Source organism: Eumetopias jubatus, unplaced genomic scaffold, assembly GCF_037043125.1.
Source record: "Eumetopias jubatus isolate StellerSeaLion01/CBP00866 unplaced genomic scaffold, mEumJub1_p1.0 scaffold_16, whole genome shotgun sequence".
NCBI lineage: Eukaryota > Metazoa > Chordata > Mammalia > Carnivora > Otariidae > Eumetopias > Eumetopias jubatus.
In genome coordinates, this window is record NW_028274822.1 from 60,053,798 (window position 1) to 60,107,306 (window position 53,509).

Below are 53,509 nucleotides of genomic sequence, written 5' to 3' on the forward strand. Positions count from 1 at the left end.
GCCTGGGCAGCTCAGTTGGTTAAGCATCTGCCTTTGGCTCAGGTCATGATCCTGGGGTCCTGGGATCGAGCCGTACATCGGGGTCCTTGCTCAACGGGGAGTCGGCTTCTCCCTCTGCCCCTCCACCTGCTCATGTTCTCTCTCTCTCTCTCTCTCTTTCTCTCAAATAAATAAATAAAAATCTTTAACAAATCTAACTAAATATGTACGGCAACTGTCTGTAGCCATGTCTCATATTCCTCTCTGCTTTCGCGTGGGAAAGGGAAGGGTTTTGCAACCCAATTAATGATTCAGGTAATCTAGATACTGAAGTTATATTACATAAAGTGGAAAACAGAATAGAACAAGATAACATTGACAAGTTAGAACAGAACCAGAAGACAACACTCCAGTGGTGTCACCAAATTCTCCACCCCCAGCTAGAAATAAAACATAAAACAACCAGAGCCATAATGTAAATGAAAGAGAAATCTGGTTTCCCCGGAGTTCAGAATAAACACAGCAAAGCCAAGTCTATACCATTCCTCACTAACACCCCCACAAGGGAGTGAGCAGCCTCTTAAATACAAGCACAAAGGTTCACGGGCAATGTGAGTGCTTTGAGAAGATGAGGTGCTCTGGGATCTGGTGGTTACTCAAAATGGTGCTTGGATCTCCTTCTAGTTCCAACCGAGATGCTCTGGGGTTGGGGTGGTCACTCAAGATAGTACTTGGATATCCTTCTACTTCCAACTGAGATGCTCTGGGGTCAGGGTGGTTACTCAAGATAGTGCTTGGATAGCCCTCTACTTCCAACCGATCCCTGAAATTCCATCCCTCTAATTTCATTCTGGGTCAGGGTTTCATTTGCAGTTTAAATGCTGACACTTCAGACTTACTAATTATTTGCATTTTATAGGTTTATGAGATCAATTCTTGTTTTGTTAGGGAATAAGGGCAGAGCACATAGGGCACTCTGGTATCTTTGGGGAGGATGGGGCAAAGGAAGGAAGGAGGCCAAGTCAGATGAGTGCTAGTGCTAAACATGACCCAGGGCAGCACCAGGGAGCAGGGGATCTTTTTAAGACTTCTTCATCTAATCCTGATGCTCTTCTGTGTTTTTCTGATGAAAATAGTGGTGCACTTATGTAAACAGCGTCTGAAATACAGTTGATGCTAAGTAAATGTTTATTGAATGAGTGCATGATTTAAAGTAGATGAGGAGGCTCATAGGCTGTTCAAGCAATGTTATAATAGGAGGCCCACAATGCAGGAAGGCATAAAAGGAGGAAGCCCAAACTGCAGCCCCTTGCGTCCACCCCTTTTGATTCCTAGAGGAACATCAGTGAGGCTCCTCTGGGGCCAGGCATTGTGCTTTACATAATTCACATCCGTCATCCACCCACCAGCACCAAAAAGTAACTATTTCACTATTATGACCATTTCCCAGATGAGAAGCCTGAGACTTGGTTTGCACAAGAGCTCACAGATTGTAGAGTCAGAACTATAATCCAGTCTGCCAGGACCCAAAGCCCACTATGCTGCCTCCACTGTTGTAGAAAAAGTGAAAATATGCCATCATGTGTATCAGTATGGTTCTTTCCACTCTTATCACACGTGTTTGGAAAGGGCTTAGATGTAACATATTAGATCTTCAGGGAAAATTTTAGGAAACTAACGGTTTTCCAACGAGGAGTGTATCTGCTGGCAAGTGATTCCCACACATGTGTGACTGTACTTGTAACCACAGGACTTTAATTTTCAAAAATATTCTCAAAGCCACATATATTTGCAAATGTGTAGGTGCGTGTGTGTGTATATGTGTGTGGCACACATGGGTGCTGCTGTACGTGTGTGAAAGGAGGCGGGAACGGAGATGGCCAATGTCTTGCACTTTTGGGTCCCATGTGCGTCTCACCTTTGCCCTCACCTCTGGGACAGTGAATGTTCACCAGCACATCCGAGCATCATAGGGCACTCGCATGGGCTGGTGGAGAGCGTGCACAGATCTTCTGGGGCACTCTCTGCCTCCTATCTGTCCTTTGCTGCAGCAACCCTTGTTTCTATGCACCTGTTGTAAACTGAAATCTCATTGCCATTCTTCTTGTCCAGGAACACTGGGAAATGGAGGATCTCAGCTGGTCAAATTTCCACCCCAAACACAAGGATGCCGATCCTAAATCAAAAGGCTAGGACAGGTGTTAGACAAGCAATCAGCCACTGTCACACTGGGTTATGTACTTTCCATGTCTCATATGCACACCCTGGCCCCATGTATGTCCTTGATTGCAAACTTAGAGACGTTGAATTAAAATGTCACTGCCTCATGACAAGAGTAATATCCTTTGGAGAACATATTTCTTAAGATCAAGTTCACAAGCTACACTTTCAATGGCTTCTGAACAGTACATAGCATAGTGCTGGGAAGTCAACAAAAAGATTAGAGTTTCCCCTGACTCCATTGTCTCCTTCCAGCAAAGCCCAGTTGATTAAAAAATTCTGCTCCTCCTTCAGGACAGGACTCAGTGCTGGGAGTGGCCTAAGAAAACCGTGGTCTTGCAAATGGGGAAGCTAAGAGCATTAACTGTCAGCAGCAGAGTTGAAAATAAACGTCCCCACCCTCCACCTCATGGTCTCCCAGACTCCCTGTGGTCTCATGTTGCCCTGACTCCGGTTATCAACGGAATCTGTCCCCGAGAAGCTATGATTCTCAACACACTCTTCACGCTGGCTGTGAGCTCCCAGGGCCAGGATTCTATTGGATTCACATTTATATTTCTAGCACCTAGCTAGATGTCTAGAACATAGTATTCATCCTCTTAATCATTCAGCAAACACGTATTTAATGCATAGTTGTGCCATGCCTGTCCTGGAGGCTGGCCTGAGACCCTGCCTTCCCATGGTCACCAAGTCAAGTGGACTGGCATCACTCGATGAGGTCTGGGCTGCTGTGCGGGGTGGCCTGAGGCCCAGGAAGGCTTCCAGGAAGAAGCGACATCTGAATTCAGATCTGAGGGACGTGTAAGAGGAGAAATAAGACTCAATAAATATTTGTTGAACAAAGAAAAAAAGGTTTTGAATGTTTTCCTTTCTTTGCGTTTGGCTCTCTGTATATGTCAGCTTTATTCTAAGATTGTTCAGTTATGTTTCTTTTCCTTATTCTTCTTTATTCTTAGATTGTTCCTGTTCTTTGACTCATTGGAGAGAGCTGCTATTTGTTTTCAAATTATTTTGTTATCATAGGATTTCCGGGATTGCTTGGGCAGAAGTCTCTGGTCAGACACATGATTAACCACTGACTTATCTCTTTGAGCCGACCTGGCCAGCCATGGACCTTACTATCCAAGCTGGGATCTTTTTTGTTTTGTTTTTGTTTTAATTAAGTTTTTTATTTTAATTCCAGTATAGTCAAAATACATTGTGATATTAGTCTCAGGTGTACAATATAATGATTCAACACTTCCATGCATCACCCAGTACTCATCATAACAAGTGCACTCCTTAGTCCCCAGCACCTACTTAACCCATTCTCCTACCCACATCCTCTCTGGTAACCATCAGTTTGTTTTTGACACTTTAGGGTCTGTTTTTTGGTCTCTTTGTTTTTCACCCTTTGTTCATTTGTTTTGTTACTTAAATTCCATATATGAGTGCAATCATACAGTACTTGTCATTCTCTAATTTCACTTAGCATTTTACTCTCTGGCTCCCCATGTGGTTGCAAATGGCGTGATTTCATTCTTTTTGATGACTGAGTAATATTCCATTATATATATATCTATACACACACACACACATATAAAAATATATGGAATTCCATAATATATTCCATATATATTGGATATATAATATATATATTATGGAACATATTATATAATGGAATATATTATATAATGGAATATACATTATATATAATGGAATATATATTATATATAATGGTATGTATTTTATATATATATCTTCTTTATCTGTTTATCTATTGATGGACACTTGATGGTGAGGATTTTAAAGGAGTTGGGGCAAGACACCTGCACATGTGGACTTGTCCCCTGGCAGCCATTGTAATAACTACTGCTGTCTGTCCAGTGCTTTGTAGCTCTTCTGCTCCAGCACCCACCTCCTACAGCTCTGCACAAATGCTTGGGCTCCACGGGAAGGTCACCTCTCTAGGGCAGAGCGGTGGACGTGTGTGGGGGAGGGGAGAATGGAGGGTCTTCTGTGTAAAATTGTGTCCAGGGGATTGGATTAAGATGTTAAACCTGAGTTACTGAATTCAAGTATAATATGTGGGGTCAGCCCTCTTCAAATGGCCTTCTAGAAAGCCATCCCACCTCTAAAAACTGTCACGTCTCAGGAGGTCTCTCTGCCACCATGGCTTCCATGGAATTGATGGCCACAGAGCACAATGTTAAATTCAGCGTGGGCCAGGAATGCCTTAGCCTCTCCTCCGTGAAGCCCAGAATCAACCAGTGCCCCTCTCCCTACCTGCCATGTTCCTAGAGAGCTACCAAGTCTTGGCATACTTGCCAGTTACGTGATGGCAAGGAAAACGTCTCTGCATTTCATTCTGCATTAAAATATTAGAAAGATGAGTCAGAGGATCTAGGAAGGTATGGCAGAATCAACACGTAGCCTCTAATTCCTTTCCTTTGTCTGTCTCTCCCCAGGTTCTCTCTGCAACACGAATGAATCCTTCAGGAGTGGCTTTCCCCAGTAGCTCACCTCACGGAATCACAGTGGCCATTCTGCACCAAAGGGCACAAAGTCAACAGCTACCATGATGGAGACAAAAAAAAAATGTAAGTACCACAGATAAAATCGAATCGCTTAGTTTGTCATGTTAAAAACTTACAAGATTATAAACCAGGAGCTTCTTGTAAAGTAGAAAATATTTTGATCCAGGACAGAAGAACCTCATGTACCTCCAAGAGGCAGCAAAGGCAGAATCGATGCAGTGAAGGAAAGAATTAATGATGCAGAATATATATTGAAGGGGAAATCCAAAATATAATTAATTCAACAACATAATGCCTCATAAGGTCCTGCTTTCCAAATTTTTGATCATTACGAGAGAGAAAATACAGACCTGAAGCACCAGGTGGAAGGGAGAGATGCCCTGAAATGAGATGGGGCACCCAGTGTCTGGTCCCGGCTCTGGACCCGGACCCCAGCTTGTATGACCTTGGGGGAAGTCTGACCTTAACAGTCCTCAGACTCCTTGTGGCTGTGAACTCTCTGGCTAACTTCAAGGCTCCTTGCCACCCACCACAGGTAGATTCCACCTCTCCAAGTGTGAGAGTACCTGTTTGGCATTTCTCCCATCGGCTTTATGGTCAGTTGTTTCACTTCCACTGTTTTGGAGTTACTCAACCCTTCTCCCATTCCAACATGAAAGAAGTGAGTTCTGGCCTCGAGGCCGACAGCCTAACTGTACAGCTTGACCACCTGCCCGAGTCCACCTGCAGACACTATGTGTGTGGGTGGCCATGCCACCATCCTCAGTGTGGGGTCAGCACACTGGTGTGGGTCAGCCAACGGGTCCGCATTAGACTTTTATGACCAGAGACTCCTTCCTAAGCATGCTGTCTTGTTCTGGATGAACTGACTGTCTGCTGACCTCTTGTTCAGTGAGCTTCGTTGGTGTGCATGACTCAGTTTCTTACCTCCTTCTACTTCCCAGCATGATTCGCCAGCATATTTGCTGCTTTCATTTGACTCGATGGATCCATTACAATACAACATTAGGTCCCATCTAATCAATTGAGAGTCTGTAAATAACTACTAATTTAGACACCAGGCTAAAGCATATGAAAAATCTAGAGCTAAAATGTGAGAAAATAAACTATATACCCTTATAGTGTTCCTAGATTAATATGATTAATTTAGTTCTCTAGAGATCTTATATATTTATTTGACAGAGAGAGAGAGCACAAGCATGGGGAGAGGTAGAGAGAGAAGCAGACTCTCCGCTGAGCAGGGAGCCCCATGCGGGACTCGATCCCAGGACCCCGGGATCATCACCTGAGCTAAAGGCACATGCTTAACCGACTGAGCCACTCAGGTGCCCCTGACTAATTTATTTTTAAACAAACTCTGGTGCTTTTTGAATATTGTGTCTATTTATAAAAGATTCCCCCTGATGCCTGCCTAAGGATAGAGGCAGCAAGGACACCAAGTTCTGTATAAAAAATAAAACAGTTAGGGCCTAAGCTAGGACCTGCTCTGCCCTGATAGAGCTAAAGTAATATTGTCAGTGCGTGGAGATGCAAAATTATGAAGTGTTCTTTGTCATGAGATCTTAGCACAGACATCGTAATCTCTGAAACTCAAGTTTGCATCCTTACATCAGGACAGCCCTGGCAGTCGTCTGGCCTTCACCGAATTGCATGAAGGTCAAAAGAAGACCATGTATTTGGACGTCTTTTGAGAATTACCAAGTGTTACATGAACGCGGAGGTTAGGCGTCACTATGGACTCCATAATGTTGCAGTTGGTGACCCAGAGGACTGTTTTGTTTAAGCTCCACACTGCATTAGAGACCTGCCCTTCAGGGAGACGGGATGAGAGTGCACACAGTTATGCGTGCACAGCTCATCATTCCGTATATACACCGCCCGGCGGGGCACGCCCTCACGCTAAGAAGTTCAGAGACTCGCAGCAGCGGGCAGCACTTTAGTGACCTCCTGCTCAACACCCCTATCTTACAGACTGCAATAATCTGTTCTAGAAATTAGACTGTTTAGATATTTTACATGTAAAACAGGGAACTGCAGCACCAACCATCCAGATGACAGTTGCAAGAAATGTCCAAATAGCCTCGATGGTATTGCTTTTTTAGCTTGCATGTCTCAAAACACATCTAACTCAACGTTGTTTGGTTTTTGTTTTTTGGGGGGTTTGTTTGTTTACTTCTGAGAGGTAAAAAGCATTTATTTTTGGTGACATGGCCTTAGAGCTGGAGGTAGCACCTCCTTTGGAAGTTAGGAACCCTACCGACTCTGCCCCTTGAAAGTTGTATGACTTTTAGGCAAAGCGCTTAATCTCTTTGGCCTTAGCTTTCCCATCTGTGAAGGGAGCTAGTAATCATTCCAGTATCTAAATCAAAGATAAACAGTATTTGAATGTGATATTAGGATGATGTAATCAATGGTAGAATGCCACACCAGATGGTCAGTTGAAGTAAAACATATTTCATTTCACATAATCAAAACATATCAAGTGAATTAAAGAAATGAAGTTATTATAAACGTTTGCTATATGATTAATTATAATAGGACTAATCTTAACTTCATTCCTCTAGTACTGTTACTCAAACTTTTCTCATTAAGGCTCCCCAAGGAGGTTTTTAGACATTTATTCCTAATTGCTTCCTGTCCCCATTAAATTGTAAGTAATGAAGCTATACAGTACACCTGTTTAAGCACCGTGTCCCTTTGGAGAGCCACAAACCATCGGAAGAGTTTTGTTTCTGGTTTTGTTTTTCACACCCTCTCCCCACCAAAGCTCAGTTTTCACCCTCTTGGGGGCGATTTCACCATCATTGAGAATGTATGGTCTAGTCTGATGCCATCATTGTCAGTGAGTTATTTTTTAGGGTGCGCTTACATAGCGCTTGACTCTGTGCAGGTATATGCTACTCTCATCCCCATTTCACAGCCATGTTAAGTAACTTGCCCAAGGTCCTCTAGCTGCGAGACCTGAGCCTGGTGAATCTGGCTCCTTACCAAGCGTGCCACACTGCCTCTCATTTGACAAACATGTTTGAGCGTTGCTATGTGCGCCATAACAACACAGGGCGTGCTCGGATTGAATACCAGTGTTTTTGTGTCTTCCTGTTTCTGTAGTTGTGTGCTGTGGTGGCTTAGGGTGGTGTTGGCCTCATAAAGACTCTTTCTTGATGGTCTGATCTTATCCTGCCTCATCTACCAGCCCAACAAATGCCCATTATGGAAAGATTTGTGAAGGGACTTGGGGGGAGGAGAGGCAAACATAATACCCAATTTTCTTCCTGCCCTCAAAGAGCCAAGTAATCTCGTTAAGCAGATCAAGCAGTTAGACATACAGGGCAACCAAGAAAGAATATTATAAGGAACACATGAACGTATAGACAAAAAATGTTACTGAGGTCCTTTATTGTCTCCTGTCCCTGTTGATCTCATATTTTCCTTCGGTGTTAAGGGTCCCAAGTCTCATCATTGGCCCCACAAAGACTTGTGACATGGGGTGAAGGGATGGGTAAGCTGGGCCATCCTCATGCATCTCTTTCCTTATTTTGGGATGATTGTACATATATATCTATATTCAACAGTGGTCACATGTTGGATGGATGACTGGATGAATGAATGAATGCTAAGCTCACAAACATTTTAGTGGTTTCTTCTGATAACCGCCATGAGGATACAATGGAATGTAACCTTTAATTTCTGAAGCTCAGAAGACCATGTCACTCAGAAATACATCTAAACTTACTTTATTTTCAAAATAGAGTTTGTTCTGCCTAACGTATCTTAAAAATGTAACTCAGATGTATGTCCCTTTCTAAGGACTCCTCAGGATAATGTTATTAGCTCTGCCTCCTAAGGAAGCTGTATAAGATTTTTTAAATGTAATGTCTTTATCAACTATTGAAGTCCTGCTGCGGACAAAAAAAAAAAAATGAAAACACTGACACAGATGCTCAAAGGGGTTGAGTCATGACTAGACACCATTCCTGTCCTCCAGCCTCTCACACTCAGAGGCATTTCCACAGTGTCACAGGCTGGGCACTGACATCCAGCAAGTTTCACAAAAAGTCTATTCTCAGTGACACTTCCCATCTTCTGAGGACGCAGCAGTAGTAAAATGCTTTCAACCTTATTCATAGTTGAATACATTTCAGAATTCATATTTTCATTCCTCTGACCCTTCTTGAAACTATCATTTTCTTCGAGAACTGAAAAACATGGAATCTCCAAAGTTGCAAATGACTTGCACGATTATACATCTTTAGTCAGTTGGAAACCAAATCTTGGCACAGGTTTTAAAGGACATTGGTCCTTGTGCCTCCTGGGATAATGATGCAGTTGAGCTGTCCCCTACTCTGCTCACTAATACTTGAGACACCCTCCTGAGAAAACCAAGCCAAGGTGATCACTCGAGCTATGTGGCCAGCACAGTCCATTCCAGAAAATGTGCTCATGATTCAGAGTGACTGGGGGAAGAGCAAAGGGTGGTTCTGACTCAGAGCCGGAGCTGATTGAAGAGGCTCTGAGTTAGGATCAGCAGTGTTTATGGGAAAAGACCACTCCCTAAGCATGTGAGAGGCCCCGTGAGCTGGTGACGGAACAATCACAGGAGTTCCAAGTGCGCCTCTGATTTGCCGCATGCCTGAGAACTCAGCCCCTTTGACTTTCCTCTTCCTCATCAACATGCCCAAAATTAGTTATGAGTAGCTCTCTTGTAACATACTGTTTGATACTGCTGAGGGTATCTTTTCCAGCTGCCCCGGCCAGGACTCTCCCATTATCACCAGGACCTGGCTACTGACGCTCCTGCTCAAGGCTTGGTCCTTGCAAGTGGCCTGGGGAAATTCCCTGTGCCGGTTGCAAGGGGCCCACTTCTGAGCCGGAGCTCACAGCCACCTTATTACCTCCCAGAAAAAGCCCTCATCCCAATTCTATTACTCTAAGCAGATAGCCACGTACTATGTAATCACTCTAAGACAAATTCCTACTGTTGTTTTCATTATTCCCTTCCAGAAGCGAGCACACTCAGGGCAAAAGTAAAAATGAATACAGAGAGTGAACCCTACAGCTAGGACAAGGCAGGATGCGATGGGGAATTTCTGCGAGCAGCGACTCTGGCTGGATATTATGCGGAGGGTCGAGGGTCAAGTCTTTAAATCCAAGACGCTACATGTAGAAAATACACTGGCAAAACACATTTTAAGCTGATGACATCATTCTGGCTATGTTTACACCACACCAGTAAAACCAGTTGGAAAAACAAAAATTGAATCAACTTGACTGTCCAGATGACAGCAAATTATTGGCTGGCCTGCTGGTTTCTTCTTCTTTTTCTTAAAACACAGAATCAAATAATTATTTAACTAGATATATTACCTAATTTTTCTGCTAACATGTGATGAATGACCTTGACATTTTTCAATTACTATCAACCCAGTTGCTTACTCATAAGCACACCATCCCTAATGTTCCCTCCTGTTGTTTGTTTGTTTCAAATATTCGCTGATAGCCTAAAACATCAAATGACTAGAAGGCATAGAAAAGCTAAACACTGCCTAGTATGTGTTCTTGGTGACAAGGCTAATGTTCTGCTTGAAGCAGCCAAGTAGGCTGTTTACATCATTTCCAACTGCCCAACATTCGTGAGGAAACCAAGTTCCTGCTTTAAACACGATTGACCTTTGGGCAGCATTCAAATCCAACAAGTCATAATCTGCTACCCAAACCTCCTAACTGGGACAAGCCAGAGACTGGGAACAAAGTGGGCCCAGAGAGATGCTGCAAAGCAAGCCCAGCACGAAAGAATGCTCCTGCTCAACCTTCCCTTCTCTCCCACAGCGGGAGTCTTTCATCTCTGAGATTTGCAAACATTGGCTCAGAATCCTCACAACATCCTTGTGAGCCAGGCAGGTGGTACATGTTATGATCCCTCTCATTAAAGATGGAAAGATGATAATGATGGTGATAAAAATTGAAGCACGTCAAACAGTATCAGCACCATCCCATCAAAAGACCCATGGCTTTCTCAGGAAAAAAAAAAAAAGAAAAAAAAAACTGGAAAAGTAGAAACTGTCAAGTGTATTCTTACCTATTTTCTAAATTTTATGCCCCTGCTAAGGTCCCACTAATTTTGAAAGTCTAGAGCATAAAGAGTTGAATTGTTACATTGTTCAAAGGGGCAGAGAGCTCTCTTGGGAAATTAGGCATTCTTTTTAAGTGTTTTATTTATGAAAAACACTAGCAGAGTCAAGAAATGTTCTCTTGATTCCATCTGGTCCCGTGGCTGCTCCTTATCCCAGTGTGAGGAGGGGGTGACATTTAGCCTAAGAGCCTGGAGAAACCTTCTGGGAGCTGGTGAAAGGCCCATGGAGGAGCTCTGCAGAGGAGAGGCCTCCAGAGAAACGCGAGGGCCCTGGCACATCAGCCTACCAGGGGAGCTGCCATGGACCGAAACAGCTTGTACCCGCTCCCTGGGGAATTGAGAGAGTTGAAGCCATTCCCGCCTTGTGTCTTAAAAGCCACTGTCAAATTGACCATACCCAAAGGCCCACAGAACACAGATAAAAATCAAGATTTGGGCTGGGAGAGCGGAGAACCAGAGAAGGGGCCTCGGTGCACTTTCTTGGGGACTGACAGCGAGTGTTTCTCGGAGATTTCTCCCGTGTTTCAGCAAGTCATTTGCCTCCTGGAAGGGGAAGAAGAGCAAGAGCTCCTGTTGCCTACACCATTCCCTTCACAGGTTGGGGCCTGTGACAGGGCTCCTTGCTCACGGGGGTAAGATTGTCGGCGCGCACTGCACCCCTGAGGGAGCCGGCACTGCCCCGTCCCCACCGTGAGCAATTTTCCAGAACTCAACTCCTCTTTGCACTAATCTCCTGTCTCTCCTAGTCTCTTTTTCTCTCCTGCGCCCGGACACGCGCGCGTGCCTACACACCCACACACTCCAATCCTTGCAAGCGGACTTTTCTCAGACCCCCTCCACGAATCCCCCAGCCCTGCAGCGCCCCCCACCTTTTTGGAACACCTTTCACAAGTGGTGCCCCCACCCCTGCGGAGGCAAGAGAAAGGGTCCAGAGTTCCCCGGGGTGGAGGCCGGGAGGGCGAAGGGCACCTCTTTCCTGGCCGGCGGGGGCGCGGCGGCCGAGGGGGAGGAGGGAAAGAGGCATAGATCCCCGGGCTGGGAGAGGGGGATGCTGGCGGGAGGGAGAAGGTTAAGAACTGGGCGGGGGGGGGGGAGGCGCGGAGGGAGAGGGAGGAGGCAGGAGGAGGAGAAGGGGCTGGAAAGGAGGACAGGGGAGGAGGCTGGAGAGGGAGGCGGGAGAGGCGGTGCCCCACGCGCCCTTTCAAGTCTCCGCGCCCCCGGCCCCCGGCTGCGGCCCGGGAGGCGGTGACGCGGCGTCACCGCCCCGACTCCTCCCCCGGCTCCTCCCCCGGCCCGCGGCCCGGCCGCCCCAACGGCGGCGCTCGGGAAATATGAAGAGACGCTGCAGCTGCGGCGGCGGTGGCGGCCACTGCAGCTCGGAGCGGCGCGCGCGGCGGCGGCGCTGGCCGGGGAGGGACGCAGAGGGCCCGGGTGCCGGGAGGCCGGGAGCGCGGACAGGGCCGGGCCGGGCGCGCGGGGCCCGACGGCGCCCAGCGAGCGCGCGCCCCGCAGCCCCCGCACCGCGCCCTCCGGGCATGGGGCGCGCCGCGGCCGCCTGACGCGCGGGGCCTGGGCCGGCCGCCGGTGTCGCCACGCCGCCGCCTCGTCGTGTCCTCCGGGCTGGAGGCGGGGGGACAGAGCGCGCGCGGCGCCGCGGCCGTTCCCGGGGAGCGGCGTCCCTGGACGGCGGGCGGCTCGGGCGGTCCGGGAGGAGGACTGGAGATGTCCGGTCTGTGCCGCCTCCTACTCGCGTACCTGTTCCCGGCCCTCCTGCTTCACGGTGAGTTCCTGCGCGGGCGCCGGGGAGCCCGGGCGCAGCCGCTGCTCCCCCTGCCCGGCCCCGGGAGAGGGGGCTCGCGGGTCCCCCGGCGGCGCCCGGAGCTGGTTTGAGGCTGGAGCTTGCTTTCTGGAAGGGTGCAGAGCTCACACACAGACACCTTTTAACTCCTGAACGGATTGCATCAAGTTACAGGGAAAACTTTTCTGTCCTGTTGGGGTTTCAAAGTACAGACTGTCATGAAGTCGCGGGCTCCGCGATCCGGTCTCCAAAGTGTCAAGAGTGTCCGCGGGAGGGGCTCTTGATGTGGTGCAAGGTTTTGTGGGGCTGTAAAGCGAAACTGTGGTCATTTAAGGGGAGAAACAGCCCGCGCGCGTTTCTCTGTGCCCTCGGAGAGGACTAGTGTTTGCTGAAAGTGTGGTGATGCGGCTCTCGCCCCAAGTGGACTGGGTGCAGTCGCAAGGAGCAGGGGACTCTTAACACCCAAGGTGTAATCATGAAAACCGGTCTCCGAAGGTTCTCCGGAACTGGACACCCTGTTTCCTTCAGACTCTTGCTTGATGCTTTTGTTTCTGCGCCTCATGGACCACATTTCCTCGGGGTCTCCAGTAAACCCTTAGCTAGAGAACCTCAGCTCCTTCAAAGAGTTCCAGGAATTGCACTGAGAAAAATAAGGCAGATTTTGTGGTAGATTGGTGTTGATCCTCGCTGCAGGTGGTGGCAGAACATGTTGTGCTGATTCAGAAATCCTGAGTGAACTTTCCCTAATGGTGGACACCTGACATTTCAGCAGAGCGTCTCCACACCTCCAAGCCTCCAAAACCCCTGCAGGTCAGATGAGCACCCTCAAGGACCGTCAGTTTCTAAGCAGGACCCGCAGCTCTCGGTGGAGCTTGAATGCATTGATGCTTTATAGCTAGCACTGAAGACCAGGCTGTGACCCCCTCCCCACACCCCTGCGCCCGCCACCCTGCGTGATCCAGGAAGGCACGAGCCCCGGAGCTGTGTAAGTGGCTCTTTTCTTTGTCATCCCGCTTCAGGGCAGACAGCTCTGGCACTGCAGGCCCTGCTAAGGTGCTTGGTGGGGCCACACCTGCCTGATTGCCAAGGTGTGTCCACTGAGCCCCAGTGATCCCAGACTTTGAAAAGTCAGGATGGAAGGCTTGCAGTTTGAGGGCCAAAGAGAGAAGGTATAATTACAGGGTTGCACTCCTAGGCCCATCTGCTTAGAATTACAGAGCAGTTTTAATCTTTGGCTGAAACATGAAACAAATCAGAGCCGATGAGCAGATCAAACAGCAGCTGCCACACACACCAGAAGAAAGAGGGTGAGAGAGATGAAACAGAAAATTGTCCCCTTAAAAAAATCTGTTGTAATATCTGCGAACAAAAATGGCAGGATGGTAAAATGACTTTCAAATGAGAAATTACTTGAAAATTTGGCATAAACAGAATTTTTTTGCATTTTGGACTGTAAAAGTGAGCCTCAGAAGTGCGGCTTGGACCGGCTTATTCTGAACGCTTTCTCCCTCCTTTCAGAGGTGGGTGTTGTAATTATACTTCCTAGCCTGCCCGCTAGTCCAAGCTGGGATAATAACTAATAGTTGGTAATAAAAGCCCCAGTAAATCCTTGTGAGTATAGCCCGAAATCTCCCAGTTTGAGTCTGTGTTGGCCTGAACTTCTTGGGATAAGAGATTTATCCAGACCCGGTTGTGCTGGGAGAACTTTGTGGTGGAAGGGAGGAAGGAAGGGGGCAGTCTGCACTATAACCCAGCCGGGGGGGGGGGGGGGGGGGAGTCAGACCCCGTGCATGTGTGTGCATGCCTATACATGTGTGACGAAGAGGATATAAGAGAAAAAAGGCGTTTGCGAATTTTAATTGGATGGCATGGATACCCTGCAAAAAATTATCCAATTTCAAAGTGGGTCTGCAATGGCAAAATTATTAACGCTGACGTTGCTCAAAGATCAACTTGGATCCTGCAGGGAGTGTTGGACTCTAGCATAAAAAAATAAACAGATGGAATGGTTGTTCAATGTATAAATCCTTGGGATTTAAGAAAGGCTTGTGGTAATTCATTAGGATAATGTAAAGCACCGGGAAACAATTGAGTATTCTTTTCCCCCTTTTTCCTCCTGATTTTCCCCAATTGAAGTAGTTTTAACTGAAAATAGGCATTAACCATCTTAACCCAAGAGAATGGCTTGATGAATGTGTCCTACTCTATAGTCGGAGGTTTTACAAACATTTAAAAATTCTGTAGCGACAGATGAGCTTGATCATATATTTTAATAGTTATGAGTCAAAATCTTCTTAGAATGGCTTAATGATTTTTTTCCTGATACCTAGGCATCTTATTTTATTAAACATAGGACACTATTTATTTATGGTAGCAATTTTGGTAACAACAGATTTTTGGGGGTTAGGAGTGTGTTTGTGACAAACTTTAATAAGTGTAGTTTCAGACATCATTTATAGATTCTTATACTAGCAAGTCACATTAATAAGATTAAAAAGTACACAAGGCCTTTATGAAAATTCTGTGTAAGGATGACATAGAAACTACGATGTTTGGCCTCCAGTCTTTGCTCAGTTTGTTGGTTACTTTTATTTCCACTAATTGCAAATCATAAATCACCCCTATGTCCTACTGGTAAGTAGGCTCTGGCTAGACTTGAGCCTGTTGTTTGTTTTTGCTGTTTTTTAAACTGTAAATGTAGGGCAGGACTCAAGTTCAAAATTTAATGGCATGAAAGTATACATGTCAATTTTACTTTCCTCTCCAACTTCTGAAAACAATTGAATTTCTTAATCCAAATAAAACCTATTGAATGTCACGGAGGTATGCAGCTGGAAGATGTCCATTATCACTGTTTTCTTTGCTTAGATGAAAAGCCACAAAAATCATTCGGCTCCAGAAACACAGATTAGCCTGAGGTATTCCAGAATAAGTGGTGCTTTAATGCACAGCAAAGTGCGGACTCTCCTTGCTAATGGAAATATTTGATTTTAAGTTTTGGAACTGATGTTGGGAGAGATGTTCTATCCCCCCATGCTGTTTACTTGTGTAGAATTAGTTGACTTTTCTGAAAGGTGAAGGCACTTTTGAGCTATTCCCTTTCATTCAAGCATATTCTAGCAAAATGAAAAAAAAAAAAAACAAAAACCACAAAACTGTAAATTTCCAAGTGAGAGCTTACCTAACAAAATCGGACAAAACACTTATATAGGGTAAAATAGGAATCTTTGAAATACCGTTTTACTGAAGAAGACAGTTTTTGTAACCAAGAAACCATTGTGTCTCCTGCACCCTTTCCTCCTTGGTCATAAAATGAAATCTTGAAAAGAAATATGACTCGTTGGAACATAACAAGGAGCAAGGGTCTTAGATGTTAAATATTCTCTTGCAAAATCAGTTGACTTGCTTCAAACATGTGGCTAGGCACATCTATAGTAGCCATGTTCATTCTTTTTCTCCCCAAATGAGAAGAGAACTAAACCTTAAGTGGATGATATGACTGTGTAATTACATACTGTTTAGGGACAGACTGATGACAACTTGATATAATCAATTAAAGTGAAGCATAAGACATTTAAGACTAGAAACATGAAAAGCTATGTTACTGATTGTATACATCTGCTGAAACTCACACAGCAGGACGTGTCTTCAGTAGACCCTGGTGTGTAGCATTGAAGTGAAGACCCTGCCATTGTTGTTCACGCACGCCTTCTTACTGTGTCAAGATTTTATGTGTTTGGGTCCTTATGGGAATAGAATTATTCTGGAAAGTCATGTGATAGGTATCAAGGTTAGAGAAATGATAGTGTGACACCCTAAAATTATTAAGGGTATTCTATAAGGGTTTTCCAGTTTTATTCATTCAGCAAGTACATTTATGAGGCCCTCCTGTGTGCCAAGTACCCCCACATGCCAGGGACAGGAGCTGTGAGGAGGTGCATACTCCCTTTCCTGCAGAGCCCCAAAGAATATCGAGGGGTGAGGAAGGAAAGCTTGTTGCAGGCCCCCAGAGCGGGGAGGATGGCATGCTCTGGATGACTATAGTACTTTCCCTGCTGAGAATCCCACCAGACCGCCCCAAACATACACATACTCCACGTACACCATATACACACACACACGGGCACGACTGTGCTGAAGAGCATGGGTGCGGCAGCAGCAGTGAACTACAGATGTAACATGTAAATTGTGCAGTTTGTGGTTCGACCCCGTTGTCTAGCCTGGGGACCATGGCATTAGAAGAAAATGACATAGAAAATTACCTCATTTTCAGCTACGGTTGAATGGAGCCAGGAATTTGAAATCTTGACTTTATTATATTTCTCATAAAAGGAAAAATACTTTTAGATAAAAAGGTTTAAAGATTGGCAAGAGCAGCTCTTTCAGCTTTTATCTCACAAAACAATATGGAAATAAAAATAAGAGCTTGGTAGGCATAGCTACCCACATGGTAGTAAAATCCAGTTTGTCTGCAATGCATACAGGCTTTTATTCCAACACATGGAAGGCTGTGCTGGAGCTTATCTAGCAGAATCCATGGTAAAGCATACAGTTACAGTAATGACTGCTTATTTAATTGGGCAAGGCAATTTCGTGGCTAAGTAATTACCTGCATTTAATCTAATCAGCCACATTTTATCTGCTTTGGGTTTTTACATATCACACCAGTTCTAACTTGAGAATACTTTCTCACTCTGATTAAGTAATACATGTCACATTATTTAAAACAGAAGCATGCGAAATGAGCAAGAAAAGAATCACTCAGAAGCCCCTCCCCAGAGACAACCATTGTTAATATTCTTACATATGCTTATTTAGCCTTTAAAAAAAAATTTTTTAAAGCATTGAACTACATATTATAGAGACCGACCTGATCAAAGATTAGTTCAGTCCCAAGTGTGCTTGAAAATTGTTTCCTTCCCCACTAATTTTACATTTTATTACATGTAAAGTGGTTTGGAACTTTTGGTTCTCGATCTTGATTGGCAGGTGAGAAACTCTGGAATATACCTAGATAATTCAAATTTTTAAAAATGTTATTGAAAAATTGGGGATTTGGACATGGAGTATACTTTCTATTTCTTGTTTCCTTTCATTAAAAACAATGGCCCGTGCGCGAGCGAGAACCTCACGTGTAGTAGGCACTTAGCTATTTGGTCAGTGAATGAATGTTGACTTTCAGAAGGCAAGTAGTTACTTGCTTCTTGCTCCCCTGGTCTCCCACCCTTCACTCTTCTCTTTAGTCCCTCCCTGTCCTAGACTGGCTGCTTCCTGAAAACACCATGGGTTTAAGAACAAGCTTTGCTGGGGATGACCATAGCAAAAATAGTATATTCATTCTCTTTGACAACTATGCTAAGGACTGCTTTCTGAATGCATAATCTGGTGAATTCAGTGGTGTAAACAGTCATCTGGTCACGCACACAGGCTTTGTATTTAGGGTGTCAGTCAGTCTCTACATAAATGGCCAACTCTATGCTTCCTTTCATTTCGGGAAATCTGTTTTTTTTTTTTATTGATATCATTGAGAGTTTTCAGGCTCTGAACTGTAGACTTTACAATTATGATAGTGGTTAAGGTCATTCTGCAGTCATTTTGGATTACTGTTACTCCCTGGGAGTAAATCACTCATGAGCACGCATGCATGTGAATAAACCTTCCAGAGCTCCAGGATCTCGTTTAGTTCTCTAGAATTAGTAACCTGTAAAATAATACCGTAAAGCCTTTACAAATTAATTTTTTTTCAACAAGTGAATAATTTCCTTCCAAAGTCTACTATTTTCTCCCACACTTACTTCAAAGAAATACCCACTTGGCATCATAATTTTATCTGAGCCCAGGCCCTGGGACCCCCAGTCTTGGATACCATTTTATGGTGAAGTCGTTTTCCTGATTCAGAGCTCTGCTGGACAGGGAACAGTGCTATGGAGAGCTTCCAGCTTATTTGGTGTCATGGACTGGCCGTTTATAGAACACTTCACATTAAAGAGTGGTTCTCTGCTTATAACTTTCTATACCTGGGTAGTAACTGGCATTTGATAAATGAGATAGCATATGCATAAAGTAAATTGTTAAGTGTTACACAAACTTTAGTTGTTATCATTATTGTAATTTTTACTTTGATACAAGTAAAAGGCACATATTGGATGACCTCCTCCGAGCCACCCTGAAGACCAAATTCATAGTCACTTTCTTACTGGATGGTGGTTGTTTTTTAATCCTTTGAGATACTCTTTTCCTTGGATTCATTTATAGCAAAATCTTAGTAGAAGAACCCGACTAACTAATCTTCTCAGTTAACCAAAATATCTAGAATCCTCAGTTAACCAAAATGTTGATGTTCTTTGTACCTGCACTCCCACACACAGACTTCGTCAGCTTATAAAAAAATGAGGAAAAAACTTTTCATGGCTTAAACAGAGTTGTTACCTGTTCACTCCAGTATCTCTGTATCCAGAGTACCACCCTACAGGGACCGATGTTCCTAATAATGACCTTGAGCCACTTTGAGAACCTGAATCATCAAAGAACGACCATAAATGTCAACTGCATTCGACATACAATGGCAGAATTTTCAACAACCAGTAGTTGTGATTAGTCAACACTTCCAGTTACATGGGTAGTCCAATTAAATGGGGGTTTTAAAAAGTTGTTATATATAGCAAGCAGATTTATTATAAATAATAGGGATACTCAGCAGCTATTCTAATAGTTACCACCCCTGAGTACTGCATTGCCAAGTACCAGGATGACGGATTTACACAATGTAAGATTAAAGTAGGACATATAAATATTTTGCACAAGTGTCTTTTTAGATGTAGTGCTAAATTAGTATTCGTTCCCACTTTCCTCTTTCCCTTCCTTCCCTCTTTCCTTTCTTTGACTATAACTTCTTATATACCTACTCCACAACATACATAAGATGGTTAGGACAAAAAACTCAGAGACTACAAAAGAGATTTACTGCTGTTTGTCCAGAGTCGTTCCCGTCTCTTATCTTTCTCATTTATTCAGGCAAAAATGATACGCTGAGCCATCATCACAGAAGTGTCAGAATGGATCTACCTGTTTCCCATACCTCTGAAAATGGGAAAAGCAGTCTTCCCAAAATGGAATTCCTGTTGTGCTGTTAACATTGCTTAACATCTTTTGGTGGTTTCTCTTAACCTTTCCAGTGAAATGCACACTCAGCGTGCTATGTGGTACTCTTGATCATGGCCCTGCCTCTCTTCTTCTGCTCCTCTGTTGTGGGCCACCCTGTGGTCCCCCCTCCCTGAGCCCGGCCCGGTTCCTCCTATGTGAACCCCTCCTGTCTACCTCTTTATGTTTGAATATGCTGTAAACTCTGCCCAGATCACTTCCATTGAGCATTCAAGGCGTGGTTGCCCCTCCATGAACCGTCCAAGGATGAATTCAGAGCCTGCTCTCTCTGTCCTATGAGTCACTCTACAAGCCCACTTGGGGGTCTGGTTTCTGGCCCAACTGAGACTCCCTCAGGGTATAATGTTTGTAGCTTCCATGTCCAGAACAGAGCCTGGCCCTTCAGAACCTTTCTGATGGTTTGAATGAATGAGTTGCTAGTTTCAGTCCCCAACTGGAGTTGACATCCTCTGAGCGACACAGTGAACACAGGGGTCCCTGGGTTGACCAGAAGTCTAAGGCTGGTTTCCGTGGAGGGCACGCCATGGGCGATCCTGACACAGAAGTCTTGGGGGATAAGGAAAGATGTTCATCTTGACCTCTCCTGCAGGTAGACTTGGTGCTTCAAATGACCTTTTAATTTTAAAAGCCATTTCATAGAAGTAGCACTCATGAGAAGGCCAACCAGAGTTTCCCCACCAGGCAAGCCAAGTAAATATTGGAGACCGCTGTTGGCAATTGACTGCAAACCTACGAGACAAGTTTCTCCGACTGTACAGCAGCTCCGGCTTTCACATGACCCATTTAATTTTGTCCCCACCAAGGTGATGGGTACTCGAAGGGCAGAGATAGAAAGGGAACCAATCCCGTTTTTTCTACCCTAAAAATTGACCCTAGTATCGGCCTCGAGTGCAAACCCTAACTCACTGTATGCCGAAGAGCCATGCTAACTGTAGAGTTTTCCTCCGCCTGCCTGCCCGTGCTGCTTCTCTTCTGCCCTGACAGTCGTGCCATTTTCTGTGACCTGTGCTCGTTGTCTGGTAAGAGCGATGGCCGAGTGGAGATTTGTCTCTAGAAACCCGAGTGATGTAATGATCTTTTGCCCGCTTTCGAATGATTGGCGTATTGGTGGCTCTGGGATTTTATTTCTTCCACCCCTAGTTAAAAAGCATCACTGTAGGCTCCCTTCCTGTGTGACTGGCCTTATGAACAACCCAGGCAAATTCTGACCACCACTCCCTCTTCCTCTGCCTTTGAACTCCCGGCTTCCTTCCCAGAACCCTCCTTCATCGTCTCCACCCTTGTTCTTTGACATTCAGGCCAGTGAGTCCTTGAGAGCCTCAAGGTCAGAAAAACTTATTTTCATTCTTCTTCATGCTTCCGGCTCCTAAAATATACAAAATAAGAGTGAATAGGTATTTGTTAAACTGAGTAGAACTTGTCAACAACCACAGAGCCCAGCGCTTTGGGTCCCACCCCCTTCTGCTTCAGGGTCACCAGTTTACTCAGGGAGCCCTGTGTCTTTCTTTACTCTGAGCATGCTGTCCTTCTCAGAGCTCAGAGGGAGTCTGGCTCTGGCTGACTTTTACCATTATTTTAACTCTGCTGTTGGCTGGGAAGGACTTTTTGAAGGCGATCTAAAAGCCTAATCATTATTTAAAATAATAACCCATTTAATGAGAACTATGTCTGTGTAAGGAAGACAACCCTGAGAGATGGGTAATGTTACCCCTCTTTACAGATGAGTAGATGGAAGCTTGGTGAGGTTAAGTCATTTGTTTCAGGTCACCACACTAATGGTGTGTTTCATCGATTGGAAAATACACTTTTTCCCCCCCATATTTTAAGATCTCTGCAGTGGATGTGCGTCCTCTGGTCTGGGGGGGGGTCCCAGTCCCTATCAGCTTGCAGGCATCAGTCATGCGGGGGTGCTACAGTCTTCCCCTGTGTGAATCTGGACACAGCAGCTCACACTGTCATCACATCACTTCCTTTATATGGCCCCTTGTTACTCCACGTCTGTGGATTTGTTGCAGATAGGTCAGTTTTGAAAATAGAATAAATGTTTGAGCCATGCGTGCTTGGTTATTTTCTCCATAACTCACTTATAAATTTCACTCTTCAGAATCAGCGCAGCCTTGTAACAGAGCCGTGGAGTGTGAGTTTGACATCAGTGAGGCAGATATTTATCACCAGGAGAATAAACTGTGATTCCCTATTTTCTCACATAGCAACAATCAATTGCATAGAAAGGAAGACCCACAAAAAGATGTGGCTGTGTTCGTGTTTTGCTGTTGAGATACATGCAAAGCAAACCTATTACCCGTCACACATGAAGGGTTGCAACTGAAGGCAAGAACCCTTGTCAAATCTCTTTGAACAGATAAAAGCCATGTCAGAGCAGTTGGGCGCTGCTGTGCAGGATGCAGGGGGATCGCGGGACTGTTGTGCAGTCATCATTGAGCTGCAAGTGTTTTTGTCACTGGTAGTAAAATAATGATGCATCTTCACAATCCTTGAAGTCTTGGATTCGATGAAATCCTTTAAGTGGCAGATCCGGTTTCAAACTCGCACAGCCTAGCTCTAGAGACTTCACCCATATCCACTATCCTTCCAGCTTTTATTGTCCTTACGGGAAAGCACTTGCAGGGTATAAAGGGGTTTACAAATCAATTTTTAGAACATAACTTGGTTGATAGGGAGATGATTCTTTACCACATGCTCAGTGTCACATTTAAAGCAGAATCGTCCCCAACTCCCAATGCCTCCTAACTTGAATTAGAATCTGTTTCAAGTTAGCCACATTGTAACTGATCACACAGGCAGTTGACCCACCAGACAGCAAGCTGTAGTATCTTTCATTTCTTGATTGAATAACAGGGAGTTCAGGAACTGCTTCCCATCATCAAGATAATTACAGCTCCTGGGGATTGGTAGAGTTCCATACTACCCTCTTTCCCTCCTCCAGTTCAAAGCCAACTGAGAGATCAGCAGAAGTCTCAGACAAATGGGGATGAAAACATAAGAACTGGAGTGATAAATACTCAGAAGACACAGTATAGTGTCCCATGGTGGGATTGCTAACAGTTCACCCCTGAATTTTTCAGCCTTTCCACCTGGCCTAGTGCCACAGCCAAACAACTGAAGGGTCAGGGTCCTTACTATGTGGCAGGGGTAGGCACTGATCAAAATGCATGTGCAGTTGGCCCTTGAACAACACAGCTCTGAACTGTGTGGGTCCACTTCCATGTGGATTTTTTTTTTCCGATAAAGATAGTACAATACTGTAAGTGTATTTTCTCTTCATTACAATTTTCTTGATAACATTTTCTTTTCCCTAGCTTACTTTATTGTAGGAAGACAGTATATAACACATATGACATGTTGTTCAAGGGTGAACTGCATTTTGAAAAGAGGCCAGTTTGGCAGACAGAAAGAGATGAATGTCATAGTCACACACACCTGTTTCCATCCAACACACAACTTCACTGGGGAGGGTTGAATAAGGCATAGGGAGAGAATACCCAGAAATGCAATCTTCTTTCCTCCGTGGAAGCAGGGGCCACTGGTGGGAAGGGCCTCACTGAACCACCAGGAGCCCATGAGCACGGACACCACCAGGCGTGGGTTTCAGAGTTTTAGTGCTCCTCTCATTCTTGCTGGGGTCCGAATCACCTGGTTGGGCTAAACGGGGTTGGTCGTGAGCTTGCATTCATTTGAACATAGCATCATCATCTCATTTTCAAATCTCCTTTCACACTTTTTATTTAGTTGAATCATACTTATGGGTGTCTCTGCCTCGTTGCCTTTTGCTTCATTCAAGATCCATAGGGAACAATCCAAAGTTGCTGCTTTAGCCCGAGGCCAGCATTTTGCTCAGAGGAAAAGCCGAGTTCCCACATGTCTTCTCAGTACCAAAGACTTTCAACAGATTAGTTCAGCCTTCTGAGTCATGGCAAATATCTGAATATTTTATAAATATCTCAATGTTATCAAGATGTGGGTCTGAGTCTCTCTAGTAGGTTTTCACCATGTTGCTCGAAGTCACCATGTTCTGGGCCTAACTTTGCATTTTTAAACGATGCCCCGTAAACCCTGGTTTTTCTATGAAGTTATTTAGGTGTTGATTACAAAATATATAATTGCCTCTTCATAGTACAGTTCTGATGGGTGCATTTTATTTTGTGTATATTTTTATTTTTGTCTAGGGTTTTTTGGGGTTTTTTTTTATTAGCACAGTGCTGAATACTTAGTAGGTCCACAATAAAGACGTATTGATGTGTTAATTACTTCAGGAGTGAATCTCAAAGGGAAGAGTGGGCTTTCGGATTATAACTCAGTCAGCTGGCAGTGCTTTCTTCTGAACAGGGGCTGCTGGTTATTTTGCACGTTTAAGGGTCCGCCAACCTAAACTAAACTGCTTATACTGAAGATGAACTTAGTCCTAATATTCCTTTACCTGTGGAAAATAAAAATATGTAGTCTTCTTGTAGTTATTCTTTATTTAGAACCCTATATTAACATTGCCTTCGTGGGTGTGAGGGGATGGAGTGGGAAGGTAATTGGGGAAAAATGTCCCACACGTCCCCCACCGAAGGGGGGTATATGACTTGCGCCCCACTGATGGGGAGCCCTGTAGAGGGTGTCCATCAGAGATGGAGAGAACCAGAAGATGCGTGGCTTGGTGGGAGCAGCAGGGAGCCCAGCCAGGGAGCAGATGTCAGTTAGGAGCCCTCTGAGTTATTCCTGGGCCTTTCTCCACCCCATCAGAATTCCCCTTCCACTGAGGCTGGTCTCCATGCTCTTCCCCCTCCTCACCTGAATGTGTGACTGCATGAGTCTCCCTTCCTGCTGACCCCTTTATTACCCCTCCCTTGGGTGGCTTTGGAACACGTTCATTTCTCTCTTCAGCCCGTTACATTCATTTATCTGCACTGTAAGCTGCTCACTTAGAGGCACCATTTTATTTGCCGTTGCACAGACGCACGGATTTGAGCTCAGCCTTTGCCAGGAACTAGCCGAGAGACCTCCCAAGAGTCCGTGTTGTCTCCGTGGGTCTCAGCTTTCCCGGCTTTCCCACCTGGGAAATGGTCTCCCAGGACGTATCCCCCTTTGAGATATTAACTCCAGGAGAGCAGAGACAGTGATAAGCCTGGTGGGGTAAGAGTGCATTTCCTACTTGCAGTGATTTTTCTTTTCTTTTTTTAATAATTTTTTAAAAGATTTTATTGATTTATTTGAGAGACAGCAGGAGCAGAGGGGAGAGGCAAAGGGAGAAGCAGACTCCCCACTGAACGAGGAGCCTGAGATCATGACTTGAGCCAAAGGCAGACGCTTAACCAACTGAGCCACCCAGGCGTCCCCCATTTGCAGTGATTTCTTGCCAAGGAGGCAGTTCCTCAGCCTGACTCCTGTCTGCTGTGAGCTCTCCTTTCAACAAACTTCCACTTTTCTTTCAGGGCTGGGAGAGGGTTCTGCCCTCCTTCATCCAGATAGCAGATCCCATCCCAGGTCCTTAGAGAAAAGTGCCTGGAGGGCTTTCAAGGAATCCCAGTGCCATCACATGCTCAAACATCTTCACAATGGTGCGAGGATCACTGTGCAGATGCCACCAGCAATCGAGGGCCACTGGGTGTCCACCGGGTAAGAGGGTCGGGGACTGGACCCGGGTAGGGGAGGGGAGGTGGGGGGGAGGATCAGAGAGCCACATGTCTGTGGAAGGCCTTCCTGAGGGCTTCTCAGATGCACAGAGACTGTATCCTATCTGCAATGGCGCAGGTGTTATCTAAGTTCTAACTAAAAACCAAGCAACACTTTGAAACTCCGTTCAGTAAAGAAACAGCTAAGGACTGTAGAAATGTTAGCTAAGGCAGAGAGGCATACCACTGTTAACCACAGGCTGTGAGTGAATGGGTCCTTGTTTACAGAACTGTGTGGGACCACTCCTGTATAAAAAGAAACCATTAGCAAGTGAAATTAGGAGTCTGTGTTTCACCAACCCTGAAACATGACTTGCAAGCTTCTGAGGGTCTGAATATTCTAGCCATATTCTGGTAATTTAATATATGGCTTCAGGGTTCTAAGAGTAAGTGAAAAGGTACTCAAGCTACCTCTACTAGCCAGGGTGTAGTTCTTGGACTCTTCCAGGCTACAGAGCTGAGATTTATCCCAGTTTGAGCTCTGGCTTATCTTCCATTAGAGCTTTTAAAAAATAGCCTAGAGGCAGACCTGCAGGTTTTCCCCTACCCATTAAATTGCTGAGAATTAACAAGACTCACTCTGGGATCTGATCACTTCTCCCTTGCAGCCTCCAGGTATCTTGGGGAGGGATCAAGTGCAACAGAGAAGAGGAAAAAAAAGGAATTTTTATAAGATGATGAAGACCCAGATGTGGTTTTTTTTTCCCTAAAGATGGATTTCTTAAAATAACCGCATGATAAATATTTGCATGATCTTAATGTGATGTGCTTTTAAATAATTTATCATTTTATTCAAACACATGTTTATTGAGTGTACCAGTATTTACCGTGTGCCCAGCACTATTCTAGACTTTGTGTATATAGCAGTGAACAAAACAAATCATGGTCCCTGTCTTCAGGAATTTTACAAATAAACATACAAAGAAGTACTATGAAGAGGGAAAAAAACAACAGGTGCTAAAGGAGAATACCAGGGGCCTTATTTTAGGACAGGGGTGGGGTCAGGAAAGGCTACCAGAGGAAAGGACACTTGAGCTGGGATGTCCTTAGCTGTGCAAAGACCTAGGGAAGAGCTTTCCATCTGGAAGAGCTAGCAAAGACGGGGTTGGAGAAACAACTGACCTGGAGTCCTTGTGGCGGGGGGAGGTTCATAAACCTGGGCGTAGGGACCTGGGCAGGGGACAGCTCCAGATGAGGCTGCCAAGGAGGGCGGGGCCAGCTCCAGGGCAGGTCTGGCTGGATTGAGGTTAGAACTGGACAGTCACTGAAGAGTTTGCAGCAAGGACTGTGCTTAAGACATGATCCAGCTTTCATACGAGGCACTCTGGCTGCACTGCAGCAAATGGCTGGTAGAAAGTGTGAGAGGACGGTGACCAGTTAAAAGATGGTTGCAACAGGTGCATCTAGAGGGGACAAGGCCTAGGTGAGGGGGTGGTGGCCCCGGTGGAGTACGCAAGGACTTGAGACACATTGAGCCCTGAGGCCAGGCTGCACACCTTTAAGCACACCTTAAAAACAGACCACAGTTACCGCTCACGCTGGACAGGGCCTCCTTCGTAAGGGGAGGACCCTTGCGGCTCCTCTCTCACCTTCTCTGCAGAGCGCAGGGCTCAGGGTTCCGCTGAGTGCCCTCTGTGCACGCGCCCGCACTGGACTTCCACTGACAGCCTTTCCCAGAGGGAGGTGCCCGCTTGGGGTGATGTTTACCTTTCACCAGTGTGTTAACTGAAAAATGGAAATGTTACCGATTTTGAGAATAACAGGTCTTTGCGATTTCAGCTCCACTGTTTGATTTAGCCATGCTGAGTCTGCTCAAACCATAATTATTGTAAATAATACAGTAAATAGAATATACATATACACATATATTGTATATATTATATATTGAGTTCTGACATTATATTGTTATATATCGTTACCTCTCTCTCTCTCTCTCTCTATATATATATATATCTATCTCACAGACTCGAGCAGAGTTATAAGGCCAAACCTGATGGATGCAAATCATGTTGTAACAAATTCTGATCTAATGGAGAGTTACAGAGGTCAGATTCTGTGGCAGATATGTTGAAGAAGCCCTCCAGCGTTTCCCTGGTGTGGGCTGGGCTGCAGAGAAAGGAACTGGCCCCAGGTAGGGCAGTGATCAGTTCCTGCTAGCCATGTATGCCCTGTAGACCTAGTCTAAATATTTCTGGCCAACGAATCTAGCATTGATCTAAGGCCACAGCAAAAAACTACTTTGTTGTCATCTTGTCAGCACAAACAAAAGGAACCCTTACCTCTGTTCCACTAGCTTTGCTTTCACTAATGGACCCTTTTCCCCAGTAGAGGGAAAATTAATTTTCACTAGATGGGAGGGTGAGTTTCCACTTGCCCAAGTGACTCCTCCCCAGACTAGATTCCATTTCAGAATGACAGACATCCAACACCTGCCTGCTCTAGACAAGGTCCATAAACAGAAGTGTTCAGGGAATCAACTGTTTTTGAGCTAACATAAGGAGACTTCCTTCATAGGCCAGCACTACTCTCTTCCCTCTTCCCACCGGAAAGACACTTCTCTGAAGTTAGGCCCCCAGGTGGAAGTGAGAAGGGCAGGTTTGGGCTCTCTTGGCTTGTTCCTACAATGAATAAAGACTGTGGTGTAGAGAGATTAGGAACACAGCCTGGAGTCAGACTGCCTGCATTCATGGTCTGGCTTTTCTCCTGGCTGGTTATGTGGCCTGGGGGCACTTTCCCTGATCTCTCATGCCTTGGTTTCTCCAGCTGTAAAATGGAGACAATACCTACTTTACTCCTTGGTTGTTGTGAGGATTCAATACATTGGTGTCTATGAAAGCACAAAACAGTGTCTGGCCCAGAGTAAACATTTGTTATTATTACCGTAATTTCTTGACACTGTAACGCATCTGTTCCTCAATGCCTTTGGGCTTGAAGATGTCTTCCTTCCCCTTTTCTCCTTCAGCTGTGAAGTGAGGTCGGGCCCAGAGTTCATCACAAGGTCCTACAGATTCTACCACAATAACACCTTCAAGGCCTACCAGTTCTATTATGGCGGCAACCGGTGCACCAGCCCCACCTACACCCTTGTCATCCGGGGTAAGGTCCGCCTGCGCCAGGCCTCCTGGATCATCCGCGGGGGCACCGAGGCCGACTACCAGCTGCACAACGTGCAGGTTGTCTGCCACACAGAGGCTGTCGCCGAGAGGCTCAGCCAGCTGGTGAACCGCACATGCCCGGGCTTCGTGCCCACTGGGGGCCCGTGGGTGCAGGACGTGGCCTACGACCTGTGGCGGGAAGAGAATGGCTGCGAGTGCACCAAGGCCGTGAACTTCGCCATGCACGAGCTGCAGCTCATCCGTGTGGAGAAGCAGTACCTCCAGCACAACCTGGACCGCCTGGTGGAGGAGCTCTTCCTCGGGGACATCCACACTGACGCCTTGCAGAGGATGTTCTACCGGCCATCCAGTTATCAGCCCCCTCTGCAGAATGCCAAGGTACCCTGCCGCTGACTGCACTCAGGGCCTGTGGGCTGTTCTTTAATAAGCGAGATGAGCGACCCACAGGGAGACATGGCAGTGGGGTCCAAAGGGACCTCTGAGAGGAAGCACCCTGCGTCATGGGGGAGATTGTGGAGGGCTGCCCAGGGAGGGACACGCAGCAGGGTCAGGACACCTGGCCACGCCACCAACTTGCTCTGCAGCGAGCGGCTGTGGTTTTCCTCATGACATGGTTGATGGCGGCAGGCTTGTTGGTGTGCCAGGGACCCAGGGATGGTGATTCTAGAAGATTCCTAAGGCTCTTCTCAGCTGTAACACTCCACAAACATCTTCTTTGATCCTGAAAGGAAAACATAAAGGAAATTCGGAGATATTATAACCACACTGTGGAGAGATGCCACAACAGGAGTGATCCCAGCCCTGGAGGAGAGGGAGAGGTGCCTGAGGGGAAAGTGACAGTGCTGTTGTAGGCTGGAGAGCTTATAGTCTCCCACCCACCCTACCGCTTTTAGTCTTCAAAACGACCCCCTGAAGCAGATATTGCCGCCCTCTTAGGCAGAAGGGAGAGGTAGCGGAGATTCAAGGGGTTGTTGTCTTTTGCCCTAGGTCACCCAGGTAGTGAGGTTCTGTGCTGGAACTTGAACCCAGACCTCCTTCTCCAGACCCCACATTCTTTCCATTCAACTAAGTGAAATGTAAAGTCACTGTGATCACATGGGAGGACGGAGGGGGCAGGAAACAATTAAAACCTTATAATGTTCTTTTCTTGAATGATAGTCCAGTAATTATATTTGGAATTCACAAAGCATTTCCTTCCCATGGGCTCAGAATCCGTGTCAGCCTGTAACACTATCTTCCACCTCAGAAGTTGGAGAAGCTTGAGCAGGGAGGGGCATGCAGGGAGGGGGTCAAGGGATATTTCTCCAGTGGCCACCCACCCCCCTCCGCCACCGTCAGATTGGCTTCCGTGGAACCCTCTCTCCAACAATGACTCTCTAAATGAGGGGCCCCATATCACTTTTGTTTGATAGTTTATTCATTTTTTTAATTTTTTTTTTCTTAGTCCTTTGAGCTTATTTATGACTGGTAGAGATATCCCAGAGTACTTCCCCTGCCAAAGACCACTCGGTGTTATCTTCTGTTTATCTGTGTTATTGTGAGCTCCTGTAATGAAAGTCGCCTTTATTATAATTGTGGGAAATCTGAGGAAGCCCACTTGGCTGAGGCTGCTTCCTCTAGATGCGCCTCACCAGGGACGGTCCCCATGTGTGAGGAGAAGCCAGACTGAGGGCCCCGGGCCCCAGACCCAGCCCTCCCTGGGCTCACAGCAAGACTTAGAGCGCAAACCCTGGAGTCAGGCCCCCTGTGTCCTGCTGTGAGGTTGCAGATTTGCTGAGGAGGAAGAGAGGAGTTAGGGCAGTGAGGGAGAGGGTGGCCTTTCTTGCCTGCCTCCATCCCAGTGTCTGCCTGGGACTCCCCAGGCCTCCTCAGGAGGGGTGGGGAGTGGAGGAGCTGAAGCTGCGCCCATTCCACACATCATGCCAAGGCATCAAGAGGACAGTGCTCCATAGGTAGCATCTAGGCAAGGGCATGGTTTGGGGGGGCAGATAGGAATCCAGATGGAAGCGTCATCCAGAGTCGGTGCTAAACACTGCAGCTGAACAGCTCTTCTCTTGAAATCTCTGGTGTGAGAGAGCAGTGGGGTAAAGGAGCTTCTCGTCTGAACATTTGGCTTCCTCTGAGTACAGTCTAGCCAACTTTTAAATTATCTCTAGTAATGGGAGTAAGAATGTCATGAATAAAAACGGCCCACAGATAATCCAGAAACCTGATGTCAGCCAAGAGCGCCAACCCGGTCCCACCCTGAACCTTTATGAAGATCTGCTAAGCACACAGTCCTTTTCATGCCTGCTCACCCTCCAGCGGAGACACTAATAGGCAGCGAACAGCCAAGAGGCAGGAACAGTGAGGCAGGGAACTGAGTAGGGAGGAGGCTGAATTGCTGCAGGAGGAGGCAGGTCCCGTCCCGGAGATGCCTGGGCTGGAGTCTAGCCACTCTCTTATCCACACCTGACCTTGATCCTTTGCGCAAGGATCTGAACTCAGGTTCAGATTCCTTTTGCTCAACTGCAGACACCCACGGAGACTCTTTTTAGGACTGAAAAGAAAAGAGGATTAACCATAACACCTTTCTTTTCTTACATCCATTCGCTCACTCTGATCTTCTGGTGGCATGCCCCATCAGGAGGCCCGATAGGTGAAATCAGTATTCCTAAGACTTGCAACTCTGGAAGATTCTCTCCCACTCCCTCCCCGGGCCTGTAGGAGGCACTTCTGCTGTCAATCGACTCACTGAACAGAGCTTGTCTGTTGGGAGAGCAAAGGCACACACTTGTGGTTCCTGAAGGAAAAATGGTCTTGACTGTGAGTTATTACCATTGGCATAAGGACTAAGGATGATAGTTGTAAAAGGCCAACCTTAGAATTTTTATAAACAAAAAAGTGGGAGACATGCTTTTTTTTGTTTTGTTTTGTTTTTTAAATACTGTCTGGATAAACTGGTAAGAGTATGGACTTTGGAGGCAGTAGCCAGTCCTGGAATCCACTGCTGTGGCCATCAGCTGCAGGGTGCTAGTGCTGTCATCTCACCTTAGGGAGCCGTGATTTTTCTTCTATAAAGTGGCAAGAATAGAAGAACCAGCTGGATTAGTGTGCAGAATGCTGCCTGCCCTTGGAAAGGACCGTTCACCAAAGTTCCCTTCTCCCCACTCCTAGAGTAGGTAGCCCTTCTGGGCAGGTGTCTCCTGGAGGGATGACAATGACAGTGACATTGACGGGGGGGGGAGCCTCAAAGTGTTTGATGATGCCTCACCATGAAGCATCTCCTCCCATTTTCTCCTCCACCCCCCTGCGGAGGCAATTGTGAGGACATTGACCCAGATACTTAAAAGGTAGACCCTCTAAAACCTAGGCCTGAGGCCCTGATTTAAGAAATTTTAAGGGTGGAAAGAACCTTTGGCATACTGTTAAATACAAAAAAAAAAAAATCTAGAATAGCATGAATAGTAAGATACCATTGTGTGAAACTAATGAAAGAAGAATACAATGAACTTATAAAGGAGGCAGTATTTCTGGAAGAGTACATGAGAAACATAACAATCCGAGGAAGGGAACCGCTGGGGGACAGTTGGACCACGACTCATCACTGTATACCTTTTTTGTACCTTTTGCACTTTGTGCCATGCTCTTATATTATCCAAACAGTCATCATGCAAAATTAAAATAAATTTCAGAAGCTAGGGCTCTGAGGCTCAGAGGAGCACTGCGGCCACTGCCAGAACTGGTGGCAGGGCTGGGAGGCCAAAACCTAATGCATCCAGGGCCGGTGTGCGCTGCCCTCCTCTTCCACAGCCAGCCCGCGTGGCCATGGGTGTCCTTCGAAGGCCAGTGAGGTCTGCAAGGCTCTGGGAGCTGAAAGGGCCCGTTCTTCTAATGTTGGACCTGGCGTCAAACGTCTTGGCACACAGCATGCCGCCAAGTCCTCAGGAAGTTTTTAGATCCTTCCCCGGGACAGCTCTGAGAGGGAAGAAGCGGACTTAGCCATTGGTGCCTTTCCAGAGTCCCCACAGGCAGAGCCCCAGGTGCTCCCTGCCCGCAGGCCAGTGGCAGGTTGCCTCGCCCTCTGGGAACTGGGAACGGGAAGGAGGAAGGCTGGGAGCGCATCCGGAGAGACCATACTCCTCCCACCACCCGCCTCTTTGAACTCTTTGCCTCCCCTAATTGCAGGTCCATAGAGACCTGGCTGAAAATTAGTTTAAATGCTAAATTGAGTTTGAAACCACTAATCTCAGCCCCTCTGGAAACGGGACACCATGTAAAAATAGAAACTTTAAATCAACTTGTTTTTCTAAGCTTAGTACAGCTTTGCTGTGAGGTTCCGAGTCCTTTGGCAAATACATCGCATTTGAAGAGAATCAGGTGTGCTGGGAGGATTCTTTCAGGATGAAATTGGCCGCTCTTCACTACGAAAAATCAAGACCACATAAAATAACCCTAAAAGAAGATGCTTTCCCTCAATTGAGTTTAACATCAGGGCAGCCGTCACCCTCTGCCTAGATTTTTGTGCAGTTGAAGGGTTAGCAAGCCGAATTCTTTCAGTGGTAGAATCAAATAGTAATTAAAAGCAAATGATCACCCGGGTTGTTGGAAATGCCAGAGCCTCAGGATCAGACTTGTAAGCAAACGGAATTGGTCTTTCTCCAAAATCCTGCACTGATTTAGCCATAGGGTCATAAATCAAAGGGGTTGTCTAAAACCAGACAACTTTCCCCAAGCCATGCATCTCAGATATTCTGCCCCAGCGCATTCACGGCACATCTGAGGAAGACAGGCACCAAACTGTTTTCAAGGGGAGCTGAGCACTGAAAATGAAGAAGGTGATGCTCATGTGCTTTCTCTCTGGCATTCTGCAGAAACCTCAAGACTGCGAATGAGCATTTGATTTTGAGGGAGCTGGTCTTTCTGAGCCTTTTCAGAGTCTGCGAGAAATACAGATGAACTGTGAGACTTTCTGTATCTGTGACATCCGAGGCACTGTGGGCCGGGTGGCCACAGGCAGCGCACTTTTCAGCCCAGCCCCAGGAGGTGGCTCTGCCACAAGATGGGGGCCTCCTCCTCAGGCGTGTGCTTGGTGGGGCTCCCGGGGGGCTGGTGAGCGGGTGTCACAGGAATAAGGGCAAAAGGAGCCAGGGAAGGTGGTTGTGGAAGAATTCACCTTCCTTCTCTTTCTGCCACTGGAGGGAAAGGAGAGGGGTTTGTGGAGGTGACAGGGAACAGAAGAGGTGGTAGAGGGCTAGGGAGTTCAAGGAGTCATGACCTAAAAAGCCCGTCTTACACCAAAAATGAATCCTTTTTTTAATTTTTTTTTTTTTTTTTGAGAGAGCCTAGATAGAGAGTGCACAAGCAGGGGGAGGGAGCAGCAGAGGGAGCAGGAGAGGCAGGCTCTCCGCTGAGCAGGGAGCCCAAGGAGGGACTCGATCCCAGGACCCTGAGATCATGACCTGAACCTAAGGTAGACGTTTTAACCTACTGAGCTGCCCAGGCGCCCTCAAGGATGAATCCTAAAGAAAAGCATGGCCCTGCTCACCAGGGCCGGAAGTTTACTATAGAGCAGCAAATGGTGCACATTGTTCAAGAAGACAGAGCTGATGGTGGGTGTTGGATGATGGGGTCTTGACTCGGAAAGGATTGCCTGTGTGGACCTTTGATTTGGGCCTAAGTATGAAGTGTCGTGCAGTCAATCACTGCACCCCACAGCAGCTGGCGTCCACTTTTCTTGCAGAAACAGTTCAGTATTTCTTGACTACAGGGTATTTCAGCAGATAAACAGAATTGCAAGGTTGCTTTGTTTAAGGAGTTAGCCGACCAGGAAATACTTGTTGTCAGGGACAGTGTAAGTGGTAAACAGTTCCTCCCTTAAAAGGCAAGAGAGCCCAGAGGACTGAGAGCCCAGGCGTGCCGGAAGTGAACCATTCAGAAAGTCTGGAGTAGGCCCATAGTATGCAGGGGTGCTGGCTCAGCACTGGCCAGGAGCGTGGAGGAGGGGTGAAGGCCGGATGGGGGGGGCCCTCTGGATTTACAGTAGATTTAATGTCATTATTAAAATGAGTCTGCTTTAACTATCGAAATGAATTTAAATTGATAGGAGTGGAAGAAACAAACAAGTAAAAACATCAGTCAGAAATTTTTTTCCGAAATCATTCTTGAAGTCCTTTGTTTTAAAAGAACTGGCTTCTCATGGCCCTTGCTATCTGGCTGTTGAGTCTGTGTGTGGTATGTGTGAATAGGCAAGGTGGAAGCAGACTTATCTTTGGTGTGATTTACTAATGTTTGGTAAACTGGACAGGCCTTTGTGAGCTAACTTCTTAGATTCTAAACTTCTTAGAAAACCTCTTTCTAGAAAATGAAGGGTTGCTGCTCCCAGGGACCCCCCTCCCCCCCCAAGTGCCCCTTCTTAACTCCAGGACAGTGTTGAGTTGCCTTGTGTCTCACTAAGCGGTCAGGAGACAAATGTGAGGCCTGAGACGTCAGCAGCTCACCCTTCTTGTGTCCTTCCATCATCCCTTCATCCCCAAGTCCCTTCATGGCTACCGCCAGCCCCCTCCAGCAGCTCTGAAAGCTGCTCTTTGAGACACACGACAAGTGTGACCATGGTATGCTACTTCCTCCTGAAAGTGGCATCATCAGGACCCACTCAGGTGGTCAAAATGAGCCCAAGTCCATAAAGTCCCGTGACCCCAGATCTGAAAGGCACCCCAAGAGGCCCCTTCCGCAAGGTGGTCAGCTCTCCTCATTTGCAATGGCCACTGACCTACTCAATTCATAGTGTTAAATAGCCAGTGACGGCCTTCTAGCAATCAGCCTGCCACTCGTGAGCCTTCACCATACCTGCCGCGCTCCCCCAGATGCCATGGGAAGTAGGAGAAAGGGAGAGTACTCTGGTCTTGGCCTCCAAGAGCTTGATGAAGTTCCAGTGAAATGGAGAGGCCCCAGGAAGACTGCATGTGTAGGAATACCTACAGTAGAAATGGAATCAAATGCATGGAGAATTGCAGTTGTGTAAAAAAAAAAAAAAAAAACAAAAAACTTTCAGCTTCAGTCATTGGGGGCAGGTTTCTTCCTGAGAAACACAAATGTGTTTTTTATCCCATGGAAGAAAACTCTGTGAAAGGAAGTTTCCATCATCTCTTGCCATTTCTCCTCCTCCTTGGGCAAAACCTTTAGCCCAGGAAATGTTTTATTCATCCTGCTTCTCTAGTTGATCTGTTCATGGCAGGGTGATATCAAGTGATTTCTTCCATTCTGGGAAGATGCTGGAAATGAGTGGATGCTGTTGGCAAATGTTGTTGACGAACCACCTCTCCAGAAATAATTGTTGCCAGGGAACAGGAGAAAGCCTGGAGAATCCCTATCAGTCATCGGCCAGGGAAGACCTTTTCTAGGGACCAGAATCCTTGATAGGGAGACATCTGTTCTCAGCGTGAGGGGCAGCCTGGGGCCTGGGGTTAGCACTCAGCAAGTCCCAAGACCAAATTATGTTCCAGACTCTACTTTTGGCTTGTAAAGTCATCTGGGCCATGTTATTCAATCTCTCTGTGCCTTGGTGGCCTCATCTGTAAAGTGTACCCAAGTGTACCTCTCTTCAAGAGATTGTAAAGCTAGGGGGATGGTGTACTTGAACTTCCTCAGACTCATATGTCCTGTACGTGCAAGCTGTGGGTAGCTGACATGTTGCCAGGGCGCCCTGCAGGAATTGGAATGCGGAGTGAGCAAAACCTCACTCTTTGCATAGGACGTTGTGCACTTATGAAGTTGAAGGTTGATTTTTCATTTTTAGAATAAGTTTGATTGTTTTCTTTTAGGAAATTAATTACATGGGGATCTTTTTTTCTCCCCTCCTCCTTCAGAATTAAAGCTTTTTATAGTTGGTGTAAAGAGTAGCAACAAGGAAACACATTCTGGTCCCTCTGCTTTAACCTTCAGATCTTCTGTGTACAGAAACCCTAACTTTAAAGTAGCCCTTTCTGGGGCACCTGGGTGGCTCAGTCAGTTAAGCATCTGCCTTCAGCTCAGGTCATGATCCCAGGGTCCTCGGATCAAGTCCCGCATCAGGCTCCCTGCTCCACAAAGAGCCTGCTTCTCCCTCTCCCTCTGCCTGCCGCTCCCCCTGCTTGTGCTCTCGCTCGCTCTCTCTCTGTCAAGTAAATAAATAAAATCTTTGAAAAAATAAAGTAGCCCTTTCTAAGATTCAGGGAAGGGAGTGAGGTAGAAGCCCAATGGGACAGCCTACAAAAGGATAGCTTCTCAAAGGAGAATCAGGTATCAGAGCAGGGACCAAAAAGGAGAGGAATTTCATAAAGCAAATAATATTGCAGAGTACACATCACTCTTAATGACGAAAAACTCTTCCCATTTATTCTTTTTGAAAAACTGCTGTTTATTTTTTTAAGTATTTATTTGAGAGAGAGCAAGAGAGAGAGCACAAGCAGGGGGAACAGCAAGCAGAGGGAGAAGCAGACTCCTGCTGAGCAGGGAGCCCGATGCGGGGCTCGATCCCAGGACCCTGGGATCATGACCTGGGCTGAAGGCAGACATTTAACTGACTGAGCCACCCAGATGCCCCGAAAAGCTGCTGTTTAAGAAAAGCATCCCGAAAGAGAAACTGTACAGCCAGTATATAGGCCTTAATTTCTGCTTCTGCATATTGTTCCTATAGGTCTTTCAAGTTTTATTCAAGCCAAGGATGGTGAGAATCAAGAGCACAAATTAGATTTTTAAAAAATCTGTCCATACAACAGAGAGGTTCCCCCTTACCTAACCATGGCTAAAACTGTCCACTTGGTGACAGTATCCAGAGAGGTCAAAAATCCCAGCCATGTTTATGACATCTTGGTTTCTTAATGCCTGCTCAAGAGTTGTTACAACAGGTTACTAGTCAGTTCAACAATAACAAGAAAAACAACCCTATTAAAAAATGGGCAAAGGACTTGAATAGACATGTCTCCAGAGAAGATATGCAAATAGCCCATAAGCACATGAAAAGATGCTCAAGATCACTAATCATTAGGGAAATGCAAGTCAAAACTATAGTGTGATACCACACTATACCCATTGGATTGGCTATTACCAAAAAGAGAAAAAAATAATTGTTGGCAAGGATGTGGAGAAATTGGAACCTTTGTGCACCGTGGGTGGGTATGTAAAATGGTGCAGCTGCTGTGGAAAAACAGTATGGTGGTGGTACCTCCAAAAGTTAAACATAGAATTATGGTATGATCCAGAAATTTCACTTCTGAGTGTATGCCCAAAAGAATTGAAAGTGGGGTCTTAAATAGATTGTACACCTATGCTCATAGCATCATTATTCACAGTAGCCAAAAAATGGAGGGTTCATCAACTGATGAATGGATAAACAAAAGTGGTGCATACATACATTGAAATATAATTCAGTCTTAAAATGAAAGGAAATTCTGACACAGGCTACAACATGGACAAACCTTGAGGACATTATGCTAAGTGAAATAAACCAGTCACAAAAAGGACAGATTCTGTGTGCTTTCACTTCTATGAGGTACCTAGGGTAGACAGATCCATAGAGACAGAAAGTAGAATGGTGATTGCCAAGGGCTAAGATTGAAACAATGGGGAGTTGGTGTCTTTTGGGTACAGAGTTTCAATTTGGGAAGATGAAAAAGCTCTAGAAATGGACGGTGGTGACGGTTGCACAACAGTGTGAATGTGCTTAGCGCCACTGAACTATTAAAAGGATTAAGATGGTAAGTTTTACGTCACATATATTTTACCACAATAAAAAGGAATTTGGCAACACTAATAGCTAAGGGCCAGGTTCCTCCCACTCTGTCCCTAAATTCTCACAGATCCAGCTGATGGACGACGGCAAGCTTCCCTTGCTTGTAGCTTGCTTTTCTCTGCTGACGAACAGAAATGCTTCAGCCGGGTCCCCATCTCCAAGGTCAGGCCTCTGTGCCCTTGTTCTTAAAAGCTCCACTTGAACTCCACATGCTACCACGGCACCTTTCCGAGACAGCCTGGGCCCAAGGGCTGTGCCCACCTCCTCTCACCGAGCCTGTTCCTGTTCTGATGGAAGAGCACCTGATCCCTGATGTTAATGCTGGGGGCAGTAGCTCTTGTGAGAACAAAGACCCCTGTTCTCCCACCTGCTCTGCCCCATCCAAGAAGCTTTCTGGGAGGTTCCCGAATTAATATTGGTGTTTGAGGAGACAAATCTTACCAGGGAATGAGACTCCTATCTTAGAATGGCCAGAAATGAAGTGGCCACAAATGATGCTAAATCCCCGAATTACAGATAACAAAGCCATTTATGGGGAATGAAACGAAAGAGAAACTTCATCTAACTCTGTGGCTGCCCACTTGATCTTATCATCTATAAGCCACAAACGGTGTTAGCAAAGGAAGCCCTCTCTCCCCTAACTTACAGCTCTAGGCTCCTCTGATGAGCACAGCAACAAGTTGGCAAGCGTTGAGTTCTTGGAGGAGACCGTAGAGGCATGGCGGCCGAGAGCCCTTTCCCGCCCGCCCGCTCTCTCAGATCTCCGAGCACCTAGCCAGACAACTGCAGCGTCACACCGAGTCGCTGCTGCACAAAGAAAGGCCTTGGCAATCCGGATTTCCGGCGCTAGGAAGCACGGGCCTGCCCTCCTGGGCATTCCTTTCAGTGCCTGTGGTCAGGCCTGAGGCCACACCAGGGATCTGCTGCACACCATGGATCCCATGGCTGGGGGGGGGCCAAGGCCAGTGTCAACGAGCTGTCCCCCCGACTGTGGGCTACGACTGTTACCCTCCCGCCACCGCGCTGATCACATTTGCCTTGTGCTTCTGTTAGCCCGGGAAGCTTTAGCACAGCCAGTGCGGGAGGGAGAGTACCAGAGACGTAACTCCCACGGCCAGGGGTAGGCAGCCCACGGCACACAGGTGTCCCGTGGCTTCGATCAAACAGCCAGGCAATGGCAGGTATGGCCCAGAACCCAGCTGTCCTGCCTTCCAGACTGTGGCATTTTGAGGGGAGCCCTGAGCCCTCTGGGCAAACAGCGTTTACGTGACTGGCAGTCTCTGGCCACCTCTGCTCCTTGGAGGGTTTCTCAGCCACGGCTGTGGACAGACAGCATTGCCCCGGAGGCTGTGGGAGTGTTTTAAAGCAGAGGCCCAGGGAGGCAGCCCCTGAAAGGCCGAGCTGCAGCTATCTTGTGCTAAGTAAATGGCTTAAAGCTATAAAGCAGGAAGCAAATTAAGAGCCCGTAAACCGTCAAACCCTGAGGCCCGAGACACAAATGGATGACAGGTGTGCAGGCTGGCTTCGCCGAGGCCTCTGCCCCTGCCCTCTTGCTGGCCGCCTCCTTTATGCCTTCCTTTGAAAGGACCCCTGCTTTATTACACAGCTCCCTTTGTCATCCCAGCAACTGGAAGGCTGGCCTTTTTTTTTTTTAGTTTTGTGTGTCTCATAGTTGTTTTTTAAAGGGAAAAATCTGATTGTAAAATACACGTAGCATTTCCATCTTAGCCATTTGAGGTGTCCAGCTCAGTGGCCTTAAGTACATTCACAGGGTTGTGCGACCATCTCCCCCCATCCATCCAAAGAATTTTTTCATCTTCCTGACCCGAAGCTGTGTCCCCATTAAACACGAGCTCCTCATCTTCCCTCCCCCAGCCCCTGGCCACCAGGATTCTACTTTCTGTCTCTGAATTTGATCACTCTGGGTCCCTCATAGAAGTGCGATTGAGATGGTACGGTATTTGTCCTTTGGTGTCTGGCTTATTTTACTTAGCATCATGTTGTCAAGGTTCATCTGTGTTGCAGCCTGGGTCAGAATCCCTTTCCTTTTTCCAGATTGAATAATCTTTCATGGTATGTGTAGACCACATCTTGTTTCTCCATTCACCCGTTGATGTATACTGGGTTGTTCTCATCATTTGGCCGTGTGAATACGCTGCTAGGAACATGGCTGAATGGCTGTCTCTTCAAGACCCTGGTGCCCTTTGGACATAAACCAGAGGAAGGATTGCTGCATTGTATTGGAGTTCTTTTCCTCAGCTACTGCACCATTTTATCTTCCCACCAGCAGTGCACCCGGGTTCCAGTTTCCCCCACCCTTGTCCACACTGTTCTTTTCAGATATTTTTCATTGCAGCCTTCCCAGTGGGTATGAGGTGACACTAGCCTTGCCGAAGTCAAGTGTCTGGGACGTGTGATAGGATTCTAAAGAGAGTATACATCCCAGCTGACCTATTTAGACAAGTCCCTGATGTCAGCCAAACACACATGTGTGCTTGTGAACCCACACTTGTGCGCGCACACACACACACCCCACCACCCTCTCATCCGTGCCTGAGGGCCTAGCCCCAGGTGCCTCTCAGGTCCGCAGGTGACAAGTGATGGAGCCCCAGGGGGCCCTGCCCGGTCCCACTGGTGAGCCTCATTTGAAGGGAGCATGTGTGCACTGCTCTGTCATGAAGACAAAGGTCTATCCGTGTGTGTGTCTCTTGTCTCTAGAATCACGACCATGCCTGCATCGCCTGCCGCATCATCCACAGGTCAGATGAGCACCGCCCGCCCCTCCTGCCCCCCAAGGCTGACCTGACCGTCGGCCTGCACGGCGAGTGGGTGAGCCAGCGCTGCGAGGTGCGGCCCGAGGTCCTCTTCCTCACGCGCCACTTCATCTTCCATGACAACAATAACACCTGGGAAGGGCATTACTACCACTACTCTGACCCCGTCTGCAAGCACCCCACCTTCACCATCTATGCCAAGGGCCGCTACAGCCGGGGGGTGCACTCCTCCAGGGTCATGGGAGGAACAGAGTTTGTGTTCAAAGGTAGGGCTCCTGCCTCGACTCCCAAAGTAACAGCCCAGTGGCTGAGAAACTGAGCAGTTTGGGGACCTTTTTGTCCAGGCAGAGCCTGAGGGAAAGGGGTGATGTTGGGGGAGAAATTAGGGAGTCCTTTCTGCTTCAAGGTCATCGTTCACATCAGCCTTCAAGGTTCCCCCTCTGCTCAGAATGGGGCCAACAGGGGTGGCTCAGCCCTTGGGCCACAGTGCAGGAGGGCCCACACTGTTATGCGTGGTGTCAGATGTGGCCGGGGAGTATGTGACTAGGAATGAAACCTCACGCCTGCACCTTTCCTATTTATTTATTTGTTTGTTTGAGAGAGAGCACAAGTGGGGGGAAGGGAGAGGGAGAAGCAGGTTCCCTACTGAGCAGGGAGCCCGACATGGGCCTCGATCCTGGGACCCTGGAATCAGGACCTGAGCCGAAGGCAGACGCTTAACCAACTGAGCCACCCAGACGCCCCTACACATTTCCTTTTTTGTGCACCGCTCAGGGTGATTCTGAGCTGCCCCTGTGATAACACCACACTTACTTGCCGCATTCAGTGTGCTTTCTGGAGTGGGCAATAAAGAGCAAGTGTTAGTTACACCTCAGGTGCTCAGCATTGTCCTTTCCAACGCCCAGTTTGTCATGCACTTGGAAGTTGTCCTGTGCTTGGAGGTGGGAGGTTGGGATTTGTAATGATGACCTAAGTGAGGAACGTAAGGGGTGAAATTCACCAGGCTGTTGTCAGCAAGGGAGGTCTTGTGGCTTCTTTTTCTAGAATTTCTTTTTACACTTACACATCTTTTTAAGATGGTGTCAGTCATGTCACAGACAAAAGAGAGGTGGCTCAGTTACTGGGTATGACCCCTTCTAGGATAGCATATCATGGTTAAGCCTATTTAATATGAAGTATTTTTGATAACCCAGATAAGACCTAGGGCATCTTAATCCTCCACTTAGGAAGGAAGATTTTCTCCAGGAAGGATGGACCTTTGCTAGATGTGGCCAAGAGAACAACCATCTTGGTCTGGTTCCACGCCGAAGCTGTTGTGGAATAAAATAAAATACAGTTCCCTGGGGTCCTTCAGAAACAGCCCTCTATAAGTGCTGGGATTTCTATTTAATACATTCACTGATATTTTTCTTGCTTGCAGCCTAGTTCATTTTAGATGCCTGATACATGGGCCAGTATAAATTTGCAAGTCTGCTAACTAGTATAGGCGTTCAACACCAAAACTATTTAAAAACCTCAAAACCTTTTCATAAAAACTAAATTCCAGTTTGTGTTGAAATATTGTAGCAATCCCAAAGAGTCAGCGTCACCAAGGGCAACCCCTTGGAGACACTCTGTGTGACAGTTTGAGTTCACATTAGCAGGCATTCGGGGCGGTGCGGGCCCCGCACTTATATGCAGAATGCAGTCTACCAGCAGTATATTTGGTGTGATGATCGTTCACGTCCACACGCTGAACTCTCACCACTGGGGGTGCTTTTAGGGGGGCTGTGACCGGTGGGTGCCTGTGTGGGGTTGGGTTTAGAGCAGATGGCCTGTGCAGCTGGAGTGCTTTCTGCACCATGCATCCCCCGCCCTTAGAGTCACCGACCTGTCCTCTCTCCTTCGCAGTGAACCACATGAAGGTCACCCCCATGGACGCGGCCACCGCCTCACTCCTCAACGTCTTCAACGGGAACGAGTGTGGGGCCGAGGGCTCCTGGCAGGTGGGCGTCCAGCAGGACGTGACACACACCAATGGCTGCGTGGCGCTGGGGATCAAACTACCTCACACCGAATATGAGATCTTCAAAATGGAGCAGGACGCCCACGGCCGCTATCTGCTGTTCAACGGCCAGAGGCCCAGCGATGGGTCCAGTCCGGACAGGCCTGAGAAGAGAGCCACCTCCTACCAGATGCCCTTAGTCCAGTGTGCGTCCTCTGCGCCCAGAGCCGAGGACTTCTCTGAGGACCACCGGGGTCACCAGTATGGGAGCTGGGCGCCCGGGAAGAGCGCTTGTCCTCTGCTCCTTGCTGTGCTCGCCGGCCTTTTGACTCTACCGCACTGGAACGTCCTCAGATAGAAGTTTTTAAAAAGCTGTATTTTTCCAAACCAGGATTCCTTACAATTGACAGATTTTCTTTACAAAAAAAGGGCGCTGCTTCTTGTGATGCACTTGAATGCCCCAGAACTGTGGCTCCTTTTCTGCTGCCTAGCCCCCTCCCACCTGGCCTGAGTCCTGAGCAGCGCGCTGTTTGAAGTTTCTGCTTTGAACTCTGGCCAGTGGGATCCCAGGCCAGGGCGCCTTCTCGAGAGTAATTGCACTTTAAGACCGCAGAGAGTGGCGGGCTAGTGTGTTTGGTAGAGGAGCAGGGTGACAGCTAAGTCCTCTTCTTTTCTTCCTCATAATTATTATTCTGTTTCTGAGTCACACTTAGACAGATATCAAGCTCCAGCTTTTCCTGCCACTGTACTGCTTACTGTCCTCCCCTGAAACCATGTTACGACCTGGAATCCAGTGCAGAGTTGGTTTGGGACAGCAATCAAGACACCTATTATTAATAAAGAAGAGACTTGAGTGTAGATATGTATATAGGGAAAGACACCGGGTTTAGCTTAACCATCCTGACAGCCTTAATGCAAAAAAAAGGAGGGAATCCCAGCTTTTAAATGTTGAGTGGAAAAGTATCTGTAATTAAAGTTTCAATGGAATTTAAACTATCGTTGTTTTAACTTGTGGGGGAAGGAGATTTGGTGAAATGCTGGTTTCTGGGTGGTTGCAGAATGCACGCTGCTTGATGACTGCTTGGCTGACGAGGGTGGTCGAGCAAATATCAAAAGCAGTACACATGGGAGCAGCGATGTACGGGAAGGTGACAGTGTGTTAAATGCTACCTGAATGATAAAAAAAAGTGCCTGTTCATTCCACAGTTTCCTCTTCGTGGGACCCTCGTCCTGGCTCGTGCTGTATCTGGTGAGGGGTGAACAGGACGGAGCCTTGCTTGGTCATCTGGGCTACCTTCAAAGATGACTATTCAGAGACCACGCTTTACTGTTCAAAGAAAGTATAGTGGGGGCATCCTCACTGGGGCTGCACTTGACCCTCAATGTGTGTGAAGCCCAGGCTTCGGGAAAAGCCCCCTTATCACCGGATGCAACAGCATGACTCTGTTTCTGACCTGCTGTTGCCTTTGCTCTGTGGCTGCACAGGGTCTCAGGGTCACCTTCTGGAGAGTCCATGAGCTCCTTCCTCACAGACACTGGGAGGGGGCATGAGACATGTCTACCCATTACTTTGGATTATTACAGATGGTGCTATCTGAACACCAAGTGGCACCGACGGAGGGAAATAGCAAGTCATCAAAAGCTTGGATGGAACAGGAAGTGAGCATGGAAACCACAATCAAGGTTGAGAGTCATACTTGTATTTAAAAATTAACTCTATGAAATGCTGAAATTCCAATTCAGTGTGGTGAGAAGTTATAGGATAGCATGGAGTACCAAAGTGCTTTATCTTTAGAATATATTTTAAGTTGTGGTGCATACTGCAGGGGTTTATTCAAATGAAAATACTAACTTAATGTCTGCCAAGTTTAGTAAGCAAAGATGTCAAAAATACTCCCACAGAATACATTTTACCTGTGGATCTATTTAATTAACATTAATGCTATCTTTAAAGGATATAATAAAATTATGTGAAAAACTATGTTCACTGCTAAGGAATACCTCAGTGATTTGCCATAGAAGTGATAGGTTTATAGTGATTTAATTCACAGGCACTCACCTAGACTTAGCTACTCACACACAGACACATGCATACATGTATATCCAAATATATAGATATTAACATGTATATAATGTATGTGTGTGTATATATGTCTTAGGGACAACATGACATTCATTCATGGGCTCGTATCACATTCTGATACACTATAAATCATTACAGAGAATGGCCAATATAATTTACTCACAAATTATCAACACAATTAGATGTATGCCTGTTGTTTGCGCTATCACCCACATATATCACATCTTGTCTTGGTTATGTCATATTAACACAAATAAGGGTCAGTAAGTTCATGGCATGTAGCTCCACTTGTAAATACTGGGTTTCATGAAAGAAGTAAGTAAATAAAGGATGGCTCTTCTCCACCTCCCTGGCCTGGAGCTAGACTTCCTCTCTTCCTGGGTAGTAGGCTGATGATGGTCAGGGTCAGAAAGTTGCTCCTTGGGCAAACCTTGTCAACTCTAGGTGGACCTGGACTCAGAAAGGAGCCTCCTGGAGCCTCCAGTCACCCAGTACGGAACAAAGGTTAACTCGTGCAGACATTCCAATCTGGTCATCTGCATAGATGCCCAGCGCCTAAGACTTCCAGGTGGTGTCCATCCTGCTATCCTGAACAGGCCATCGTGGCGTCCCGGTGTCGTGGCCACACACGAGGGTGACTCTCAGCAGCACCCAGCACCCAGTATCCCTGTGCGAGAGGCTGGGGGTCAGGGCATCCTCGGCAGGGCTTCACACACACCTTGTAAAAGCGACTGGAGTGTAAGTACCTGTGGTTCCTGGTTGAAGGGACAGCTTTCACCAGAATAGAAGAGATTCTCCATCCCACCAACTCTTTAAATAGGTTTTGAAAACAAAGATGATGTTCAAAGCAGTCCACACACACATCGCAATGTTTCATTTTAAAATGGTACTCCCTCCCCCGTCCCTATGACTTGTCAGGCGCGTGGCAATGGAATGCAGCAACCAACCAATAGCATCTCACTGGGCTTTTCTGGACACCGTCCTCAAAGGAAATCACAGACCAGCCCCAGGTGGCGTTGGGGGAGCAGGGACGGTGGGTGGAAATACACGGAGAGTAGGCCCACTCTGACACGGAGAATTTCTCTACCTGACACAGATTTTTCTGGCCTTTTCGAGACATCTAAGCTTTTGTGAATCCAAACATCTTTCATAAGGATACAACTGCATCATGAACAAATAAAGGTAGCTTGGATAAATGTTTCTCACTGATTTCTAGATTCTTGAGAAAATGTGTAAGCATTCTTTTCTTACAGCTAAGAGAATCGTATGTCCTAAAGGACTAATTGAATCCTTTAAATCCCTATAATGACCCAAGAGTTTTTGGCTTGTAGGGTAAACGATCTCTGCATGTCTGTGGGGCTCCTATTTTATCACAACCCCTTTCCCCTGGGGTTTCAGTAGGTAGAAGTAACACTACCACGAGAAGAAAAAATACTGGGGAGGTTATGCCCTCCAACTTCTCCATTGACTGAGACCTGATGACGGGGACACTTGACACAATCACATTGCTCCAGGGGAGACCTAACTGACACCAAGTGGTACGCCACAGTATGCCACACGGGGCAAACCCACATCTCTACTCAAGTGCACGGCACACTGGACAGCAAGTTGCAGGATCTGACCGGTGGCCTCCCATGGTTTCCATGGATTCGTTCGGATCTCTTGGTTTCTCACATCCACTGTACAACCACCTCTGCGACCCCTATACCCTCTGGAACACTACCCAAGCAATTCCACGCCCCCTTCACTAAATCAATCCTGCAGAGCTATTATGTTAGAATCTGGAGGCCAGTGGGTTTGTGAGCATAGAGAGCAACAATTTGTAGCCCCAGGCCTCCAAGCTTTGACAACCACCAGCTTCGTCTTTTTCCTGAGCTGGAGGGGCACCTGGTAGCTTTGTCCACTGCTCAGAAACAGCTCTAGCCTCTTTATTCCTCATGAAGTCTCTCCCTCTTGAGTGATATGAAAGGCTGAGAAAGATCCTCAGCAGGTTGGGGATTGAAAACTTGCAGCATTTGAGGCTCAGGCTTTTTCTGCAGCAGATGAGGCAACATATGTAGGACAATTGAGAGGACTTGACTTTCAGAAAATCAAGGTTATAATAAACAAGTGAGGGACACTGTGTGGTAAGAAAGCTCATCTGCAGAATGTCTTCCGGTTCCCTAAATAACACAGTCCATGTTCTCACACGTTGGGCCCAGGGTAACACGTCTGCCCTGGAATCAGTTGGAAACACTGAGCTACCTCATTGAAATTGAGACCTCTCATAGATTGAAAAATCGAAATATCTGTTGCATGTTGCAGTTTTATTCTCCAACTTATTTGGGAAGTGGAGTTATATTATATCTGAGTCCCAGCATCACTTACGTGAAAGAGACGAATTAATCGGCCTCATAGTATTCTCAACTCATAGCACCTAAGTAGAATATTAAAAGAAAAAAGTCCCTGAACAGAATGTATCGTCTTGAAGCAGAAGAGAGTATATTGCATTGTGTTAGAAGCAAGCAGCTTGGCAGAGGAAGCTCGCGTAGGCAAGAAGAGAGCGCTCTTCCACTATTGCTGCCTTGCCATCCCTGGAACTAAAAGGTACCTTAGTAACACATAAGGCCTCTTTGCCTTAAAAGCCCTTTGCATAAATTAAGCTTTTGAAATAAATTCAGATGGAGAGCACAGCAATATGAGTACTATGGTCCATTAAAAAAGGACCATTAAAAAAGCATTCGTTATAGAGTTCGCTGCCACTTACATAGAAAGAGGTGCAGTCAGGATCCAATTCCAGCGGACATTTGTGTCCATTTTCAATGCTTTTTCCGGCCTTTGTCAACGTGAAGATCTTTCTGGTTTTTAATTATATGTATATTTCACCAATGTACAAATCAATTCTTCTTTCCCACTACATGTTCCAGATTAAATCTGACCCATTGTTAAAGTGTTTGTTAAAGTAAGGCTAGCGAAGATAGTATGGATTCCTTGGAAATTTTGGCTCTAAAGAAGACCAAAAAGGCATCACTAATTTTAGGTTCTAGATGATAAAGGTGAAGCTCCCTGGGGTCAGGGATTAGGGAATCAAAGAGTTGTTACGGAGCTGTTCTTTTCCTGCCCCAGAATTTCAGCCTGACTTTCTCAAGCACAGGAGCTGTTTCTTGAATGCACACTGTCTATGGCATCATAACTGGTTCTTCACGTACATTATCTTGTTTCATCTTCACTACAACCTAGTACTTTACCGTTTTGAATTCTCGCAGGGAAATCCGGTTATGGTTTGCAGTGTGCTTGTCCTAACGCTGCACAAAGCCAGTTTTTCTTTAGGGACTTTAACACCCACCCTTCCAGAACATGCAGAGACACAGTGAAGCTGGTGAAGCATATGTTAGTCCCTGATTTCAGGGGAGAGAGAGTAGAAACTAGGGCGGCGTCAGTCTCTGCTTTTAACTTTGAGAGCTCACTACGTGATCATTACTCCCTGATCAGGCTTGGGGAAGCCGAGGGAGCCTCCTTCCTCCCAGAAGTCTTCCGGAGCCATCTGGACAGAACAACCTGTGCCCTCTTTGCAACAAGTGGACATTTTCGACTTCCAAACATCAAGTCAGGCTTCAGTCACCCTCAGTTCCTCAGCCAACCCAAGATGATTCCGTCCAGATCTTTCCTGGTCCAAGGTTTCCAGACCAGTGAGTGAAGGTGCCTTTGGGTTGGGCTTCTGCACACACGAGCACACACTTGATATTTCAAGCTCAAGGGACATACTTGAGCAACTCGGGTCAAGCTGGAGAGAGATTTAATGCACTCGGTGAAACTCCTGAGAAGAAGCATGTTGTGCAGTGTGAGGAATCCTCTGGGAGGATGTACGCATCCCAGTGTCTGCTCTCTCAGGGACCAAAGTATGGTTTAGCGAATTGTTGGAGCAGGCTAGCTTTCATCTTGGCCCTGGCAAGACAGCCATGTCTGCCCATGCTTATTAAATGAGTACTGCCCAGACAATCACTCACTTGAGCTCTCCATACTTTCTTTCAGTCTTTGTACCCAAGTCAAACATTCAGCCCCTGCTCCCATCCGTGGGGTGGTGGTATCCACCAGGCCATAAGCTGGTCATTTCAGATAGACAGGCTTGTCCACATCTTGAGGATGAAATACTCAAAAACCATGCTCAGCAAAAGAGGCCCAGAAGAAAATCCAAGAGAAGCATGCCATGGTAAGCTGGGCAGGATATTGTCCACTGGGCTCTCGAGGTCCAGATCCAGGCTTCCCCCTTTCCTGCCTGGGTCCCTACACAGATTGCAGCCATGGGCTCCCTTGCCTCCACGATCTGACTGGGTTCAGCCAACAGGGGTGTAGGCAGGCAGTTCCAGCCAAGGCAGGAGGAGAGGGGTAGGTGGGGGAGTTTTCCCCCCTGGCTCTTCCTACTGGGTCACCATGGGTCTGCTGCCAGACCCACAGCTCCTATCAGACGGTCCACTCCAAACAGCTGCCCTCTCTGCTCTCTCTGGAAGCCCTTCCTCCCATACCCTTCATGGCTCCCCACCAGGCCTATCCCCTGGAGTACTGCACTAGCCCTTGTTGCTTGTCCTTAACTTTTGGTACATTCCTTCATAAATAAGAGTCATTTCCCCTTTTTGGTGACCAGCTCTCTTTATCTAACTTTGTGGCTCATCTGGCCTTATGAAAGGGAACACAGAAATATGAGTTTGAATTATTTTGTCAGAGGATGCCTTAGCGTTTCTAGGACATCTGGGCAAATTTGGTGGCAGCCTTTCTGAGAAGCTGCTTTCTTTCATAAGCAATAAAGTCCTTCCTCACCTGACCCAATCTTCCAGCGGCGTGTGCCCACACACACAGTGGCCCTTCACACACTGCCGACTGCATTTCCATGGAGGCAGGTTAGCTGCTGGGCAGGACAGATGGACAAACGATAACAGGAGAGACATGGACGAGAAGCTGAACGGCTCAGATTCCATGAGGGCATGCTGAGTGAGAAATATTTTCCATATTACACAAACTTCCCTCTCCATTTAGGGGAGGAGAATAACTGATCATTTAATTCAGTTCAGATTTCATGTTTTATCCCAAGCTCTTTTCTATTTGTCTGCATTCTTTGTTAATCTTCCCATGGATGACTTACGTAGTCACTATAACTTTGAGTTAATTGATACTTCTATTTTCAATATGAAAAGTTCAATGCCGAGACATGCTGTGTATTAAAATATATATTAATTTTTTATTGTAGTAATAACACTTAAAATGTCTAGCCCTTTAACAAAATTGAAAATGTACAGGACAGTATTGTGAACTAGAGGCACAAGGTCGTACAACAGATCTCTAGAACTTACGTATCTCGCATAACTGAAACTTTATGCCTATTGAAGAGGAATACGGACAACCACTATTTTACCCTCTGATTCTATGAATTTGGCGATATTATATACCTCATATAAGTGGAATCCTACAGCATTTGTCCTTCTGAGTGGCTGATTGCACTTAGCATAATGCACTTCTAGCTCTTTCATGTTGTCACCTTTTGTAGGATTTCCTTCTTTTTTAATGCTGAGTAATATTTCATGGTATGCATATATTACCTTTTGTTTATCCATTTGTCTGTTGATGGACATTTAGGTTGTCTCTACTTCTTGGTTATTAGAAATAATGCTGCAGTGAACATGGTGCAGGTAGCTTTTTAAGATAATGATCTCATTTCCTTTGAATAAATACCCGGAAGTGGAATTGCTGGAACAGATGGTAATTCTATTTTTAATTACCTGAGGAATCACCATATTATTTTCCACAGTGGCCACACCATTTTGCATTCTCATCAACAGTATACAAGGGTTCCAATTTCTCCACATCTTCTCTAATACTTGTTAGTGGTTTCTGGTGGGGGAGGGGGTATAATGGCCATCTAAGCAGGTATAACGTGATATTTCATTGTGGTTTTTATTCGCATTTCCCTGACAATTTTAGTATACCTATTAGCCATTTATATATCTCTTTGGAGAAATGCTTATTTAAGTCCTTTAGAGCAGTTTAAAGTTCACAGCAGAATTTAGGAGTAGGTACAGAGATTTCCCATATACCCCCTGCCCCCACATATGCACAGCGCCCCCCCATCCACATCCGGGCACCAGAGTGGTACATTTGTTAGGACTGATGAACCTACATTGACATGTCATTATCACCCAAAGTCCAGAATTTACCTTACAGTTCACTCTTGGTGTTGTACATTCTATGGGTTTGGCTAAATGTATAGTAACATGTATCCATCATTACGGTGTCATACAGAGTATTTTCATTGCCCTAAAAATCCTCTGTGTTCTGCCTATTCATCCCTCCCCCATTCCACCCCATGAAACCCTGGCAACTACTGATCATCTTACTGTCTCCATAGTTTTACATTTTCCAAAAGGCCATGTTGTTGGAATCATACATCATGTAGTGTTTTCAGATTGGCTTCTTTCACTTAGTGATAGGCATTTAAGGTTCCTCCATGTTTTTCTCATGGTTTGACCAATCATTTCTTTTTAGCAATGAATAATATTTCACTTTCTGGATGTACCATAGTTTGTTTATCAATTCACACCCTGAAAGACATCTTGGTTGCTTCCAAGTTTTGGCAATTATGAATAAAATTGTTATGAACATCCACATGCTGGTTTTTGTGTAGACATGAGTTTTCAACCCCTTTGGCTATGTACCAAGGAGCATTCTTGCTGGAGTATATGATAAGAGTATATTTAGTTGTAACAAACTACCAAACTGTCTTGCAAGTGGCTGTACCGTTTTGCATTCCCACCAGCAATGAATGAGAGTTCCTGCTGCTCTACATCCTCACCAGCATTTGGTGTTGTCCGTTCTAATAGGTGTGTAGTGGTATCTCATTTTAATCTGTATTTCCCTGATGATATATGATATGGAGCATCTTTTCATGTGCTTATTTTCCTTCCCAATCCACATATCTTCTTTGGTGAGGTGTCTGTTAAGGTCTTGAGCCCATTTTTTAAATTGGGTTGTTTGTTTTCTTATTGTTGGATTTTAAAAGTTCTTTGTATATTTTGGCTAACAGTTCTTTGTCAGATATTTATTTTGCAGATATTTTCTCCCAGTCTGCAGCTTGTCTTCTCATTCTTTTGACATATTTCACAAAGCAGAAGTTTTTAATTTTGATGAAGTCCAGTTTATTAATTATTTTTTTCATGGATCATGCCTTTGATGTTGTCTCTAAAAAGTCATTGCCATATCCAAGGTCATCTAGGTCTTTTCCTATGTTATCTTCTAGGAGTTTTATGTTTTACATTTAGGTCTACAATTCACTTTGAGTTAATTTTCATAATGGGTGAAAGGTCTGTGTCTAAATTCATTTTTTTGTACGTGGATGTCCACTTGTTCCAGCACCATTTGTTGATCCATTGCATTGCCTTTGTTCTTTTGTCAAAGATCAGTTAAGTACAATAATGTGAGTCTATTTCTGGGTGCTCTCTGTTCTGTTCCATTGATCTATTTGTCTATTCTTTTGCCAATACTATACTGTTTTGATTACTGTAGCTTTAAAGTAAACCTTGAAGTTCAATAGTCTCAGCCTTCCAACTTTTTTCCTCTTCAGTATTGTGTTGGTTATTCTGGGTCTTTTGCCCCTTTATATAAATTGTAGAACCCATTTGTCAATATCCACAAAAGAACTTGCTGAGATTTTGATTGGGAATGCATTGAATCCAAGATCAGGTTGGGAAGAACTGACATCTTGACAATATTGAGACTTCCTATCCATGAATATGGAATGTTTCTTCATTTATTTAGTTACCTTGTTTCTTTCATCAGAGGTTTGTAGTTTTCCTCATATAGATCTTGTACACATTTTGTTTGACTTATAGCTGAGTCTTACTTTTTTAGGGTGCTAATGTAAATGGTATTGTGTTCTTAATTTTAAATTCCACTTATTCATTGCTAGTATATAGGAAAATGATTGACTTTTGCATATTAACCTCATGTCCTGCAACGTTGCTATAATCACCTATTAGTCCTGGAAGGTTTTTGTTGATTCTTTTAGATTTTCTACATAGATGATCGTGTCAACTGCAAACACCATTTATTTCTTCCTTCCCATCTGTATACCTTTTATTTCCTTTTCTTGACTTTTTGCATTAGCTAGAACATCTAGTATGATATTGAAAAGTGATGGTGAGAGGGGATATGCTGGCCTTGTACTTGATTTTAGTGGGAAAACTTTCAGTTTCTTACCATAGGTATGATGTTAGCTGCAGGTTTTTGTAGATAGTCTTTATCAAGTTGGGGACTTACCCAAGTCCTCTATTCTTACTTTAGTGAGAATTTTTA

At 46.0% G+C, this 53,509-nt stretch overlaps 1 protein-coding gene across 1 annotated transcript; it reads left to right on the forward strand.

The window, feature by feature from the left end:
* The first annotated feature begins 12,401 nt into the window (after positions 1-12,401).
* APCDD1 (APC down-regulated 1) lies at positions 12,402-44,100 on the forward strand. Its single transcript, XM_028123926.2, has 5 exons — positions 12,402-12,625; positions 25,243-25,426; positions 28,445-28,976; positions 41,068-41,389; positions 43,014-44,100. The coding sequence occupies exons 1-5, from the start codon at positions 12,568-12,570 to the stop codon at positions 43,463-43,465; spliced, it is 1,548 nt and encodes a 515-aa protein (XP_027979727.1). The 5' UTR covers positions 12,402-12,567; the 3' UTR covers positions 43,466-44,100.
* Positions 44,101-53,509: the final 9,409 nt, after the last annotated feature.

What these genes read in the sequence shown, in the direction of transcription:
- APCDD1 (XM_028123926.2), top strand. Translation starts at nt 12,568, where the DNA reads ATGTCCGGTCTGTGCCGCCTCCTACTCGCGTACCTGTTCCCGGCCCTC. An exon ending in CCCGGCCCTCCTGCTTCACG is followed by an intron (nt 12,626 to 25,242) that starts GTGAGTTCCTGC and finishes CTTTTCTTTCAG; the next exon opens with GGCTGGGAGAGGGTTCTGCC. An exon ending in AACAGAGTTTGTGTTCAAAG is followed by an intron (nt 41,390 to 43,013) that starts GTAGGGCTCCTG and finishes TCTCCTTCGCAG; the next exon opens with TGAACCACATGAAGGTCACC.